The sequence below is a fragment of the Pelobates fuscus genome, chromosome 4 (assembly GCF_036172605.1).
Source record: "Pelobates fuscus isolate aPelFus1 chromosome 4, aPelFus1.pri, whole genome shotgun sequence".
In the NCBI taxonomy this organism is placed as follows: domain Eukaryota; kingdom Metazoa; phylum Chordata; class Amphibia; order Anura; family Pelobatidae; genus Pelobates; species Pelobates fuscus.
The window spans coordinates 63820420-63892508 of NC_086320.1; the positions used below are offsets into that span (position 1 = coordinate 63820420).

The 72089-nt window shown below is 44.6% G+C and overlaps 1 protein-coding gene across 1 annotated transcript; it reads right to left on the bottom strand.

The window, feature by feature from the left end:
• Positions 1-9804: 9804 nt before the first annotated feature.
• Positions 9805-29167, bottom strand: CIBAR1 (CBY1 interacting BAR domain containing 1). The gene is made up of 9 exons (XM_063450322.1): positions 28870-29167; positions 27257-27491; positions 26163-26231; positions 24974-25075; positions 24428-24433; positions 21809-21913; positions 17129-17242; positions 15065-15169; positions 9805-10674 (listed from the first exon to the last, which is right to left on the bottom strand). Exons 1-9 carry the CDS (start codon positions 28896-28898, stop codon positions 10564-10566), a joined length of 876 nt encoding a protein of 291 aa, XP_063306392.1. The 5' UTR covers positions 28899-29167; the 3' UTR covers positions 9805-10563.
• Positions 29168-72089: the final 42922 nt, after the last annotated feature.

Consider the following 72089-nt stretch of genomic DNA (forward strand, 5'->3'; position numbering starts at 1 on the left):
GATCTCCCGATCCTGGGATACCCAGGAGCAGCTACTTCCTGGCAGGAGCTCCGTTACCCCCTCCCTCGGACTGGTGGGGGTTATCCCGGTCCACCCCTGAGAGGCTGTCTGGAGCTAATGGACGCACAGAGCACAGCCGCCCAGGCTGACATACTCATCTGCGACTCTCCCTGTAGCGGAGAGCTGATATTCCACAGCTATTCTCCACTTAAGATCCCAGTGAGGCTCAGGAACAAGTATTATATATCCATAGAGTAGTACTTCCAGCAGGTAAAACAATACAACAATATCCCAACAGCACTCCCAATAACTGGATGACACACAGTATCAGGAGCAGAACTGCAAGCTTTAATCACACACTTTCTTTTAAAGGGTTCTCCCTTGCAAGGGAGGGATTTACAATAATTAGTACAGTGTCCAATAGTACAGTAGTTACCTCCCATACCTCTCCTCCCCTCAGTGTGACACATAATCCACTTATAACTATTACACTTTTACCCCGATTCTGAATGTACCCCAAAACAGCCTGGTACAGTTATTTAAATGGTACCCCCTGGTAGCCCTTATCTGCGTGACTAACATATCCAAAATTCACCCAGATCGGACCAGGGGTTCGGGAGTTAGGTGGAGGGTGTAATTTGACCGACCGCACACGAGGTGGTATCCGGAAAGGGTTCTATGCATTTTGGCCCTGCGGTCGGTCTTCGTTCGGGAGGTGAAATACATAGGAAAAACTGCCATCCACGGTTAACTTTCCCTTTATACGAATCCCCTCGTTCGGTACTTTAAAACTACCGAACGGGGTTCTGATTAGCCTTCCCGTTCAGGAGTTATGGAGCTCTGGAGGTCTCAGCGGTGTTCGGGTGATCGAGTGGCCGATTTGAGTTCCAGACACTCGACGACCAAACACCGCTGAGATTCGTATGCGTAAGATAGCCGCCGCCATGTGTACGCATACGAATGACGGCCACCCAGATACATACATAACGAGCCTGTTAACCTGCGGTTAGAGAAAGTGCTAACCTTAATAGCTGCCACACTTCTCTCTGGGGTGGTCCGACAGTTCGGTAGTTTCCATTCGTATAGTGTACGGATGGAAACTACCGAATAACATACGTTTAATGCATGAAAATACACTAGCAATGAGAAAAATACTACACACTTAACATACTGAACACAGTTACATAGGAATGGTACAGGACAGGCTTAATGCATTCCGCTACACTCCCAATATGGCAGCAGCCGCGTGTCCTCCTGGTACCAGCAAAGCATGGCAGGATATTGAGTCTAAGCTGGACAGACAAGCCCCAACAAGCTCCATCACAGCTAAGCGAAGCAGTCCCCATTAAAATGCACCAACGCAAAAGGCGTCGAAGACGGGACCGGAGGGACAAACAGAAATGCAGAGCCTGCCCCACGTCAAGCACTCGCCTCCACCTTAAGCCACCACAATCCCGCACCGGATGTGAAGTACCACCGGGACAGATCCGACCACCCGACAAAACAAGCTTCCACCACCTCAAGTCGCGTATATATATATATATATATATATATATATATATATATATATATATATATATACCGTATATACTCGAGTATAAGCCGAGTTTTTCAGCACATTTTTTGTGCTGAAAACCCCCAACTCGGCTTATACTCGAGTCAGTGTCTGTATTATGGCAATTTACATTGCCATAATACAGACAGGGGGCTGGCAGCGAGCGCTTACCTCTCCTGCAGCTCCTGTCAGCTCCCTTCTCCTCCGCGCCGGTCCGTTCAGCACCTCGGTCAGCTCCCACTGTAAGTCTCGCGAGAGCCGCGGGGTCATAGTGCGGCTCTTGCGAGACTTACAGTGTAAGCTGACAGAGGAGCTGCACGGACCGGCGCGGAGGAGAAGGGAGCTGACAGGAGCTGCAGGAGAGGTAAGTAAACTCTCAGCCAGCCCCCCTCCCCCCCACTGAACTGCCAATGCCACTGGACCACCACGGAAGGAGAGCCCCCCTCCCTGCCATGTATCAAGCAGGGAGGGGGGACGAAAAAATTTATAAAAATATAAATAATAATAATAATGAAAAAAAAAAAAAACATTTAACCAAAAATAAATTATTAAAATAATAATAATAATAATAAAAAAAAATAATAAAAATGCCCACCCCCTACCAAGGCTCTGCAACACACACACTGCACTCATATACACACACTGCACTCATACACGCACTCATATACACACACTGCACTCATACACACACTGCATTCATACACACACACTGCATTCATTATATACACACACTGTAAATAAATATTCAATTCATATATTTTTTTTAGGATCTAATTTTATTTAGAAATTTACCAGTAGCTGCTGCATTTCCCACCCTAGTCTTATACTCGGGTCAATAAGTTTTCCCAGTTTTTTGGGGTAAAATTAGGGGCCTCGGCTTATATTCGGGTCGGCTTATACTCGAGTATATACGGTATGTATATTTGTAGTCGGGGACATAAGCCGTAAGGTATGATAAGTACATAAGAATATAACAGTCGGTTGTGGTGTGCCGGAACCGACGTATGGGGTAGGCCTGTAATAAAAGAGGGCCTACCCTTGAATAGTAATAATAGAAGGGTTGAGGTGGGAGGGATGAACCCAGCGATACCAGTACTGATTAGGAGGGGGTCTGAGCTTTTATAGCTATAGCTATTACAGGCTACGCCTTTCTATATATCTTGTATATATGTAACGTCATTCTAAGTGTATTTTAATACTAATATATATATATATTTATATATATATATACACACACACATTTATTTTATTTTAAAACATGTTTATTTATTTTTACTTTCCCACCAGCAGGGGAACTGTCTGACATTTCAGACTGTCCCCCTGCTGGCAGATCCACAGCCAGCTATAGGGGGCCATGTGATCGCTCTTTGAGAGCATTTACATGGCCCCCGGGGGCCTGATTTGCCATGGGAGGGCTGCCTGGGCTGTCAGGCAGTCCTCCAAAAGAGGATCGCGGCGGAGGTAAGTCAATTTTACCTCCTGGGGCTTAAGCCTTTACGGCGTTCTATGCCGCCGCAACGGCTTTAAAGCCCATTTAACCCCTTAAGGACACATGACATGTGTGACATGTCATGATTCCCTCTTATTCCAGAAGTTTGGTCCTTAAGGGGTTAAACAGGGACAGCATAGAACGCTGTAACGGCATTAAGGGGTTAAAGGAACACTATACAAACATGTATTCCTAACAGTATAGTGACCTACTCACGGCCTTTTTCTCCCTCGCGATGGTGTTCTCTCTATAGCCATTTCTTCCATCTTGGCTATGATTATGAATATTGATGATTTCAGCCAATCCAATGCCTTTTTATAGAACCAATTAAATGGTCTCTAAGAGACATTCTGAGTAAATAGTGGAGTTTAGTTCTATTGGGGAGGAAGGGTCTGTAGTGGCTGGCACTGGAGGCATGTTAACCCTGCAATGGAAAAATTGCTGTTCCTGTAAAATGACACGGACAGGGCACCCAGACCACTTCAATGAGATGAAGTGGTCTGGGTGCTTATAGTGTCTTTAAATCTGCCTTGTCAGTATATTAGTACTCTTTACTAACTATTAGTACACACCAGTGACCCTATTTTTACTACTTTAATTAAAGGGAACCTGTCAGGCACTTACTTCACCCTCCACTACCCTGCGGCAATGTCCTTACAGAGGTGAATGTTGCACTTCTGTAGCACACAACTCCAGTCCACCAAGCTTTTCACGGATTTGCCCTGCTTGGGGAAGCTTTCCCAAGCAGGGCAAACCTCCATGACGCTGGCTTCGTTGCCAGGATACCAGTGACTGAATGGCATGCAATGGGTGGAGAGCAGAAGGACCACCTCATGGAGGTATCTTCTACACCCCCTGTCAATCAATTCATTGGCATAGTCTATGAAACAAAACAAAAACAAAAAAAAAAGACAGGTGTGAGAAAAACCTATTTTTAAATAGTTTTCTCTTCCACTTTATATATTTGCGATCACAATACCATATATAGGTAAACCTTTAGTTTAAAAGAAAAAAAAAATAATATTCTTTATTTTAGTTGTGCATAGGTTAACAAGCAGGTTTGCACTGCCACAACATCTGGTGCAAACTTTTCAATAGACAAAGTAATACAATGTGGTATCAAGTACACATATTTGTTTTAATAATAGAGGAATAGACAATATAATTTAAAGCCTACGTGTCACTGCAGAGAATGTGAAGCGGTAAAAATGCGTTCTACATAGACACATGAATTGCTGATGTTGAGAACCACTGGGTCCCATCAGAAGTGTAGTGTGCCTCCCTAGCCAAGACAAGGTTGGTACTCTTAGAAAAGAATGACATCTGCAAAGCAAAAATAAATTAAAGGCAAAAATAAGTCATATGGTGTAGGCAATGGACAGCTAGTGATAATCTGCCAGCCATGAGAGAGTCACAGATAAGAAGCTAGACTGCTGCTTTACGTAGGGATGCTTACTTAGCCAATGCCCTCTTTTGGTGGACTCTAGATATGAGGGTGCGTTGGAAGGAGGGTAAAGGGCACCATATCTCCTGCCCCATGGTAAAAAGGCCAGCATCCATAGTCCACTGAATCTGGGCCTCAAAGAGTCCAAGTCCTCCCACGCTAGGGAGGGACAGAAGGCCCAGATGTTGCCCTGTCACCAAATGTGGTCGCTAGCAAGTATGGTGTACCAGTAGTGAGCAGGATAACCCCCGCCGGTCGAGATGGGGAAACAAAGTTGCACAAATTCCTGCAGGGACTCTGCGTCACCTGCATCACCCGCACCTCCTGGGATTACAGGAGACTCTATACACAGAAGCACACCGAAGAGCCCCATTCGGCTTCAGAATTAGGTAGGTCACGGTAGAAGAGCATATGACGGGTGTATATAGTAGATTAACCCCTTAAGGACCAAACTTCTGGAATAAAAGGGAATCATTACACGTCACACACGTCATGTGTCCTTAAGGGGTTAAAAGGCTCGAGGAAGAATATAGTGAAGAGCTCTAGTGAAAAGCGACTAGTCTATGCTGCTCTGGCCCTGCCCCCCAGTTTTTCTAGTAGCCCCTCTCCTGCTCCACTCCTTGTACGGCAGGGAGCATACTTCCTAAACCCCCATGCCCCACCTCACTCTATGGGGGTCAATATAACCCCCATACTAGCATAAGGGAGATTCAAATCTTGCATAGCGAGTAGGAGCAGGAGGGTGATTTTAATTTTCCTTATTTGCCAATACAAAGTAATTTTTTACTTATTAACCCCTTAGTGACCAGACCGTTTTTCAATTTTACCGTTTTTACATTGCTGCGGTGTTTGTGTTCAGCTGTAATTTTCCGCTTACTCATTTACTGTACCCACACATTATATACCCTTTTTCTCACCATTAAAAGGTATTTCTAAAGATAGATTTATAAGATATGATCAAAATTAAAAAAACAAAAACTTTTTACAACTTTGACCCCAAAATCTGTTGCGCATCTACAACCACGCTAAATTATTTCTACGTTTTGTCCTGAGTTTAGAAATACCCAACGTTAACATGTTCTTAGCTCTTTTTTTTTTGGGGGGGGGGGGGGGGAAGTTATAGAGTTATAAGTACAAGTAGGACATTGCTATTTAAAAAAATATATATTTTTAAAATGTATCAATAGACATTTTAACACTTATCTGTCATAAATCTCTGAATCACACCTTACATGTACAGATGTTTTTATTTTTTATTAGACAACCCAGGCTATTTAATACTTTTTTAGTAGCCACTTAGTCACAAACACCGGCCAAAGTTAGCATTTATATTTGTGTGTTAAAAATGCAAAGAAAAAACCCCTAGACATAATAAAACACAAGGTAGAAGACGTAAGGAAGACTGACAAACTTTCGTCCCTGATACACGACACCACCAGACATTGAGAAAATTTGGGGACCCTGGATTTTTGAGTTCCCGACCCTCTAGATAGGACCCCCGACGCAGAGGGAAACCCAAACCAACAGCCCCCCACCACCAACTCACACCCTCCACCACCGACCCCTCACTCCCCCCCCCTTTTTTTCCCCTCCCTCTCTCTTACTCTTCTTCTATCTCACCCCCTTCTCCCATCCTCTCCACTCACACCTGAACGAACAAACCACCACAATGTACAGGCAAACCTACACACTCCACCCCCAGACGACCACACCCACCCAAGCAGCTCGGCAATGGACTGCACACACCGGCGGTACACGAACAGATCACCACAGACATGACACGGACCTTCCTGACACGTTCCATGACTCGCCCACAGGGCGAGAAGGGGTCACCGACAGGTACTCGCAGTAGACCATTCCTTACCCACACCGCACGCACCCCACACACGTCACTTCGACCACACAACAGACAGAGACCACCCACTCTACACCACCTCCCATCTCCCCCTACATACACACCCACACACTTGGACAAGGCACTCACCCACTAAACATTACTTTGTTTTCACCTCGATGAAAGTGTCACAATTTATGTCTTCCCCGGTTATACGTCCTTACCCCAGTCCTCCCCCCCATCACACATGGTCACTCGGCCCTCAAGATACCGGATCAATCCCCAATACAACCTAACCCGAGACCGAGACACACATCAAAAAGCAAACAAGCATCCTATGTGTGATTAACCCTTGTAATGTTACACCTTTCATTTTGTTACTCACAATGTATTGACTATGAAAATGTACTTTTGCTAAACATGTTACCTAAAAAAGAAACAAAAATAAAGAAATTTCCCCCAAAAAATAAAAATGCAAAAAAAACTATTATGAATGCTAATTTTGGCCAGTGTTTGTGACCAAGTGGCTACTAAAACAGACTGAACATACCCCATTTGCAATACCTTGTCTTCTTTTGCAAATGGTATGCCATCATGGGGGTAATTGTAATTTCTGGCCTACCATATGCTCGGAAAGGCAACATAACCAATCTGGCAACTTCAATGTAAAAAAAAAAAAAAAAAAAAGCCTTATATTTGACCCTGTAACTTTCAAAAACACAATAACACTTGTATATGGAGATTACTGTTACACTCGGGAGAATTTGCTGAACACAAATATTAGGGTTTCAAAACAGTAAAACGTATCACAACAATATCAGTGAAAGTGCCGTTTGTGTGTGAAAAATGCAAAAAACTTCACTTTCACTGACAAAATCATCACTGTAATATGTTTTACTGTTTTGAAACACCAATATTTGTGTTCAGCAAAATCAAGCGTGTATAACAGTACCCCCAATGTACAGGATTTAGGGTATTTTGGAAAGTTACAGGCAGCCCAGCAGCGAGGGGGGGTATTGCAAGATGCCTCAACATTGAGGCATCGCTGCAATACCCTTAGAGCGGCTGGAAGCGATCATGATCACTTAAACCGCTCAAATGTGCCATGGACATATCAGGTACATCCAAGGTCGTTAACGACCAGTTTGTGTTGGATGTACCCAATACGTCCTTGGTCACTAAGGGGTTAATAGTAAAGTAGGCTAAAAGACCAATTTTGTTCTTTTTTTTTTTTTTTTAAAGCGAGAGCTCCCCAATCAGCACGTATCAGATCGAAATTGCATTCTCCAAATGAAATTCCAAACCGAGCAAAATGACTGATCAGTCGAACACGAACGCACAAACTACGCATTCGGTTCGCACACAATTCAATAAATTCACCGGAGTCCTGGCCTATATGAAATGATATTCGGGAATAGTGAAAAGAGGCATCGAAATAATGATGGAGGTATGGTCAGTATTGTGTGAAAATTTCTTTGACCACAGAAAATGCTGCCAACTTAAGCTCGTCCTTTGCTCAAACAAGGTAAAGCTTTGTCTTATATTTTAAAGAAAAATAGATCAGATATGAAGAGAAGAACATATTCTAAGAGAGGAAAAGAAGATAAAACAATAGGAGAAAGGTAAGATCAGCATGACAGTGCTGCTTTAAACTCCCTAGCCAGCACTTTCCTGCTTACTTGCAGACTCCTAATTTTAAAAGGTTTATTGAAGGTTAAAGGGACACTCCAGTGTCAAAATACAAAATAAAAATCACTGTTTAATAGATATACTCCAATTGGAAACCGAGAAGTTTTTGCAAGGCATGCGCTCTGAGCAATTGCAGTTTCTTGAAATTCGCTCTACTGAGCTGACCAAACCAGGCAGTAACATGACCAGTTTGCTTGAATGCCAAGGAGATATAACTACTTTAAATTTAGAAGTGTAAATTTCTAATGACACTTTGCACAAAGCATTTCAGAACACTCAAGTGCTTTAGGGGTCTGGAGTGTTAAATTAGTTCTAAAGCACAGATGGCCAACAATGCAGAAGTTTGTGAATTCCTATACACCAGCAGTTACAAGGTATCCCACCACTGTAATAAAACAATTTATGTATTCTAATGGCACCACATTCTATAAATATAGGAAATGCAATAATAAAATTAAAAATCAGAATGATTATGGTTTTTATTTTAGAATAACTGTACAGACGTAAAAGCCACAATATGTAGTTACATAAAGAATACATTCAAGATCACATCACTGAACATACTTATTATTTTAAAGGGATATGTTACGCACTATACCAATAATTATCTCATTGGTTATAGTACTTTGAGTTGACTGGCACCCCTCCCCTATTAAGTGTCAAAGGAACACTTTAGGAATACAAATGTTTTCCTAACACTATGTTTTCCCAGTGCCTATGTCACTTCGCACTGGGTCGAGCTCCTCAACTGCCAGTAACTGGGGGACCTAGTGTGCATGCACATTAGACCTTCCCGATAGAAAAGCATGGACTCACTCACTGCTTTTAAAGCCACTGGACGTACCCATGCCTATAATTTGCACCATTCCTTCCAATTAATAGATTATTTTTCACTCAACAACCCAAATTATTACATTAAATACCAATAAAAACATTATATACATTGGTGAAAAAACAGAATAGGAAAAAGCACTTCAACATGGTCCAAGTTCACTGTCCATACCATTAATGGAATGAACATTGGATATGTGATTGGCCTCTAGAATCCAACGTGGAATGCTTTACATATGGCAACAAGGCATCTCACTGAAAAACACATCAGAACACAAATTTAAAAGTAAAAATGTGAAATGTAAATTGTGAATAGATATACTATATTTGTAGATAATTTTAGAAATGTTTAGAAACCAGTCTTTCCTACACTGCAATGCAGTAAAATCCTGTCAGTTCTATGTATGTGCTCTTAACATTGGCAGCAGATAGCCACCATCCTAAACGGTGCAAGTATCCAACACAAGTATTACAGGACGTTTTTGGAACAGATGCAAAGTAAATTATTTGGTCTGGATGCTGAAAGAAAAAGATAAACCCATAGAAGATATAATGGGAAACACACAGATAAAGCAAACTGCAATCAAGTATAAGAGAATTGCAGAGAAGTAGATGAAAACCAAAAGATAATTTGATAACATTCTAAGATGCTGCAAAAACAATTACATTGGTGCATCCCCAAAGACACGTTATACAATGGAAATAAATGAAAAGGTAATAGTGTGGATGTTCCCAATTATGAGCTAACCTAGTGATGACTAATAATACAATAAACCCTTAAATTACATTATGCAAAAATGAAATCAATTTTATCTTGACAGCAGTCTATGTTAATTGTATTACCTTGCAATAAGAGTAAGTTGCATTGAGCAGACTATGATCAAAACCAAAGACAGTTTAAAAATAAATAAATAATAGAGGTTTGATTCATTCTGAAGCTCTCAGATTCTCCCCTCCAGATTCTTACTCTAATACTCTGCTGGCTACAGACTCTCAGAATTGTAAGAAATGTAATGAGTCAGTTTTAGTAAAATGAACTGTAAATATATATGAAACTTTGTGGTAAAATGTAGCAAAAAATCTGTCATGGATACCATACAATTTGATATTTAGTATATTGAGTATAAAAGTAAATCTTCTGTATATTTACTTATTTTATGGCACTTCTGCTTGAAGTACTGCATTGCTTAGGAAATATAGGAAATATATATTCTTTCCTACAACTTTGCAGTCAGACCACGGGGAGCACACAGACGCACAAATACAGATTTAAAAACGACACATTAATACATAGCACACTGTGTCCCTTTTTTGGTTCTGGCGTATTTCAGATGATGAATATTTATTCAGCTGCAGAACTATGGAAAAGGTACAAGATTATCAAAAATCTTTTCTGCAGTGTATAGACTATTTTGGTAGTGTATAATGTGATGCCATCTTATCTTAGAATTAACACTGTCAAATGGCATTTCGCATGTTACATTTTACAGTTCTGCAGGTTAACAAATACAGTGGATATTGTCTTGCAGTACAAATTAAAGTGCTGCTACAAATTCTGATAAGTAGATTTTCCATCTCACAGGTTGCCTTTACTTCATGCTTGATATCCAAAATCCATTGCTGGAGCCAAGACAGTGGCTTCCTCGTCAAATTAAAGCCTCCAAGTTCTGAGGCTAGCAGCATTTGTTAAATGAAATGTTCTTTATAAGTATGAGCATTTGCTAGTTTCCCTCATCTGTTGAACTCTCATCGTCCTCTTCACCGGCATCATCATAATCATCATCATCTTCCTCCACCACGACTTTCTTTTTCTGCCTGGTCATTGAAGCCTGCTAACAAAAAAATAAAATAAAATCAAGTGTTATAGGATAAAAGAACAGTTACATGATGTAATATAAAACGTATTTATGGGAGAGAAGGAAAAATAAACAAGCCCACAACAAAAACTTTGAGGGTTTAGTTTAAAATGGAAACCTCTGTTTCTATATCTTTATATAATTAAACAAATTAATATGTTTGCCACCAACTATTTAACGTAAAGAGACTCATCTCCTCCCACTTCCCCCTATGGTTTTTGGCCTATCCATCGCCACCTTCAGACAGCTGGCAGTGATGTGTTGTCACAACAGTCTTCTCCTGCCCTTATTTCCAGAGCAGACAGATCTGGCAGAGAAGGAGTGGGGTGCACTTGCACTTTACACTTCCAAAGAGCACGACATTGATGGGCCACACACACACTAGGGACAGGTTCTGGGTGCGGAGACAATGGGTCACTTGGGTGGGAACCCAGCACACCAAGGGAGGGAGGGATCGTCAAACCACCCAACTGCATCCATATCTCCCCACCATTGGAGGGCTGGGCAAGGGCACAGTAACAGTATCTCTTGGACATATGGGGTGGGCACTGCATGACGGTTTGACCATTAATGCTTGTTCACATCCCTTACTGAGCTGGGTAGTTTGCACAGAGTTACAGATTACTTAAGTTAATTATATGTTAAATTGTACCATGTTACACGTTGACACCACAAACACATTAAAAATCCTTTGGCGAGGATACCTGCCACATATCATAATCTGAACCGCCAAGAGGAGTTATGGGACTTTACCTGAGTCAGGCTTAATGTGACAGACAGTGACCGCAGTGCGACCTGTCTGGGACTGGATACAGGCCTTGTGGCCACGGCTCCCTTGGAGGCCCTTGGCCTCTTTCTACTCCCCTGAGATACTGAGCGTCAGGTAGACGGTACCCCTGACCCACGGATTGGTGCGGGGGAAACTGCCTCCTGACCTTCTTAACCTTATGTCACCCTGGTGACTGTTCCACCGCCCCTTTTCCATGTTTTCACCCACTTCTTCCTCCCCCCCCCCTCCCTCCCCCTGTTCCCTTCTGACACGTGACTGGTGACGACGTCATATTGCGTAAGCAGACCATGGCACTAGCACCGGCCAACCTCACGATAGTCTCCATCAACACTAGAGGGTTAAATAAACCTGAAAAATGATCTAATGCCCTTCGAGACTTCCACTCCTCTATGGCCTCTATAGTGTTTATCCAAGAAACCCACTTCAAAGAGGGGGCAAGACCTAAGATGCACGACCAACATTACCCCACAGGATACTACAGTGACTATCATGGGAGCAGAGGCAACGCAATTTTAGTCCACAAAAGAGTACCCTTCTCAGAGGGAGAGGTCCAGACAGACCAGGAGGGCAGGTACATATTCCTGAAGGGGAAGACATACACGTTTGCCAACATTTATGCCCCTAACCAAAGACAATACAGATTCCTATCACGAACCCTAGGTAATCTGAGAAAATTCACATAGGATATTCTGTTACTGGGGGGAAATTTTAATCTAACACTAGACCCAAACTGGGACTCCTCCTCAGGCAACATATCTTCATGATTAAATCAATACTGACCAAAAATCAGCTTGTTGACTGATGGAGAGCCAACCCACTGACGAGCGAGATTATACATTCTTTTCCCATCCACATAACCCATCCACACAAATAGATTATTTCTTCATGACGCATTATCATCTCCCCCTCGTCCTACAAGCTGAACAAGGCACTGCGACATGGTCTGACCATGCCCCGGTGACACTCACAACCTCCCTGTACAGACCTACAGTAGCTAAATGGCGACTCAATGAACACCTGCTCTCCCTACCTGATGTGAAATCAGAAATAGGTACAGTCCTACAAGAATATGTCAAGATTAATACACCAACACAAACAACACAGATGATACTCTGGGAAGCACACAAACGTTTAGTGAGGGGCCACTTTCTGCATAAGAGCGCCATACTGAAAAAACAACGAGAGGCAGCCGTGACCACCTTACTTGCAGAAATCCAAAAGATACCCTAAACAAAGGCAAACCACAACCCACACATCAAGACAGCTTCCTCTCATTACAGAGGGAACTGACTCAACTGCTCCAGGCTAGATACCATAGAGACGCACCGAGACACAAGGTGTTCTTCTCCTTACATGGAAACAAGAGCAGTAGATTACTGGCACGGATGCTGGTTAAGCGTAGACAACTGACATCCATTGACCGCATGCCCATTGCTTTGCTGCCATGGCCACCACCCGGGACAACAGGGGTGACGGGAAACTGCTCCTCCACAGTCACCCTACAGGTGTGGCACCGCACCATGGGAAAACATGCAATTTCGACATTCCCATCCCTCCTACCCCCCTTGACATACAACACGGACTTTACGCCGGGGCCAGATCCAAACGCCTTTAAAAACACTCGTAGACAACACCCTACCCCGACTTGGGCATATATACTCTAAAGAGGGACTGAAGACCCTAAAAGACATGAGATGCGAACATAACCTCTCCTGCGACTGAAGCATAAACAATTACAGAGCTTTATTGCCACACTTCAACAAGGGACAGCAATATCCTGGGCCTCCACCTCATTTGAAAGCACTTGCCTAGACCCGGAACCATTGGCTCATGGGGTCTCCTTCATATACTCCATGCTATTGACACATACCCCTACTGCACAACCAAGCTTCCAGGGGAAATGGGAGGCAGCTCTAGACCACACCTTTACCAAGGCAGAATGGGAAACACACCATTGCTCCAGCTTTAGCAGAACACAAGAGACAGCTTACAAACTGTTAACCTTCTGGTACCATACTCCCTCAACACGATCACCCCGTAGGACTCCCCTTTATGCTGGAGATGTGGGGAAAAGAGAGGCACACTGCTCCACAGATGGTGGGGATGCAAGAAGATCATCCCATTTTGGAAGGGGATATACACAATATTAGAGCTATTCACAGAAAGTCCATCCCCTTTAACCCCTTAAGTACCAAACTTCTGGAATAAAAGGGAATCATGACATGTCACGTGTCCTTAAGGGGCTAAACCTGCAGAAATGCTTCTACATCACACCAAGACCAATTGAATCCGCTGTAAGAAATCTCTCACGATCCGCATTCTGAACATAGCCAAATTAGTAATCCCACAAAACTGGTAACAACAGGTAACCCCTCCGCTGAGGTCATTGTTCTTCCAAATGGGAGAGCTAAGATCAATGGAAGACTTTCACGCAACCGCAGCGGGCACACACCAATCATACCTAAAAACATGGACACATGTGCTTACAACAACAAAACCAGAGTTTGCTGACATATTACGGTACTAAATGACAGGGACAGATCGCGACCTTAACCAAGGCAAAGACACATACCTTATGCTCACGCGTAGACAGAGACTCTGAATGGCCCACTGGGACTCGACAGAGAGGTCCGTTGGGTGGACTCTCTCGATAAGTTAACACATGGAAAATCATAACGAAGATACCCTGTGATCTGAGGCATACTATGCCACTGTAACAAATTACTACAAGGCGAGATAGAGGTACTGCGAGCCTGCAGGTACACTCCCCATACGTGACTACCACTAAACCTTCATGACACACTTGAGACCAGCAAATCCCACACTGACACACTCCGGAAGCTACATAACATACCTACGTATAATATAGCAATCAACATTAAACCTACAAAACAGGAATGTAAGGGGTGGAAATATCAGGACCCGAGACCCCAACAATATACTATCAATGTTACCACGGTAAAGGGACACAATAAGGGACCTGCGAGTCCTCAGATGCTTGGGGCCTGTGCGCCAACATATGGCTAAAGATTTTTTATTATTATTTCACTACTTCTTCTTGAATGTGGAAGGGAGCTGAGAGTCCAGAATTACAATTTTTTGTGATATTCTACATGTATGACTGCTGATAAAAAACAAAATAAAAAATTCTCACAGTGGAAATGCTTCTAGTTGCGGTCAGGGAAACAGCCACTCAAGGAGTGTTTAGTCCTGAAATGGAAATATTGCCATAACTGCTAAAAATGACAATATTTTACATTGCAGGGCTAAAATAACAATGGCACTGCACCCAAAAGACTTAAGAGATGACCTGTGTACGTGTACTGCATAAGGGGAGAGAGAAGGAGGGAAAGAGTGTGTGTAATTTTTTTATTTTATTTTTTTTAAACAACAATATAGTTAAAGAAAAAAAAAGGGAATAGTGTGAAACAAAACAACCCACAAAACAAAAACTGCACAAGCTTTGTTTTGAAAATAAATAAATATGTAATCTACAATTTGTTAGTTGGCCAAATTTGGTCCATAGGAATGACATGTTTGCTTTAAAGATAAACCCATTATGAGTTAAGAGATTACCGATAATGAGGAAAGTGTTGGTTTTGCTGACCCACTCTTTGAATTGGCACGTACAATGTCCAAACGAGACTGAAAATCCGGTGGATGGAGAGAACTTCTAAAAACCTAAAAATATGTAAAGTAGAAATATTTTAAATGCAACAATTTCCATAAATTAAGCAGCAATATTTGCAAATAGACAGTAGTACAACTAACAGTTAAGCTCAATAAACAAAGTGTGATCCCCCTTCCACAGCTCCACTTAATCCCAACTGCATAACAGTAACTAACATAATTTTGGGGAGGACATATACCGGTGTTTGTATGAAACATCTTAAAAAGACACACAACTGAAAGGCTTAAACTTTAAAAGGGTGCTCCCCAATCCCCCCTTTTTTCCTGAGATATCAATATGGAGCTCACATCAACTCAACCCTTCTTTTTGTTTCTGGACGTCAACATATCAACTGAATTCTCTCCTCTGAATTCACTTATACAGTCAGGGTTGCATTTTTCTCTCATTTTTACCACCTCTCTTACGGTTTGGATTTGTCTATGGTAATCGAAAGTGTAATCCCCCCCCAAAAAAAACACCAACAACTTTCAATAAATGTTAAATTGGTTTTAACAAGTCTGGCAGAGAATTATAGCCGCTGCAATTTGACACCCAGATTCTAGACTTCCAGAATAAGCTTCAACAACAACAAGGAACTTTACTCTTTGTAGCGAAGCCCTAGTCCTACCCAGGACTTCCTCCACTGGATCATCAAGAGTATAAATGATGAACAAACAAGAAATTGCCATGTAAAAAGCACACCTCCTCCCCAGGAACTAGAAAACACAGTTCTGGGAATACAACTTAAGATTATTCTGCCACACACAGCTTTTATGCACTGGCCCCTAGCATGGGGTCCTCCCAAGAGCCTTTGTGTTTGAAAGATAATTGAGCTCAAATAAGGGTAACTCTCTCTCAAATACAGAAACTTACTTACATTTTTAACATACCCCAAAAATACATGAAAGAAGTTCAGGAACCCTACAAAAATCATATTCCCAAATAGCCCTGATCTGAGTGCACAGCATATCCAAAAAGTGCTCAGAACGGGTTGGTAGAACAAAAGTTCTGTTAGAATAAAGTTATGACGACCGGCCACGAGGTGATATCCCAAAACAGGGATGGCCGGTCGGCTTTCGGGGGTTCCTGTGCGAACACCGACGAATGCTCCGCATGGCTGCTATTAAGCGAATACTCCCCCTGTTCGGTAGATCCCATCTCCCGAATGCCGTTCGTCTAATTGGTCGGGAAGTGGGACGGGCAGCGGTACCATCTTTGACCGGGTTCACAGAGACGTGAGGCCGGATATAGTTCCAGGCGTTCGACGACCAGGTACCGCTGCCTGCGTTCGGGAAACCAAATGGCCAGTTATACGAATGGCAGCCACCCAGTTTAAGCACTCAAGTGAAGGTGTCAAGTTGTTAATTTGTGGTTAACAGCCAGGGGAGGTCGGAGTTCGCTGGGGCATAACAAGGGGACCACACACACCACTCATTAGAGACTAACAAGGAGGTACGGACAAGCGAACATAAGGGAATAGAGTCTGCTACAAGCTACACTCTTCAGCTATTCAATGCTAACAACTTAATCATGCAGTGAGAATTTTCAGGTACCTTTAAATAAGTGAATGTATAAAATGCAAGATGTTTGATATCTAGCATCTTGTATATCTATATATAATCACATATCTCTTTCTAGTCTCATATACCTGCTTTGAGCATTAACTTTTTCCCAGAAGATGAAAATAGTCAACTCAAACATCAAGGCACAAGATTGCACATTTAAACATAGGAGGAAATATGGTAAACTCACATAACATAATTTGCAGTTTTACCAATACCTCCTGAACAACCTGTTGTAGAAAGCACTACTAATGTAGGAATGATGAGCTACTTTTACTCTGCAACATTTATAAAAAAAACAGGACAGCACTTCTAATAAAGCAATATGTACAAGTTGCAGTCTGCATGCTGGACATGCCAACTCTAGATAGTCTTCCTATTCTCCGCATTTTTATTTTTAAACCTCACCTCTAGATCTTCCTCTTCATCAATGTCTTCAATATGTTGATAGGCAGCAGTTAACACTTCTAAGGCTTTTCCGTGGAACAACATTTCTATTTTCACAAACTCACAGAATATTTTCTAATATAAACAAAGACATCATGTCACATTGCTGTATAAGAGGAATACGGATAAAGCTTTTTTTTTTTTTTTAACGCTTATGGATTATGTAAAATATGTATAGTTTGCTTTTTGTGACAGCCTGGATATTTTACTCATGCAACTTGTCAAATTTTAAAGGAACACTATAGTCACCTAAATTACTTTAGCTAAATAAAGCAGTTTTAGTGTATAGATCATTCCCCTGCAATTTCACTGCTCAATTCACTGTCATTTAGGAGTTAAATCACTTTGTTTCTGTTTATGCAGCCCTAGCCACACCTCCCCTGGCTATGATTGACAGAGCCTGCATGAAAAAAAAAAACCAAAAACTGGTTTCACTTTCAAACCGATGTAATTTACCTTAAATAATTGTATCTCAATCTCTAAATTTTACTTTAATCACAGCCTCCTGTGGCTTTTGCAGGGTCTAGCAAGCTATTAAAATAGCAGGGGATAAGAAAATCTTAATTAAAACAGAACTTGCAATAAAGAAAGCCTAAATAGGGCTCTCTTTACAGGAAGTGTTTATGGAAGGCTGTGCAAGTCACATGCAGGGAGGTGTGACTAGGGTTCATAAACAAAGGCATTTAACTCCTAAATGGCAGAGGATTAAGCAGTGAGGCTGCAGGGGCATGTTCTATACACCGAAACTGCTTCATTAAGCTAAAGTTGTTTAAGTGACTATAGTGTCCCTTTAAAGATGTAAAAATAAACAAACCACAACCTGGGGTTGCAATTGAAATCATAAAGGTGAAGGAAAAAGAAAAAAAGAAAAAGAAGGTTGAACACAGTTTGTATGCATTTATTATCATGCTTTCATATTTAATATATATCAGACTTAAGACTGATTATTTAAATTTGTCATTTTAATACTGCTGATTAGTCAGAAGTGAATTACATTCCATGAGCATTGAAAATTCATAAAATTTATAAGCTATATCTAAAGCTCCTTCCACTCTATTTAAGTAATTTTCTCTTATTTTGCTGCCATATTGTTTTGTGTTATATTGTAAATCTGTATGATACATGTATTATTGAATTTCCCAATGTCAAATACCACTTTAAAAGAGGTCTGTATTAGGGGTGCACGGAAATGAAAATTCAGGGCCGAAACCGAAACCGAAAATTCAGGATGCCCTTGACCGAAAACCGAAACTGCCTTTTTGCCCAAATACTTTTAAAATACTTTTTTTTTCCTTTGATTTTATTAATATAATTCTTTTACATGAATTTAATAAATCAAATATGAAAAACTACACGCCAATAAAATAAATAACCACACTTTTTGAGAGCAACACACCAAAATTGGACAGAATAGCTTTAAAAAAAACAATATAAATAAAAATCTGTTAACCCTGTTTGCTATATATATATATATATATATATATATATTTGAATACCATACCAATAATATTTATTAATAATAAAGATTTAGAAATGTGGACTAGGGACTTGAAGAAAGCACTTTGGGCAGATTGGCACGTGCAGAATATAATTAATAAATGGATGTGGCTATGTTTGCAGTAGGATAGGTTTTCTTAAAGTGTATTTCTTTATAAACTTGTGGGTATACACGATGTGGGTAGTTTTACAGCAGGTTGCCCCACTGCTCTCGCGGCACGTCTGGCATTTCCGGTTAGAAGGTTGCGCGGCGGCAGTGTGCGGTTTTCTCACAGCGGTACCAGGGTGGATGGTGAGCAGTGGCGTACACATGACCAATGGGGCCCTGGTGCGAAAATTGATCCGTGCCCCCCCCCCCCCGCACGCTTACTCTGCGCAGGCCGAGGTCGCAAAACATGGCAGCGGGCACCTGGTCGCAGGGGTTGCAGGGCTGCGACTGCGGTATGTACACCAGTGCATGCAGATGCACACACAAAGGACCACTACAAACACCCAGATCACATCAGCTCAATGAAGTGGTCTGGGTGTCAGGTCCCTCTAGTTTTAACCCTGCAGCTGAAAGCATAGCAGTTTCAGAGAAACTGCTATGTTTCACTGAGGGTTAATCCAGCCTCTAGTGGCTGTCTCACTGACAGCCGCTAGAGGAGCTTCCGCGAACTGAACGTCCATAGGAAAGCATTGAGTAATGCTTTCCTATGGGCGGTTTGAATGCGCGCACGGCTCTTGCCGTGCATGCGCATTCGGAGCTGAGCGGCGGAGTCCGGCGCTGGAGAAAGGTAAGTGCTGAAGACACACACACACTCCCACGAACAGATGCATACACACTAGCTAACAGACACACACATTTACTGACACAGACACTCAGCGACAGACATACATACACACTCACTTACAAAACATACACTCTCACTGACAAACACACACTCACTCAACAGACATCAAACACACTCAGTAACAGACACACATTGTAACACTCACTGACACTCACTAGCAGACACACACTCAACAGACACCCACACCCACTCACACTCACACCCACACCCACACCCATTCACCCACACCCACTCACCCACAGTAACACTAACACACACAGTAACACTAACACACACAGTAACACTAACACACACACACAGTAACACTAACACACACACACAGTAACACTAACACACACAGTAACACTAACACACACAGTAACACTAACACACACAGTAACACTAACACACACAGTAACACTAACACACACAGTAACACTAACACACACACACACACACACACTCACAGTAACACTAACACACACAGTAACACTAACACACACACACACACACACTCACAGTAACACTAACACACACACACTCACAGTAACACTAACACACACACTCACAGTAACACTAACACACACACTCACAGTAACACTAACACACACAGTAACACTAACACACACACACTCACAGTAACACTAACACACACACTCACAGTAACACTAACACACACACTCACAGTAACACTAACACACACAGTAACACACACACACACACACACTAATGCATTTTTTTTTTTATTTAATCCCCCCAGCCTCCTTACCTTTTGGAGTGCTGAGGGGATTCCTTGGGGTCCAGTGGTGCTGCTGGGCTCCTGGGGGGCCGGTCACCCGGCGGGCGGTCAGGCTGACGCGCGAGGGAGCACTCTCCCCTGAGTGCTTCCTCTTCAGCTCCCTCGCGCGCACTGATACCAGCGCCGGAAGATGACGTCATCTTCCGGCTCCGGTATCATTGCGGCGCGCGAGGGAGCTGAAGAGGAAGCACTCAGGGGAGAGTGCTCCCTCGCGCGCCCGCCAGCCTGACCGCCCTATTTTCTGCCGATATTTGCCAATATCGGCCGAAATGGATTAGGTCAATTTTCGGCCGCCGGAATTTCGGTGCACCCCATGTCTGTATTTTCCTCTTCTTTTGTAAGAAAATTTTTTTATGGATTGAATATTGACTAAAGAATATACAGATATTACAATTTGTTAATTGTTTAAAATGATTGAAAAGAATTAAAAGAAATAAAGAATCAAAAAAAAATAATTGTCATTTCTACATTTTAAGCAGTTCTGTTACTCCTGAGGTTTTTCATAAACATAGCATCAAAGACAAACAAGAGACACTCAAGACAAACAAAGACAAACAAGAGAAGTCTGTTGTGCGTCTTCATGCCTGGTGGTGAAGAGTAGTTTTCTCTGGTGGTCTAGTAAGCCTGGGAAATGAGCATTGGGCACTTTAAGTGAAGCAGTGCAAGCAGTAGAGACAAGAGCTGACCCAGAGGTGTTCAGTGTCCATTCACGCTCACATATATCAGGGGTAAAATGTTTATGGGTCTCTCCAGTAGCTTTATAGTGGCCTCACAGCAGTGCCTTTCACACTGCAAAGCCACATTCCCAGAGATCTAGCAAGGCACTGATGTTGCATCCTCGCTCAGTATGCACATCCTAAAAGGTTGGCCCAGTCTATAGTCTGTATGTATTGACGTTCTACCTACTGAGTGTACAGAGCTATGTTCTTAAATTAAGCCTTGACAAAACTATCACAGATTTACTGTGATTATATTACCTCTCAGTTTTCAAACTGCTGTGGGAGTATGACATTTGCTATTATGCAAATATAAGACTTTTCATTTTTGAAAATAAGTTAGATACTTTAACCTTAAATATTATACCTAACAATATTTATCTTCCCTTGTTTTTTCCGTTCTTGGCTTGAGATTCTAGGATTTAGTCCCACTTGTGGGAGTGGTAACCCACTTTTCTTTTAGACTTTCAGATGAAGTACCAACAATCATTAAAGATAGCCAACACACAAACAACTATTAGTATGGCCATCATCATTTATTTAACCACTTTAGGACACATGACATGTGTGACATGTCATAATTCCCTTTTATTCCAGAAGTTTGGTCCTTAAGGGGTTAAATGCCAACATATTTCACAGCGCAATAAAACAGTAAGTCATTTCAAATTGACAGAACTAAAAGATGTGAAATGTGCCCTATTTAAATGAGTTTACAATCTAGGAAAAACTGGTAAAGGAAATAAAGTTCAAATTATTACATTTTATAATTAAAGACTTTTCAAACTTAAAATGGATAGTAAAGATGTTTGACAATTACCTTTAAATCTATGATTTTCTGTTTCTCAAAATTGTCAATGGTTTCTTCAAGTTGTCGACTTATTCGAGATGCATCCATTGTTGCTCTCTGAAGTTCTGCTTCTGCCTTAAAAACAAAAAAGATCCCCCACAAAAAAAAAAAAAAGTGAAAATGTGCAATTACCTCCTACCACCTGAAATTACTAATAGAAATGTCCATAAAGGGGTTGTGGCGAAACCGACCTCGCCACGTGTCCTTGGAGGGGGCTACTTGCCTGCCTCTTGCCTTTAGACTATGGCCTCTGTTCTTTTTCCCTGCAGAAAGGCTGGTTTGTGCCTTTCTGCAGACTGTTAAAGCCATGCTACCCCAGCCGTATACTGAAAGACTGTATGAAAGACTTTGGCTCCATGGCGATTGAACTGTATGTATATGATCTGAGCGCCATCCGGTAATAATGTGCGCTCAGATCTAAGCTATCTGGGGATAGGTAAAATGTCTGTATTTTATGTAATAAATGTAACCTTGTGTATTTGTATGTCTTTTAGTGTCCTTTGTCTGCCATGTGGCTAATGGAGTTTTGCCTCTGTCCTTGGAGATAATTGGATTACTTCTCAATTATCTCCAGGATAGAACACTCTGTGGAACTGGTTTTGGGCAGAAAAGCCATGCTTCATTTGGTCACAAAGGACTTCGATCTATCTTTTGAACCAATGGATCAATTTAGATGATTTTGACATGTTTGTATTTGGAGTGTGCTGCTTATGAAAATTTATGTTTTATGTTTGTGACATGCATATTTTAGAAGTTATAAATATTGTGTAAAAACGGTATTCCTCTGCCTGTAATAATGAGATTACCCATTGTGTTCAGTAATCATATCCCAGGCAGAGGGGATGATTTTGTGTGGGAGTGTCTGTGTGTATTGTACGGATTGATTGGTTGTTCTGTAATACCCCGTGGGCTGTACTGTGGTTGTGGATTGGGAATAAAAGAGACTGTATGTGCCAGGACAGTTAGATTCTGCTTAACCCTCAAAACGAAGTGTCGTCTCGTTATTGGGGGAATTGGATTGTATGCTGACTGCCAGGAGTGTAACCCTTTCGTATGGTTTTCCTGTTCAGATATTTCCAGGGTTCATGTGTTTTCAGTTCGGGAGATTGGTGCTTACAGTAGCTGTCGGTGTATCTGGAAAGGGGAATATCGCCTAAACGGTTTTTAACCTTGGGTGAGCGAAACGGTCTGTTACAGGGGTGATCCAAAATAAAAAAGGGTTGACAACTGTATATTTAAAACAACTTAGTGCCCCTACACAAACAAGTCCGTAGGAGGAGGAGGAGAGAAAAAAAAAAAAAAAAAGGCATGGAGAGGTTCTGTCTAAGGGAATAAGTGTACAGGTTATAACACTATGGGGGGAAAAAAATTGTTCTAAAATGTGAAAAGGGAAATGAATAGATGAGATTTACTCGACTCATCTGAACCAGTACATTGCAGGCGCTGCCATCTTGACCTGCCGCATCCTCTGCAGCTTCAGCTTCCAACATTATCTCTGAACACATGCACGCGAGTACAGCACTGAAGTCTATGGAGGATTCCACAGGATCCTTCATAGAGACAGCCTTCCCCTCCCCCTACAGCAGTCACTGGTGATGGTTGGGGGAAAATGACAAGCATGACACATGGTAACTTCTGTGTTTGTCAAGCTTGTCAGGTGGAGGAACTATGCTGAGACAAAAGCAGTCCCTCCCATGTCTAGGCATATCTTTTACCTGGGTTTAAGATTTTCAGTGAAATTCCAAAACAGGAAATGTGAGCATTTCTCGAGTTTCTATGCCTAAAAAGGTCCCCTCAAAGTCCAACTTTAGATATGCAGGTTATACATAACAGTAATATAAATTCACCTCTAAACAAGCTCCGCTTCCTTAGCTTTCTGGGAGTTACTCTCCTGTAACACTCACCTCTGCTTGGACCATTGTTTGATTTGCCCTGCTTGGGGACACATCCCAAAACAGGGCCAACATCCCGTGTGATGCGGACAGGCTGGCTTTATCACACGCCTAATGTCACTCCTTTCCTATACTCCCAAGCAGTGTGATCAAGGGAGTAACTATAGAGTCCACAGAACATGCGCTATATTTGCTATACTTGGAGAGCAGACTGAATACCCGTGGGAGGTCTATTTTGCTTTCCCTGGTCAATCAATTCTTCAGGACAGAGTCTACTCCAATTAATTGACTGATAACTTTCTAGCACAATGTATGGATGAAATTGTTTGCTCTTTTAAAAAGAGCATAACTTTCAGGTGCCACAACAGATACGCTTTAACAAATACTATGCAAATATGGACTTACATAGTCTCTAAAAAAAAACAAAAAAAAAACACCTGCATGCAGAGACTAGGAAAAATGTGTATTTTCATTCCTTGATATGTTCAAAATATTGAAAGCCATTCTGGATACACCCATATGCACGCTTATCTACTCACAGATGTATCTTTGTAAAATTAATACTTGCAATATAATTTACTTCATGTATCTAGTAAGGCTAAATTTGTACAGCATGTACATTTGGAGTGGTCCAAATAAAGAAATTCAGACGATCACTGAAGAATCTGTGTGTGATTTATTGAATTCGTTTTTTTACCTGTGACTGTAAATAGGGATTAAGGAAGATACAAAATATTTATAGTCAAGAATATAGAAAAGACAATAATTCAAGTCTTCTAGATCTGATACAGAGTTGTTACTAAAGTGAGCATTGTTGGAAATTCAATGTGATTTTTTATTTTTTATTTTTTTTATTTAAGGCCAGAGTATCTGAATTGGAAGCATTGTTGACTTGAGGAAAAAAAAAAATGTTCCAGTTTGGATATTTTGCATGCAGGGAGTTTTGTGATGCTGCTGCAGGTTCAGTACAACAAGTAGAACGCTGCTAGTTTCTAATACAATAATATATACTTATATGTATTCGGCGCCTTCTATTTCCCTGTTCTTAGTTTCATTACCAAACAGGATTATATAGTCTTGAGGTTCTAAAATTGTATTTGCACTTATAGTTATAAGGACTGTACATAAATTATTTGCATCTGTTTAAACACAAACCTATAAACTGAACTGAATTTGCTTGGTTGTCAGTGGAAAAATTAAACACGTCTAACAATTTTATTTCATTCTGCTCAACAAAGGATACAATTATCTGACGATCAGACGGGTTCCTCTGGCGTGTTTTTTCCAACTGAGCCATTTGCTTGGATTCCCTGTTTCTAGCAGTTAAGGTCACTTTGAGATCCTCCTGTGTCAAATAAAAAGACATTGGGATATTGTTACCAGGAGATTTAACAGCATAATAAAAAGACAAAACACCACATGTCAGCTGTAAAACGGACATGTGAACCATACAAAATTTCCACTTGCGAGTGAAAATATTTGTGCACTCTCCAGGCTTGAAATGGCGAGTAACTTTTAAATCCTGGTTAGTAGCATTGGACTTGAATTTTTAAGCCCTCCTGTAATTATATCTCACTAACAAAATAGGCAAATTTAAAATCAAACTAAAGAATATACAAGGCACAGATAATATCTTAGCTCTTGCTCTGTTAATAACCTGCAGAAGCATTCTGTATGGTATCATAGTTAAATTTACAGAGCAGGATATAAACCTCTAAAACAAGTTATTGTCATTATTGAAAATTAAACTTTTTTTTTTTGGTAGGCTAGGTTAGTTACAGCCAGGGGAGGTGTAACTAGAGTAGCATAAAGAGAAACAAAGTGCATTAACTCCTAAATGGCAGAGAATTGACCAGTGAGACTGCAGAGGCATGATTTATACACTAAAACAGCTTCATTAAGCTAGTGTTTTGCTGCCTACAGTATCCCTTTAATCCCACACCATGTTGTATTAGGCAAGTGCTTTGGAGGAAAAAAAAAAAAAAAAAAAGAAAGACAGGTTTGCATATTTTGCTCATGTCTTTTTCCAGCCTGTAACACATATCTAAGTTTTCTTGAGGAATCTATATTGGACTGAGAGTATGTTTTCGTGTTGGTGTTTAGGATCCTACCACCAATGGTTTATCTTCTTGGAACATACAAAAAAAAATCAGTAATGGTAACCAAGGCATATAGGTTTTTTTTAAACTGCCAATCTGGGCCCTAAGTTAACACATACAGAGCTTCATGTATTATTGTTATTGCATGTTACAGTTTATGAAGAATTACATGATTTTATAGAAAATGAGCTGGATATTTGAAATTTTTTTCTGATGAAAGAAAGCTGTATACCTTTCTTTTCCACATCTCATTTTTTTAATTTTATGATTAATTAAAACCGTAAACCTCTAATTTTCAATTGTTTTCTAAATACACAATAAGTAAATACCTACCCGTTTCAGTTTGATTATCGCACCATAACTTTTTAGAGGTTCTACTACTTTGGCTTCAAGTCTCTCAACCTAAAGGATAACAAAAGGCATGTAAATGCAATAGCCAAAAGGATTATATTTACCGAATAAAACAATGATTTGTACACAGAACAATACTGAGATTAAGGATAGAAGTTTTCATACTACAAAACATGTTGGAAACATACTGATTGGTTAATCCCACTTTACAATTAATCCTTCCTAACAGCTTCTACCAAATGCAAAACACAATTAACAAAATTCAATTTCACTAAATTAAACAATTAAAAGAGCAGATAAAAGATTCCCCTGACATAGGGTTGGTTTCTATGCTACAAACCAAGGCTGTTTCCATGCTACAAACTCTCCCTCTTAGCAACCGATAATTAGAGTCCAAGATTTTTTTATGGTTTTATCAAACTGGAGACAGACACTAAAATAATGCTTAAATACTGGAATGAAAATTAGTAGCACCAGGTCTGATTCATTCAACATCAAGTATGGAAATTAACCCAGAATTGCTTTGTGAATCTTACTCTTTGAACACAAGGTTAATCAGACAGTTATTCTAAGAGATGTAGCTGTTCTGAGGACAAGAACAAAACACTGATAATATACCAACAAACCTGACTGCAAATCTCACACAATCTTTTAAACAAAAAATAAATCTTTTAAATGAACACTTACAAGCATAACTAACAAAAAATTCAAGATTGAAAATTTCTATTTAGATTAAAAAGCTGTTTTTTTTTCCTAGATGCATGACAGTTCTGAATCTTGAAATACAATCAATACTGGTCAAGTGCATATAGTTTAACAAAGCATTGTGGGAGCAGATGTTTTATCGCCAATGGCAAAAGAGACATACAGACGGTGCCAAAGTGTATGACCACATAAAGGATTGGAGAGATAATTACACAAATGGCATACAAGTGAATCACTACATAATAGATGAGAGAGAAGAAGTATGAAAACACAGAACATTATATGGTGAAGAAGGGGGCAGGATACCGCTTTCAGTCAATCGCTTCTTAAATCTTTGAACAGTTGTGATGCCTGCTCTGACCACTAAATACCTCTGCCTGACGGTAATCCTGAAGTTTGGCAAATTCATCAGCAAAGTTTTTCAACCCAGCTTTCAGATTTGGCGTCTCAGTGTCTGCATACACATTGACTGTTCTCACAAGAAGATCAGCTTTGTCCCGTAGTCTGGCAGTCTTACGAACATACCCAGCATAGAGTTGACACAGCTCTCCAAAGTGCTTCTCCACATTGTTAACTGAATCTTGTATTTGTCGTGTTTGATTGTCTCTGGAAAGAAAATAAAGAGTAAGAAGAAAAGGAGTCTGATGAGTCATTTTAAATACAATGTTCGTTAATGTGCTTAATTAACTCTGGCAATCAAAACGCATGGCATATAGCAAAGTTCTGGCACAAAAAGACCTGTGCCATTACATAGAGTATTTTCATATATTACAACAAATTTGCAACTTCTGATATGCCAGCGTTGTGCTGTGGTTTGTATTGCCAGAATTATCATGGTTGTTGCATATTAACAAAGCGTGTCAGAAACAACCTAGGCAGCTTAGACTATTCTCAATGGGAACATTGGGCATTCCTCACACATCCCTATTCAGAAAGGGTTTATGGCATATCATGTTCAGCATTTGCTAGCTGATGTATTCATCAAAACAAATGCATGAACCAAAAGGGTATCTGCAGTACCATTAAAAACAAACAAAAAAAACAGATTAGATCAAAATATATAGCTGTAGACTGTGCTGCAAAGACCCCACACTGTAGCTCCAACAGTGTACAATAACCAATGTAAACAATAGAACAAATGAGATCTGCACTACCAGCTACTTTGTGCACATCCGTGCCAATAGTGTTTATTTGAAGAAAACATTTAACTTTTCTAGCCATTTCCCTTTATCAATACAAATGTCCTGGACACTGTGAGGACATTTGCCTTGGTAAAAACCTGAAAATGTTTGTGGTTTAATGTTGTTCTTCAAATAAACACTAGTAGCACCATGGTGTGCACAAATGATCTGGTAGCACAGACCTCATTCTTTCTATTGCGGACTTTCGCTTAACTCACCTAATAACTTAATTTATCTCTTTTATCTACTTTTAAATATATGTATTTTTACCAACACACCCACTTTATGAGATTAGATACAATAATAGGGACAGGTGGTTTTACAAACCTATTCAGGAACAGTTATTTGAATGACAATGTGTACAGTTGTTAGCTTTGTGTATAACGAAATGAGGATCCTTCCCAAATCTGCAAAATTTGAATTCTCTTTAAAAACTCTCCAATTCTCACTTCAGTGAGTAACCCAGCAAGCGTACTGCCATATGATAATATGATGTGTTTTTGTATTAATTCTAACTTTAGAGGGGACACTGGGGTGTGAGTGAGGATAGCACATGGTAAATAAAGGTAGGGGATTATAGTTTGTTTCTTTCAGAAATTGGGTCTCATGATGCCAACAAACAATACAGGAGACTTTGTCTACCCCCAGGGAGGTCGCCCGAGGTGTGACTCTATATTAAATTCCCTCACAAACCGAGTGTGCTGGGAGTGGCTGGCACTGTGTGGCCCCCAGCGAGCCGCCGCCCTCCCCATGGCGCCATGCTGTCTGTCTGCCCCCCTCCTCCCCCGGGGTATAACGGTTACCTGGCCCTGGCCTCCGGTGTCAGGCTCATTCTGGTGGAAACGATGGCGGGCCTTTTCAGGTTCGCAACTACAGCTCCTCCCAGGCCATTTCCATCACCATGGAAACCGCGTCGGTCGTGCGTTGTGCGTCCTGCGTCACCGCTCGCGTCTCTCACGCGGGCTGGGATCTGAGATAAGAGAATGGCCGTTGCAAGGCTCGTTTTTTTTTTTGCTTGCTCTAGCTAGCCGGACTACGTCTCCCATGATGCTCAGCCCTCAGAGTGACTGGCAGAGGATCATGGGAGCTGTAGTGCATAACATGTGTGCTTAAAGCGGCGCTGTCACCCACATATTAAAAATGACTATTTCATAGAGAGAGAGATAATCTGAAAATACTCATACTGACAGCGTGAGGATTTCACTGAAATTCCATCCCAGCCAAGAGCTATACTGAGAGACTGGGGACTACTTTGTCTCTGCGTATTTCCTTCCACGCACTGGGTGGAGCTAACTCTGCCTAGAAATGTCAATCCGCAGGGAATTGGTTTTATCCTCCATAGACCCAAATGCTGCGCTTTCGTCAGTGCGCGAGAGTACAGCAGTGACATGCGCTCCTGGCGCTTCAAAAGGACCCGAAGACGGCGGCGCACACTAAGGACGGGTTCAGGCTCACCTTTATCCGCCCGGCCACCTGAGCCCCCAGTTGCGATGTCGCCATCGGGGGTCTTTGCAAATTCTCAAAATTGCACAGACAGTGGCAGCACCGCTTTTGAGGCTGAAGTCGGAGCCTTGTATAGGACATGCTTGAAAACGAGAGAAATCTCAATGTATCTTTCCTGGTAAAATATTTTATAAATAAATACGAGGTTAACGGAACAACGAGTGAATGACAGGTGGAATGCCCTTACACAAGAGAAGGGGATACAAGTTGCCAATCACATTCATCTGCAGTGGTCACTATAGGTGTCCTAAGGCAGTAATGTAAACACTGCCTTTTCTCTGAATAGTCAGTGTTTACATTAAAAAGCCTGCGGGAACAGGCTATAGACACCAGAACCACTACACCAAGCTGTAGTTGTTGTGGTGAACGTAGTGTCCCTTTAATGAGGTACTAATCAGGTGGCCACCTTAACCAAATCTTATTTAATGAGGTTCGGACAACTTTGGATGCATAACGTGGAAGTGAAACACAAGAGTGGCCACTCTAAAAAAAAAAAGTCTGTGGAGGCAGGTTGTGTCATCTAAAAACACTTTGCACCATCACCACTACAATCATATGTAGTAGTTATGGTGTTTAGAATGTACCTTTTAAACAAAATACTCATCTGTTCTCAACTTTCTTATCCAACATATTTTAAAATATATTAATATTCTAATGAAAAATAATAAAATACAAATCAACCATGCTAACTCCAATTGTAGTCTGTTACAATCATAATTGTGCAAAGTCCATGTGGACTTTTAAATGTCCTTAAAGGGATTCTATATAGTGCCAGGAAAACAAACCCGGTTTCCTGGCACTATAGGCTCCTGCAGTGCCCCCGATGGGGGAGACCCAATGCACATGCGCGGCAGTGGCCACGCTCTCATTAGGATTTCCCATAGGAAAGCATTATTCAATGCTTTCCTATGGGTAAAAATCTGACGCTGGAGGTCCTCATGCTGAGCACGAGGACCTCCAGCGTCAGATAACGGAAGGTCCATTTCATTTCTGGAAGTCCCTCTAGTGGCTATCTGGTAGACAGCCACTAGTGGAGGAGTTATCCCTCAGAGGTAATTATTGTAGTTTCTCAGAAACTACAATAATTACCACTGTAGGGTAAGGGACAGGGGACATTGCACCCAGACCACTTCAATGAGCTGAAGTGGTCTGGGTGTCTACGGTGTCCCTTTAGACATTCTCGCCAGCATGCTTCAAGTAGAAGGAGTTGCCGTTTTCAATTTCTGCTGATGCATTTAATTTCTTAAAGCAATGCTTGAGCATTATCTCAGTCGTGCTTTATTTGATTTTCCTTTCATTTTCAGATATAACATTTGCATTAATAAATAAAATGCATTTATTTACCATGGAATAGTTATTTTATTTACAAAACAGAAAATAATCCAAATAAATAAATAAATCTACCTCTTTAAGCACGTTTAAAAAAAAAAACAAAAAAATCTAACTGTTAAAATTCAAAATGCCTACAGCTGGATTTTGACTAACCTATCATTCAATTCTAAAATGTATTAACCTACGCTATCCAGTAAAATAACGATATAATCAGAATGCATATATTTTTTAAGGTAAAGGTAAACTTTAGTAGTTAATAAAACCAAATTCCCAACACAATTGTTTAAAGGTGATAAAATCTGCTTCATTTATTTCTTTGTGGTTTATTTTGAGTGTGACAAGTTCAATATTTCAATTTTTTTTTTTTACATTTAACCCGGTTTTGCTATTTGTAACCTAAAAAAACAGCACTAAGCATATGTCACACTAGCCATCAGTAACAATTAGTGGTGGGTCCTTTGCATCTGGAAAGGTCCCCTATGGATTAATTTTTCTATTACTTTCTTTAAAGAACAAACCACATGCCAGCGTAAAGCCAGGGAACTATGCATCCAATCCATTTGCCGTGTAAAATATTTTCAATGTAGTTCTTTTATATAGAGAGCTGAGAACACTACTTAATCATATGATTTCTTTTTTTGAAAATCACTTTAATAACGGAGGTCTATTCAGCTGAAGTCCAAACCACTTAGGTGCATTATGGAATAAAATAGTGAAAGCATATTATTTAGCTATTTTGCAGGTAAAATGTTCCGCACATGCAAATACCTCTTTATTTATTTGGGCTCATTGGGGCACAATGAAATAAATGCCCATTAACAGCCAATAATGACAAATTCACATGAGTAAATATACTCCTTTGGAGAACACAGATACATTTTTGATAGTAGTTTACTTACTATTTATATTGAGTGGGCACGCCATTATTACACACTGCGATTTCCTGCTAATATCTTACATGTTCTCTTGCTATGGTTTTACTATTTATTAGAATGACATTTTGACAATATCTGCATGCTGCGATAGCTGTATACTAATGTCACATCTGGCAAAAGAGAAAAAAATTAAGAAAAGCAAATTAATAAAAATATTATTTTTGATCGTCTATATCCACGCTGGAGAAGAGCTGGCAGGCAGGAGTGAGCACAGAAGCTCTGCATTCTCATGTGAACAGCTAAGTGGACATGACTGAGAAATAGTCTGAATATGAGAAAGACGTTTGTTACGGTCAAAACATTGCTGTGCACGTGATGATCCATTAAAACTACCTAACATTTGAACCCAGTGAGTCCCTGGAGCCTCTTTTTGGATGTACAGTCCAAATATGAACATATTACATGATCTGCCTGTACTTTTAATGGGTATATTATGTAATTTTGTACTATTTGTGTAGCCATTAACTAATTAAAATACTCTCCTGGCATATTATTGAAGGGAGAATGACTGAATTAAGGGCCCACTCCAAGTACCACAACAACTTCATCAGAATGAAGTTGTTATGTGGTGGAATCTCGGTAAAAATAAATTTAGTAGGCCGAGATTACCACGTGGCATGTGTACGTGCATATGCTGACGTATCGATCAGTTGGTTGCACGAGGCAAGATACGATCAGTAGTGTACGGAGCATGTGCAAGAATACAGGATGTAGTATTCCCCTCCTCCATTGTGCTGGACAGGCCATGCGGTCAAGCAGGAAGTTAATTCTTATTTGTATTGATTGGTCAAGAGAATGTGCGGGTGGAGCTTAATATGGGAGGAGTTATGTGCCTATATAAGGAGCCTGCACTATTGTCCGGGGCTCAGAACTTGCTGTATTTTGGTGACGTTAGTCCCTCTGAGTCCCGATCGGTGATCCAATAAAGAATCTCTTCCTTCCTGAAGAAACCTGTGTCCATCTCTCTGTGCTTCGCTTCCGTCAGTTTCTCCGGTATCATTTGGTGCATTGGCCGGGAAGCTCATCGTTCAACGGTAGCTGAGAGGCAGAGGCGTGAGACGGTCTATCTTTGCCCACGTTCTCTACGGCTGCACCCCTGAACTTCTGCGTGGACCTCCCTTCGTCTCGGCGCCACTGGTCTGTTGTCCAGGAGATCATCGGCCTCTACGTAAGAAGTGCTGGGGTGTCCCCGTCGATGAGTGTGAACTCAGGTTCAGGAACGAGGAGGTAAGACAACTGCTGTTTTAGACGGCAGACCCACTAGGGGTATACCGATTGTGCGGTAGGCCCATAAGGGGTTATTTGTGTATGGAATCTGCCCCCTCTGTCGGAGGGAAGGAGCGAAGGCGCACCGCTCAATCGAACGCTCTTTAGTCAGACCGTTTGATTTGGTTAGTCAGGCGGGGTCCTGTGTAAATAGCCCTAGCCGGACACTGGTGTCTTGTCTAGACTAGCGTTCTAGGGTGTATATTACGTTCGCTAGGTCGGAGGGACCGGGAGACTAAGCGGCGCCTGTGTAAATTCGGTTCGCTAGCTCTCAACCTATCTTGGCTAAGTGGGAAGGCGTGTAAATTTGGAACCCACTAGATTTTTGATAGTAATCGACTAAGAGGCGCCTGTGTAAATTCGGTCCTCTAGCTCGCTATATGTGGTGCTTGGGCAGTGTGGCTAACCAAAACGGGTGTACATAGTTTTAGGTAGTCCATTCAAGGTACTGGCCAATAGTTTAGTTGGGAATTGTAAATGTGTTAAAGATTGTTTAGTAAAGTGTATATCTTGTTAGATAGCGCGAGCTCAGCCGTCTAGCGAGAGTGTTAATAGTGTGTTGCTGTATCATAGTGCACGGTACCATAACCCTGTATATTTACTGACACTGTATATAAGTACTAATCATTGCCGTCTATTGCATGTTTAACACCATAACCACTAATAATTGTATTGTGACCTTAAATTGTGCTTTGACCTATGCTAACTGTACTGTAACCGCTATTTGTAAAAGACGATGTTACTGGGGTGTGTTATAGACGGGTAATTCGTATATAGAGAATTATAGCGTGGGTGACTGTATAGTTTCGCCAAAGGGCATAATATTGATTATCTAGTGACTGGTGTAACAGCTGTGTGTGTACGGGAATTCCCTGAGTGTTTATTGTGTTATTGTGTACGTTTCACTTGGTAACTGTACCACGTGGTGCTGTTGCCAGAGGAAATGGGTGTGATTGTTGAATAGTACGCGTGCATAGTATTCGTTGTCAACAACGTTCCATTGATAAGTATGGGCGCGTCGCAGTCAACGATTCCGGATCCCTTAGGTTGTATGGTGAAGAATTTTAAAAAGGGATTCAAAACATGTGATTTTGGGGTTAAAATGTCTCCTGTACGTTTGGTCACTTTGTGTACTAGGGAGTGGCCTACTTTGGTTGCGGCATGGCCGCCACGTGGCAGTTTGGATCCAACTCTGGTACAGCGCTTACACGTGGCTGTATCGGGTAGGCCTGAACTTTACGGGCAGTTTCCTTATATTGATTGTTGGAGACAGGCCGTAAATGACTCGCCAAAATGGATTCAGACATGCCACGAGGAGCAATGTCGCCTCATGGTGGCTAGGACTTGTTTGTCCACTAGGACTGGTGTTAGGCCCATTTTGGACACGCCCCCTGAGTCCGAGATCCCTTTGCCGCCCCCTTACTTTCCTTTAAGAGGAAGTGACGCGAATGCAGGAAGTCCTGCACCCCTTCCCTCATTGCCCTCATCCACTTCCGCTTCCTCCTCCAGTACAGAATCCACCCCCTCTCGTACTAAATCTCCCCTTCCGGAACCAGAGCCAACCACCATTAGATCTGAATATCCTGATTTGGCGCCACTTCAGACTTCCGGTCAAGCTTCTTCTAGCTCGGCTCGAAGTGTTTTATTTACTACTTTTTCCCAAAACCAAGCTCCCACATCCTCATGCTTTATTACCCCCCGACCGGAACCTCTAACTGACGCCCCTCCACGTAGCCCCATACTAACCCGACAACTGACCGGTACCCAACAATTAAAACATTATCAGATGCCTCTTCGTCTGAATCCCGGGTCAGCCTATATCGATGCCGCAGGTCAAATGGCACATGCTGACCCAGTCTTCGTATATGTCCCGTTCACGACAACCGATCTCTTGAATTGGAAGACCCACAATTCCTCGTATACTGAGAAACCACAAGCTATGACCGATCTGTTCACCTCGATAGTTCAGACGAGGTGAAGAGCTGGAGAAGAGCTGGCAGGCAGGAGTGAGCACAGAAGCTCTGCATTCTCATGTGAACAGCTAAGTGGACATGACTGAGAAATAGTCTGAATATGAGAAAGACGTTTGTTACGGTCAAAACATTGCTGTGCACGTGATGATCCATTAAAACTACCTAACATTTGAACCCAGTGAGTCCCTGGAGCCTCTTTTTGGATGTACAGTCCAAATATGAACATATTACATGATCTGCCTGTTCTTTTAATGGGTATATTATGTAATTTTGTACTATTTGTGTAGCCATTAACTAATTAAAATACTCTCCTGGCATATTATTGAAGGGAGAATGACTGAATTAAGGGCCCACTCCAAGTACCACAACAACTTCATCAGAATGAAGTTGTTATGTGGTGGAATCTCGGTAAAAATAAATTTAGTAGGCCGAGATTACCACGTGGCATGTGTACGTGCATATGCTGACGTATCGATCAGTTGGTTGCACGAGGCAAGATACGATCAGTAGTGTAAGGAGCATGTGCAAGAATACAGGATGTAGTATTTCCCTCCTCCATTGTGCTGGACAGGCCATGCGGTCAAGCAGGAAGTTAATTCTTATTTGTATTGATTGGTCAAGTGAATGTGCGGGTGGAGCTTAATATGGGAGGAGTTATGTGCCTATATAAGGAGCCTGCACTATTGTCCGGGGCTCAGAACTTGCTGTATTTTGGTGACGTTAGTCCCTCTGAGTCCCGATCGGTGATCCAATAAAGAATCTCTTCCTTCCTGAAGAAACCTGTGTCCATCTCTCTGTGCTTCGCTTCCGTCAGTTTCTCCGGTATCATTTGGTGCATTGGCCGGGAAGCTCATCGTTCAACGGTAGCTGAGAGGCAGAGGCGTGAGACGGTCTATCTTTGCCCACGTTCTCTACGGTTGCACCCCTGAACTTCTGCGTGGACCTCCCTTCGTCTCGGCGCCACTGGTCTGTTGTCCAGGAGATCATCGGCCTCTACGTAAGAAGTGCTGGGGTGTCCCCGTCGATGAGTGTGAACTCAGGTTCAGGAACGAGGAGGTAAGACAACTGCTGTTTTAGACGGCAGACCCACTAGGGGTATACCGATTGTGCGGTAGGCCCATAAGGGGTTATTTGTGTATGGAATCTGCCCCCTCTGTCGGAGGGAAGGAGCGAAGGCGCACCGCTCAATCGAACGCTCTTTAGTCAGACCGTTTGATTTGGTTAGTCAGGCGGGGTCCTGTGTAAATAGCCCTAGCCGGACACCGGTGTCTTGTCTAGACTAGCGTTCTAGGGTGTATATTACGTTCGCTAGGTCGGAGGGACCGGGAGACTAAGCGGCGCCTGTGTAAATTCGGTTCGCTAGCTCTCAACCTATCTTGGCTAAGTGGGAAGGCGTGTAAATTTGGAACCCACTAGATTTTTGATAGTAATCGACTAAGAGGCGCCTGTGTAAATTCGGTCCTCTAGCTCGCTATATGTGGTGCTTGGGCAGTGTGGCTAACCAAAACGGGTGTACATAGTTTTAGGTAGTCCATTCAAGGTACTGGCCAATAGTTTAGTTGGGAATTGTAAATGTGTTAAAGATTGTTTAGTAAAGTGTATATCTTGTTAGATAGCGCGAGCTCAGCCGTCTAGCGAGAGTGTTAATAGTGTGTTGCTGTATCATAGTGCACGGTACCATAACCCTGTATATTTACTGACACTGTATATAAGTACTAATCATTGTCGTCTATTGCATGTTTAACACCATAACCACTAATAATTGTATTGTGACCTTAAATTGTGCTTTGACCTATGCTAACCGTACTGTAACCGCTATTTGTAAAAGACGATGTTACTGGGGTGTGTTATAGACGGGTAATTCGTATATAGAGAATTATAGCGTGGGTGACTGTATAGTTTCGCCAAAGGGCATAATATTGATTATCTAGTGATTGGTGTAACAGCTGTGTGTGTACGGGAATTCCCTGAGTGTTTATTGTGTTATTGTGTACGTTTCACTTGGTAACTGTACCACGTGGTGCTGTTGCCAGAGGAAATGGGTGTGATTGTTGAATAGTACGCGTGCATAGTATTCGTTGTCAACAACGTTCCATTGATAAGTATGGGCGCGTCGCAGTCAACGATTCCGGATCCCTTAGGTTGTATGGTGAAGAATTTTAAAAAGGGATTCAAAACATGTGATTTTGGGGTTAAAATGTCTCCTGTACGTTTGGTCACTTTGTGTACTAGGGAGTGGCCTACTTTGGTTGCGGCATGGCTGCCACGTGGCAGTTTGGATCCAACTCTGGTACAGCGCTTACACGTGGCTGTATCGGGTAGGCCTGAACTTTACGGGCAGTTTCCTTATATTGATTGTTGGAGACAGGCCGTAAATGACTCGCCAAAATGGATTCAGACATGCCACGAGGAGCAATGTCGCCTCATGGTGGCTAGGACTTGTTTGTCCACTAGGACTGGTGTTAGGCCCATTTTGGACACGCCCCCTGAGTCCGAGATCCCTTTGCCGCCCCCTTACTTTCCTTTAAGAGGAAGTGACGCGAATGCAGGAAGTCCTGCACCCCTTCCCTCATTGCCCTCATCCACTTCCGCTTCCTCCTCCAGTACAGAATCCACCCCCTCTCGTACTAAATCTCCCCTTCCGGAACCAGAGCCAACCACCATTAGATCTGAATATCCTGATTTGGCGCCACTTCAGACTTCCGGTCAAGCTTCTTCTAGCTCGGCTCGAAGTGTTTTATTTACTACTTTTTCCCAAAACCAAGCTCCCACATCCTCATGCTTTATTACCCCCCGACCGGAACCTCTAACTGACGCCCCTCCATGTAGCCCCATACTAACCCGACAACTGACCGGTACCCAACAATTAAAACATTATCAGATGCCTCTTCGTCTGAATCCCGGGTCAGCCTATATCGATGCCGCAGGTCAAATGGCACATGCTGACCCAGTCTTCGTATATGTCCCATTCACGACAACCGATCTCTTGAATTGGAAGACCCACAATTCCTCGTATACTGAGAAACCACAAGCTATGACCGATCTGTTCACCTCGATAGTTCAGACACATAACCCGACATGGGCTGATTGCCAGCAGTTATTAATGACTTTGTTTAACAATGAGGAAAGGACAAGGATTAACCAAGCGGCCATTAAAGCGCTAGAGGATAAAGCCCGTGCTTTGAATCAAGCCAATCCATCAGCATGGGCCGCAACACATTACCCTAATACCGATCCCGACTGGAATGTTAAAGGCGCAGATATGGTCCAACTTAAAGCCTATAGAGACGCTATAATTGCTGGCATGAAAGCTGGAGGAAAGAAAGCCATTAATATGTCGAAGACAGTTGAGGTGATTCAGAAAAGTGATGAAGCACCCAGTGTCTTTTATGACCGATTATTGGAGGCATACCGCTTGTATACCCCCTTTAATCCGGAAGACGCAGATAATTCCCGAATGGTGAACTCCGCCTTTGTCAGCCAAGCTTACGGAGATATTAAGCGCAAGCTACAGAAGTTAGAAGGGTTTGCAGGTATGTCCATCACCCAACTAATGGAGGTAGCTAATAAAGTATACATGAACAGGGAAACAGAAAGTAAGAAAGAGGAAGAGCGCAAGATGCGTAGAAAGGCAGATATGCTAGCGGTAGCAATCGCAGGCGTAGATAGACGGGGCCCAGATAGAGGCGATAGTAGATGGAATAGGGAGCCTTTGAGTAGGAATCAGTGCGCGTATTGCAAGGAAGAAGGGCATTGGAGGAACGAGTGTCCACAAAGAGAGCAGTACGAGAGAGACCAACCCAGGGCAGGTTATGGAAACTTTAGAGGCAGAGCGAGAGGTAGAGGAGGCCCCGGAGGGAGTAATGGTAATAGAGGGAGCAATGGGAACAGAGGAAGTGTTAGGGAAGATAGGTATTTCCCAGCAGCGCAAAGGTCCCGCGATAGAGAAGGTAGGGACTTTGTAGGATTGGCTGACACGGTCATGGAGGACTATTGATACCGACCGGGCTCCATCCCCCTTGGTCGAGCGGAGCCTATGGTCGATGTATCAATAGGGGGAAAAAGGAGTGCGTTCATGATCGACACTGGTGCTGAACATTCAGTGGTGACTAATCTAGTTGCTCCCCCATCTGGAAGGACTATTACTGTGATAGGAGCAACTGGAAGAAGTGCTGAAAAACCGGTTCTTAAAAGTCGACTCTGTACATTGGGAGGCCACGTAGTAAAACATCAATTCCTTTATATGCCTGAATGTCCAGTCCAATTGCTGGGACGTGATATGCTATCTAAGTTACAAGCGCAGATTACGTTCCTACCAAATGGAACAACATCCTTAAAGTTTAATGGACCTTCAGGTATTATGACATTATCCGTACCAAAGGAAGAAGAGTGGCGACTTTATACAGCGTTGACTAGCCAAAACCCTAGGAGTGATGAGTCCTTATTCAACATACCAGGAGTTTGGGCAGAGAACAACCCACCAGGACTGGCCCGCAATATTCCACCTATTAAAATTGAACTAAAACTTGGGGTTTATCCAGTGAGCCTAAGACAATATCACATCCCGCAGAAGGCTGAGAAGAACATCCAATCTTATCTGGATAAGTTCATACGGTATGGTATCCTAAAATTCTGTACTTCCCCCTGGAACACCCCATTGCTGCCTGTTCAAAAGCCCGGTACAGATGAGTATCGACCTGTGCAGGACTTGAGAGCAGTCAATGATGCGGTTGTTAGTATACATCCAGTTGTACCCAATCCATACAACCTGCTTGCTTTAATTCCGGGCGGGGCTACTTACTTTACAGTCTTAGACCTCAAAGATGCCTTCTTTTGCCTCCGAATTGCCGCAGAAAGTCAATGTATTTTCGCTTTCCAATGGGAGAACGCTGTAACGGGCTCAAAACGCCAAATGACCTGGACAAGACTGCCCCAAGGGTTTAAAAATTCACCTACACTATTTGGTTCAGCTCTAAGTCAAGATCTACTGGATTTCGAGTCCATCCCAGGAGAGTGTGTATTGTTACAGTATGTAGATGACTTGTTGATAGCAGCAGTTACAAAAGAAATATGTCAGCAAGCAACGCACGATCTATTACACATTCTCTGGAAGGCAGGATACAAGGTGTCTAGAAAGAAGGCTCAGTTGTGTTTGCCAACTGTCAAATATCTGGGATTCCATATCTCTGAAGGTCAAAGAATTATGGGGCCAGAGAGAAAAGAAGCTGTGTGCCAAATACCAATACCCAAGAATAGAAGACAAGTGCGAGAATTCTTGGGGGCAGCAGGCTTCTGTAGGATATGGATTCCCAGCTACGCGATACTGGCAAAACCTCTGTATGCAGCTATCAAAGGTACAGAGCACGACCCCTTCTTATGGACTCAAGAACAGCAAACAGCATTTGAAGATGTGAAGAAGGCTTTGATGAGTGCCCCAGCATTAGGTCTACCTGATCACACACGACCATTCTACCTGTATGTACATGAGCAAAGAAGAATGGCTGTGGGAGTATTGACACAGTACTTGGGATCATGGCAAAGACCTGTTGCCTACATGTCTAAGCAATTGGATGCAGTGGCCAGCGGACTTCCACCTTGTCTAAGAGCCGTAGCTGCAGCCGCCCTGCTAGTAGCTGAAGCCGATAAACTCACTCTGGGTCAAGAACTTTATGTACGAGTCCCACATGCAGTACAGACGTTGTTGGATTACAAAGGAAATCATTGGTTTAGTAACAGCCGTATGACCAAGTATCAAGCAATGTTGTGTGAAAACCCAAGAGTGCATTTAGAGACTGTAAACACCTTAAATCCAGCTACCCTTTTGCCACAACCTACTGAAAGTCAACATGATTGTTTGGAAGTAATGGATGAAGTATTTTCAAGTAGACCAGATCTTCGGGATTTTCCCATCCAGAACCCCGATGTTCAATATTATACCGACGGCAGTAGTTATGTGAAAGAAGGGATCCGCTATGCAGGATATGCAGTAACAACAATAGACAAGGTGATAGAAGCTCGGCCACTGGCGAAAGGAACATCAGCACAAAAGGCAGAATTGATAGCACTGACACGAGCGTTACAATTGGCTGAAGGTTTAAGAGTGAACATCTACACGGACTCCAAATATGCGTTTTTAACCACTCATGCCCACGGAGCTTTGTATAAAGAAAGAGGACTATTGAATTCAGAAGGCAAAGAAATCAAGTATGCAGCTGAAATCCTACAACTATTGGAAGCAGTGTGGGAGCCGAAAGAAGTCGGTATCATACATTGTCGAGCGCATCAGAGAGGAGATGGTGATGTAGCCAAAGGAAATCGGATGGCAGATAGTGCAGCTAAGCGTGCCGCTGAATCAGGAAGACAGGAATATGTGGGGCATATAGCTGCTCTTATACCAACTCCACTGTCTCAATGGACTCCAGTTTATACAGCTCAAGAAGAGGAGTGGTTAAAGACTGAACCTGGAAAGTATTTGGAGAACAAATGGTATCAGTTAGAAGATGGAAGAATAGTCATTCCAGCATCACTAGCGGTAGAAATTGTCCAAAACTATCACAACGGGACACATTCTGGGAGAGACAGCACAGAAGAATCTCTCAGAAAACATTTCTACATACCAAGATTGTCCAACTTGACTCAGGCCATTGTACGAAGATGTGTAACGTGTGCTAAAAATAATGCAAGACAAGGACCAGTAAAGCCACCAGGAGTCCAGTTTATGGGGGGACTCCCCATGTCCGATTTACAAATTGACTATACAGTGATGCCTAAATCGGGTGGACATCGTTACCTGTTGGTAATTGTGTGCACCTATTCAGGCTGGGTAGAAGCATGTCCTACTCGTACAGAGAAAGCAGGAGAAGTTGTGAGATTCCTGTTACGAGAAATAATACCCCGATATGGACTACCCTGCTCTATAGGATCGGACAATGGTCCAGCTTTTGTTCATCAGTGCCTACAACAACTGACTCATATGCTTGGTATAAAGTGGAGGCTTCATACGGCATATAGACCCCAGAGTTCTGGTAAGGTAGAGAGAATGAATAGAACTATTAAGAATCAGTTGGCTAAAATGTGTCAGGAAACCCAACTTAAATGGAACGTTCTCTTACCCATAGCTCTATTGCGAATCCGCAGTACCCCTACCAGAAGGATGGGCCTCTCTCCTTTTGAAATCATGTATGGGCGACCACCTCCCGTACTTGGTAACTTAAGGGGGGACTTGAGTCAGTTGGGAGAAGGAATTACCCGGCAGCAGGTTGTAGAGTTGGGTAAGACTATGGAGGAGGTACAGAAATGGGTACAAGATAGATTACCTGTGAATATTTATCCCCCAGTTCATAGTTACCACCCAGGAGACCAAGTGTGGATTAAAGAGTGGAATAATGTACCGTTAGGGCCCAAGTGGAGAGGTCCTTATGTTGTTCTTTTGTCTACCCCTACAGCGATAAAAGTAGCCGAAGTGACTCCGTGGATACATCACTCCAGGGTTAAACCAGCAGCAGTCGATTCTTGGCAAGTTACAGCAGATCCAGAGAATCCCTGCAAGATCCGGTTAAAACGCAAGACTCAGTCGGAGTAACGAGGAACTTTGTGGATTACAAAATTTTATTGTTTCAGGGATTTGGTGCGTGAGTGAGAGGGCCATAATAAAGCCTGTCCGCCCACCGACGTATAGTATATAAGCCAGGGAAAGTCTCGAAGGGACTCCTGTGAAGACGAGCAGAACTCCATTCCCTGCAGCCCTTACATCCTGGAAGCTGAGGTGCCTTCGCACGGACGAAGACTGAGGATGACGGCGAAAGATGTGTTCTTGATAATGTTTATTTATGTGTATTTTTATATTCAGGAAGGTAGAGGTACCGACACTCCTAGCTGTGAGGTATGCATTAAGACTACAAGAACAGGTAACCATATTTCCCAAACCCTAATTTGGCATTCACAATACGAGTGTAAAGGAGATGTATCAAGATGTAGATACCTTAATATAGAATATAGTGTGTGCCATTTAGGAGTAGGAGAACCTAAGTGCTTCAGTCCAGAGTATCAACCCCGTACAATTTGGTTGACTCTCAGGAATGGAGATCCTCAGGGGACCCTAATTAACAAGACAGTATTAGAATCCGTACATTCTTCGGGTGTTCTGCTATTTGATGCGTGTAAGGCGATATCAAGTGGTAGAAAGCCGTGGAATGTATGTGGGGATCTTAGATGGGAGAGGACGTATGGGTCTAACGATAAATATATTTGTCCCAGTAGTAAAAATAAATATGTGAGTCCTAGATGCCCAAATAGAGATTATAACTTTTGCCCATATTGGTCTTGTGTGGGGTGGGCAACTTGGGGACAGACAGTAGACAAGGACATGATAGTGACTAAGTTGCCTACCAGCCCATATTGTAAGTCTATGGAATGCAATCCAGTCCATATACTTATAAATAACCCCGACAAGTTCTTAGACAAGTATGGTAATTTATTTGGGTTTCAAATATATGGGACGGGTTTAGATCCTGGGACAGTATTGTTTATAGGGATAGAGACTGATACGGTATCCTCCCAAACTCATCAAGTATACCATTCCTTTTATGAAGAGATGAGCATAGATAATAAGATCCCCCATAATGCTAAAAACCTGTTCATTGATTTAGCCGAAAGTATTGCCGGTAGTCTTAATGTTACCAACTGCTATGTGTGTGGAGGTACTAACATGGGAGACCAATGGCCTTGGGAAGCAAAAGAGGTAATGTCCGGTTCTGAGGCAGTTGACCAATTAATATCTACACAAGCCGATTATCATATGAGTGTTAGAGGTAAATCTGAGTGGAGATTAAAGACCTCCATCATAGGTTATGTTTGCATAGCAAGGAAAGGAATAATGTATAATACTTCTGTAGGAGAATTAACTTGTCTAGGGCAAAAAGCTTATGATGATGATACAAAGAATACAACTTGGTGGTCGGCTTCAAATGTCTCAAAACCACCTAACCCGTTTGCTAGATACGCCAATTTAAAGGATGTGTGGTTTGATCTATCCATCACATCTACCTGGAGAGCCCCAGCAAATTTGTACTGGATCTGTGGTAAGAAAGCCTTTTCGGAGTTGCCACAGGACTGGGAAGGGGCATGTGTGTTGGGTATGCTCAAACCATCCTTCTTCTTGTTACCTATTGAAACAGGTGAGACTTTAGGTGTTAAAGTGTATGATGTGAATCATAGGAAGAAAAGGGGACCCATAGAGATAGGCGCCTGGGAAGATAATGAATGGCCTCCCCAGCGTATTATAGATTATTATGGGCCAGCCACGTGGGCAGAGGATGGTACCTTTGGTTATAGAACCCCTATTTATATGCTCAACCGTATTATAAGATTATAGGCGGTGGTTGAGATTATTACTAACGAGACATCACAAGCGCTCAATCTTCTAGCGAAGCATAATACCAGGATGAGGACAGCAGTATACCAAAATAGATTAGCCTTGGATTACCTTTTGGCAGTAGAGGGAGGTGTATGTGGGAAGTTTAACCTGAGCAATTGCTGAGCTTACTAGCCATATGGTTAAACTAGCGCATGTGCCTACTCAGGTATGGAAAGGGTATAATCCAAGTAGTTGGTTTGGTAGCTGGTATGAGTGGTTTGGAGGGCTTAAGGCAGTGGTAGGTGGAGTCCTACTGATTTTAATGTTGTGTCTACTCCTGCCGTGTCTTATACCCTTAGTAGTTAGGTCTGTGCAAAGCCTGATAGAAAATATAGCAGAGAGGAAGGCTGCTGCACAGATAATGGCAATTTATAAATATGAGGCTCTAGATCAGGGAGAACCAATGCAGGAAGATGAGTGTTGAAGATTCACATCATAAGATAAGTCTGGTCTGGTTCAAGGTAACTTGTGGTGTATGCAAACTAAGGTTAAGTGATGCCTCAAGTAATTGTGAAATATCAAGAGGCATCAAAGGGGGGAATGTGGTGGAATCTCGGTAAAAATAAATTTAGTAGGCCGAGATTACCACATGGCATGTGTACGTGCATATGCTGACGTATCGATCAGTTGGTTGCACGAGGCAAGATACGATCAGTAGTGTACGGAGCATGTGCAAGAATACAGGATGTAGTATTCCCCTCCTCCATTGTGCTGGACAGGCCATGCGGTCAAGCAGGAAGTTAATTCTTATTTGTATTGATTGGTCAAGAGAATGTGCGGGTGGAGCTTAATATGGGAGGAGTTATGTGCCTATATAAGGAGCCTGCACTATTGTCCGGGGCTCAGAACTTGCTGTATTTTGGTGACGTTAGTCCCTCTGAGTCCCGATCGGTGATCCAATAAAGAATCTCTTCCTTCCTGAAGAAACCTGTGTCCATCTCTCTGTGCTTCGCTTCCGTCAGTTTCTCCGGTATCAGTTATAGTGTGAGGGGCACCAGCCAGCACACAATCACTCCGCTCCAGACTAAACTTTCTCTCCGTATCCGAGGATTAAATCAGAAAGCCTCAGCCGGGCGTCGCTAACACTCTCAAAGCCTTCTACCACATTGCACCATAAAATTCAGATGAAATTGCTATGGTGCCTGGAGTGTCATTGTAAGGACTGATGACCCTAGTGTGGCTCACATCGTATTAAGCATGCTAGACTTGTGCTGATCTAAGAATAATGGGACACTGTAGGTACTGTAACTGCGACTACAGTTCTGGAATCCCTTGGTGCCATCCTTCCATTCAGCGGTAAATGTTTTAAATGTTTAAATGCTATATTAGAGTTCCCAGCCTGCAGCAGAACTGAGGGGGCCCATTGGGCCCATTGGGTCAGTGCTGTGGCCCTTTAACAGTGCGGGCCCCTTTAATGATGTCAGCTCTGGGAGGAACTGACAGCAGGTCACTTCCTCTCAGGTAAAACATTTTACTTATCCTAACCTTAAATATAATATATGGTAACAGTGTGTAGTGTTGAAGGCTTTATAAATGCCTAGGCACAAATTAAGGAGAGTCTCTGGAAGCAGTTTAAGCAGTAAGTATTGCACTCAGCTTGTTAATCTCCCATGTTAAAATTAGAGTAGTACATGCCGATATTGAGTTACTGTGACGTAGTGGTGGCCTTAACAAAATATGGCCATATAATGTAACTGAATCCCCATATTTATTTGCCAAGATTGGCTTGGGTGTGTGTAGACTTTGTTCTTATCTACATCAGAGGTGTAGATAACTAACTAAAATCTTTTCTTATTCCACTTCGCCAGCCAGTTGATCTCCTCATGCCTGGACTTCTCTAATGCCACTCTAGCCCTTGTAATAGGGTACCTGATTGACCCTGCTTGGTTCTTAGTGTGTCTAATCAGGGTTTCTCGTTCTATTTTGTCAGCTGTGGACACATTTGATCAGGGCTTGTGTGTTTCTAATACATTGTCATGTAAACTGGCGTCAGGGGCTAATGCGGTGGAAGGAAGAGAGGTCCCGGGGTTGTTGTCAGTCTGTAGGAATGTCTTATCCCTCTCCATACTTCTTGCATTGTTTTCCTAAATGGTTTGCCTAGCTGTAAATGAGTCACCTGGCAATATCGCAAAACAAGTGTCAATCCCACACCCCAGCAATGTTTTGGTAGAATTAGCTTTTTTTAGATTCTTGCTGATTCTTGTAATCCACGTGTACTGTAGCATGGCCATCGTTAGAGATTTGAAATAAGCCCTAGGGATGTTAATGAAAATAGATTCAATAATCTTGGCATTTTATAGTACTCATTCTTCTGAACCAGGCTGTGCAGTTTTCAGTACATCTAGTCATATCTGATTTCAGTGTTTGTAACAAAGGTAGGAAATTGTCTCTATACATATGTCCTGGGTCTTTTGTCAGCCAGATTCCAAGATATCGGAGATGTAACGGACCGTTTCTGCAGACAAGGGGTTAAAATCCGTTTAGGCGATAATCCCCTTTTCACAGACAGGCACAGCTACTGTAAAATCACCAAACTCCCAAACTGGATACAAAATAGCACTCCAAACTGGAACCTCACGAATAGCTGCTAGCAGACGAACAGGAAAAGCATACATCAGCTTACACTCCTAGCAATCAGTCTCCAACAGCATACAGTGAATCCCCCCAAGAACGAGACAGGGCTCCGTGTTGAGGGTCAAGCAGTGGTCTGAGGTGCTGGCACACCCAGCCTGGTTTTTATTGCAGTTGTTACAAATACAGGTCCGCCCACAGGGAGGTATAAAACAACCACTCACACATCAGTTACATCCAGGGGTCAAGTCCTGGAGAAAAAAGTGAGGGAAATCACCCATGATTCCCATTCCCCCCCCCCCCCCCCCCTATAAAAAAAAATTACACTCCTATGCATATAGTGCAGTTCAGGCTGTGTATAATGAATGTACTGTGTTTGTAGTGAGTGCAGTCTGTATAATAAATGTAGTGTTTTTGTAGTGAGTGCAGAATGTGTATAATGAATTTAGTGTCTGTAGTGAGTGCAGAATGTGTATAATGAATTTAGTGTTTGTAGTGACTGCAGAGTGTGTATAGTGAATGTAGTGTGTTTGTAGTGAGTGCAGAGTGTGTATAATGAATGTAGTGTGTTTGTAGTGAGTGCAGAGTGTGTATAATGAATGTAGTGTGTTTGTAGTGAGTGCAGAGTGTTTATAATGAATGCAGTGTGTCTGTAGTGAGTGCAGAGTGTGTATAATGAATGCAGTGTGTTTGTAGTGAGTGCAAAGTGTGTATAATAAATGTAGTGTGTTTGTAGCGAGTGCAGAATGTGTATAATTAATGTAGTGTGTCTAGTGAGTGCAGAGTGTGTATAATGAATGCAGTGTGTTTGTAGTGAGTGCAGAGTGTGTATAATGAATGTAGTGAGTGCAGTGTTTATAATAAATGTAGTGTGTTTGTAGTGAGTGCAGAGTGTGTATAATCAATGTAGTGTGTTTGTAGTGAGTGCAGAGTGTGTATAATCAATGTAGTGTGTTTGTAGTGAGTGCAGTGTGTGTATAATGAATGTAGTGAGTGCAGTGTGTATAATAAATGTAGTGTGTTTGTAGTGAGTGCAAAGTGTGTATAATAAATGTAGTGTGTTTGTAGTGAGTGCAGAATGTGTATAATGAATGTAGTGTGTCTAGTGAGTGCAGTGTGTATAATGAATGAAGTGTGTTTGTAGTGAGTGCAGAGTGTGTATAATGAATGTAGTGAGTGCAGTGTGTATAATAAATGTAGTGTGTTTGTAGTGAGTGCAAAGTGTGTATAATAAATGTAGTGTGTTTGTAGTGAGTGCAGAATGTGTATAATGAATGTAGTGTGTCTAGTGAGTGCAGTGTGTATAATGAATGCAGTGTGTTTGTAGTGAGTGCAGAGTGTGTATAATGAATGTAGTGAGTGCAGTGTGTATAATAAATGTAGTGTGTTTGTAGTGAGTGCAGAGTGTGTATAATGAATGTAGTGTGTTTGTAATGAGTGCAGTGTGTATAATAAATGTAGTGTGTTTGTAGTGAGTGCAGGGTGTGTATAATGAATGTAGTGAATGTAGTGTGTAGTGAATGTAGTGTGTATAGTGAATGTAGTGTGTTTGTATTGAGTGCAGAGTATGTATAATGAATGAAGTGTGTGTGTGTGTGCTGGAAGATGTGTGTGCGTGCGTGTGTGCTGGATGATGTGGGTGTGTGCTGGATGATGTGTGTGTGTGTGCTGGATGATGTGGGTGTGTGTGCTGGATGATGTGGGTGTGTGTGTGTGTGTGCTGGATGATGTGTGTGTGTGTGCGCGCTGGATGATCTGTGTGTGTGTGTGTGTGTGCTGGATGATGTGTGAGTGCGGGATGATGTGTGTGCAGTGGCGTACACACGATCCATGGGGCCCCGGTGCGAAAATTGATCTGTGGACCCCCCACACACACACATGCTTACTCTGCACGGGCCTGGGCCGCAGACTTAAAGGACCACTATAGGCACTCTGATCACTTCAGCTCAATGAAGTGGTCTGGGTGCCAGTTCCCTCTAGTTTTAACCCTGCAGCTGAAAACACTAAGGGTTAATCCAGCTTCTAGTAGCTGTCTCACTGACAGCCGCTGTTTTGGATCAAAGAAAACTTTGATTATTTGTCTATCTACACCTTCCAAATTGATTGATGAATGCGTGCACGCTTTCCCTAGAAGTAATTCACACCGGAGACAAAGTTTCTGATCAGTGAAATACTAAGGAATGCTTTATTCCCCAGAGGGGGGTCTCCTTCTTAAAGCAAAAATACGTCACAGTTTAAACATACAATATCAATTCAACAATTGGTTAACAGTCAAAAAGGGTCCCACCCTACAGGATGTGATGTCATCATTACAGAGCTCTTCCCCCCATATTCCAGCTCTGGCTTGGATACATGAAGAAAGGGGAAGTGAGTAGTTTCTTTGTTACTTTAACAGTGATTCTCCATTTTGTTGCACGTGGAATTGGCACAAAGGAAGTGGGGGAGGAGTTAGCAAAGGAGGCTACCTATTAACACAAGAATGTGTAACAGAATGTGTAACAAGAAACTTGCAGAGGAAATAATGACTGAACCATAAAGGGGGAAGGGAATATTTACTCTAGCAGCCAGTTTTAACATAGTGAACACAGAATAAATAGACATTAGTAAATAGCTATTTTGGTTTAATTCTTCTGTCCACAACACCGCTAGAGGCGCTTCCGCGATTCTCACTGTGAAAAATCACAGTGAGAAGACGCTGGACGTCCATAGGAAAGCATTGAGTAATGCTTTCCTATGGGCAGTTTGAATGCGTTCCCGGCTCTGCTGCGCATGCGCATTCGGAGCTGAGAGGCGGATCAGGGCGGAGAGATCCCCAGCGCAAAGGGAGCCCAGCGCTGGAGAAAGGTAAGTGCTGAAGGGGTTTTTACCACACACACACACACTATTACGAACAGACACATACACACTAGCTAACAGACACACACATTTACTGACAGACACACTTAGTGACAGACATACATACACTCTCACTGACAAACACACACTCACTAACAGACACACACAAATTAACACACTCAGTAAGACACACAGTAACACACTCACTGACACACAAACACACACACACACACACACTCACTAACAGACACACACAACTAACACACACACTAACAAACACACAACAACTAACACTCACTGACACTCACTAGCAGACACATACAAACTAACACACTCAGTAACAGACACACACACTAACACACACACTCGAGGGCTGCACACAGAGGGTGCTGCACACAGAGGGCAAGGGGGCTGCACAGAGAAGGGGGAATGAACTGCACAGAGGGGGAAGGGGAATTCACACAGGGGGTGGGGGCTGCACACAGAGAGGGAAAGGGGGCTGCACACAGAGAGGGAAAGGGGGCTGCACAAAGGGGGGAATTGGAGATTCACACAAAGGGGAATTAACTGCACAGAGGGGGGAGAGGGGGAAATTAACTGCACAGAGGGAAAAAGGGGGATTCATACAAGGGGGAGAGGGCTGCACAGAGAGGGGGAAGGGGGCTGCACAAAGTGGGGAAAGGGGGCTGCACAAAGGGGGGAATGAACTGCACAGAAGGGGGAAAGGGGGAATCACAGAGGGGGTAAAGGGGTTCAAACAGGAGGAAAGGATGCACAAAGGGGGATGGGCAGCACACAGGATTGCCAAGGGACTCACTGTGGTAGGGATTAAGGACTTTAAAATACTACAACAATGCAATGCAAAAAACAAAACAAAAAACAACAACAATACACCTTCCTATTTGTTGTCCCCCTAACTTTGGCTTACCTTGGGTCAAAGAGGGGAGACACAATGATCTGGACCTGGCCTGACTGGGGGGACTCTGCTCTGCACGATGCACAGCAACACTCAGTGTCTGCTATTTCCTGCTGTCAGACAGTGGCAGTGCTGAAGGGCTGCTGCCTGCTGGAGAGGCAGTGAGGGAGATCTGATTTCCTGCGGAGCAGGAGGAGAAGGTTCCTTCCTGGCTGCCTTACCACCTCCACGTTCCCCCCCTGGGCTCCACCCCCACCCCCACTACCTGCACCACACGCCCCAGTCAGACAGCATACCGGCCCCAGCTTACCTGCTGCATCAGTCACTGAGTCTGAGACTCAGAGCAGCCAGCCATCTGCCGAGGCCGCCCACAGCACCAGGAAGAATGTTATTATCTGATAGAAACAGCAGGGGCCCACAGTGCGGCCGGGCCCCCTGGAGTGCCGGGCCCGGTCGCAATTGCGACCCCTGTAGGTACGCCACTGTGTGTGTGTGCGCTGTTTGTTGTGTGTGTGTGTGTGTGTGCTGGATGGTGTGTGTGTGTGATGATAGGGGCTGAAGCATTTTTTTTTAACTTTATGTGTTTGTATTTTTTTTATTTTAGAACCCCCCCACTCCCTGCTTCTTACCTTGTCAGGGAGGGGGGAGATCGCCTGGTGGTCCGGTGGAGGGAAGCAGCCGCTGCACACAGGGGCCATCACACGCTGTGTTCCCTCTCCAGCTCTAACTCTTGCGAGACTCGCCTGTGCGGAGCGTTGCCATGGTAACCCGTGGTCTCGCGAGAGTTAGAGCCGGAGAGGGAACACAGCGTGTGATGGCCCCTGTGTGCAGGTAGCAGGGCAGGTCCTGCAGGACTGGGAACGGGAATGGCGTTCCTGCTTTGGAAAAAGTGCAGGAACGCCGTTCCCATGCGTTCCTGCAGGACTCGAGCCCTGGTTACATCCCACATAATCCCTCCCCTTATCCTGAGAGGAAACTCAATTATACATACAGTTAAAACATACTTTTTACCCAACTTTCATAACTCTAAAACCATATGTAACGGAACCGCTGGCACCCTGACCGGGTACCCTCCGCTGACGGATGCTCCTAGTGCTTTCCGAGGTCTCCAAGTGATACCGGAGAAACTGACGGAAGCCAAGCACAGAGAGATGGACACAGGTTTCTTCAGGAAGGAAGAGATTCTTTATTGGATCACCGATCGGGACTCAGAGGGACTAGCGTCACCAAAATACAGCAAAGTCTGAGTACTGAATACATAGAGTACATTCCTTATATAGCACTGTAGCTCCTCCCACAATTAACTACACCCACACATACCCTTAACCTATTTAATGAATAGAGTCTAAACTCATCCATCCGGTCTAACCATGTGGCTCATCTGATACAAAGGAGAGGGACGCGTAATTCCAGTTCTTACATTCCTGCACCTGGTCAGTACAGTGATGACAGTATCTTAGCTACGTGTTATTAACTAACTGATACTACAAACACATATACATACATATGCCTTGTGGCAATCTTAGCCTGCTAAACTTGTATTTTACTGGAATTACATCACATTCCCCCCTTTGATGCCTCTGATATTTCACAATTACTTGAGGCATCACTTAACCTTGGTTTGCATATACCTCAGGTTACCATGAACCAGACCAGACTTTTCTTATGATGTGAATCTTTTAACACTCATCTTCCTGCATTGATTCTCCTTGATCTAAAGCCTTATACTTATAAATCGCCATTATCTGTGCAGCAGCCTTCCTCTCTGCTATACTTCCTATCAGGCTTTGCACAGACCTAACTACTAAGGGTATAAGACACGGTAGGAGTAGACACAACAGTAAAATCAGTAGGACTCCACCTACCACTGCCTTAAGCCCTCCAAACCACTCATACCAGCTACCAAACCAACTACTTGGATTGTACCCTTTCCATACCTGAGTAGGCACATGCACTAGTTTAACCATATGGCTAGTAAGCTCAGCTATTGCTTGCCCTTCGTCATCTATTTGAAGACAGCAATTGCTCAGGTTAAACTTCCCACATACACCTCCCTCTACTGCCAAAAGGTAATCCAAGGCTAATCTATTTTGGTAGACTGCTGTCCTCATCCTGGTGTTATGCTTCGCTAGAAGATTGAGCGCTTGTGATGTCTCATTTGTGATAATCTCAACCACCGCCTATAATCTTATAATACGGTTGAGCATATAAATAGGGGTTCTATAACCAAAGGTACCATCCTCAGCCCACGTGGCTGGCCCATAGTAATCTATAATACGCTGGGGAGGCCATTCATCATCTTCCCAGGCGCCTATCTCTATGGGTCCCCTTTTCTTCCTATGATTCACATCATACACTTTAACACCTAAAGTCTCACCTGTTTCAATCGGTAACAAGAAGAAGGATGGTTTGAGCATACCCAACACACATGCCCCTTCCCAGTCCTGTGGCAGCTCCGAATAGGCTTTCTTACCACAGATCCAGTACAAATTTGCTGGGGCTCTCCAAGTAGATGTGATGGATAGATCAAACCACACATCCTTTAAATTGGCATATCTAGCAAACGGGTTAGATGGTTCTGAGACATTTGAAGCCGACCACCAAGTTGTATTTTTAGTATCATCATCATAAGCTTTTTGCCCTAGACAAGTTAATTCTCCTACAGAAGTATTATACATTATTCCTTTCCTTGCTATGCAAACATAACCTATGATGGAGGTCTTTAATCTCCACTCAGATTTACCTCTAACACTCAAATGATAATCGGCTTGTGTAGATATTAGTTGGTCAACTGCCTCAGAACCGGACATTACCTCCTTTGCTTCCCAAGGCCATTGGTCTCCCATGTTAGTACCTCCACACACATAGCAGTTGGTAACATTAAGACTACCGGCAATACTTTCAGCTAAATCGATGAACAGGTTTTTAGCATTATGGGGGATCTTATTATCTATACTCATCTCTTCGTAAAAGGAATGGTATACTTGATGAGTCTGGGAGGATACCGTATCAGTCTCTATTCCTATAAACAATAATGTCCCAGGATCTAAACCCGTCCCGTATATCTGAAACCCAAATAAATTTCCATACTTATCTAGGAACTTGTCGGGGTTATTAATAAGTATATGGACTGGGTTGCATTCCATAGACTTACAATAAGGGCTAGTCGGCAACTTAGTCACTATCATGTCTTTATCTACTGTCTGTCCCCAAGTCGCCCACCCCACACAAGACCAATATGGACAAAAGTTATAGTCTTTATTTGGGCATCTAGGACTCACATATTTATTTTTACTACTGGGACAAATATATTTATCATTAGACCCATACGTCCTCTCCCATCTAAGATCCCCACATACATTCCACGGTTTTCTACCACTTGATATCGCCTTACATGCATCAAATAGCAGAACACCCGAAGAATGTACGGATTCTAACACCGTCTTATTAATTAGGGTCCCCTGAGGATCTCCATTCCTGAGAGTCAACCAAATTGTACGAGGTTGATACTCTGGACTGAAGCACTTAGGTTCTCCTACTCCTAAATGGCACACACTATAATCTATATTTAAGTATCTACATCTCGATACATCTCCTTTACACTCGTATTGTGAATGCCAAATTAGGGTTTGGGAAATATGGTTACCTGTTCTCGTAGTCTTAATGCATACCTCACAGCTAGGAGTGTCGGTACCTCTACCTTCCTGAATATAAAAACACATATAAATAAACACTATCAAAAGCACATCTTTCGCCGTCATCCTCAGTCTTCGTCCGTGCGATGGAACCTCAGCTTCCAGGATGTGAGGGCTGCAGGGAATGGAGTTCTGCTCGTCTTCACAGGTGTCCCTTCGAGACTTTCCTGGCTTATACACTATGTGTTGGTAAGCGGACAGGCTTTATTATGGCCTTCTCACTCACACCTGTAACAATAAAATTTGTAATCCACAATAATTCCTCGTTACTCCGACTGAGTAGTGCGTTTTAACCGGATCTTGCAGGGATTCTCTGGATCTACTGTAACTTGCCAAGAATCGACTGCTGCTGGTTTAACCCTGGAGTGATGTATCCACGGAGTCACTTCTGCTACTTTTATTGCTGTAGGGGTAGACAAAAGAACAACATAAGGACCTCTCCACTTGGGCCCTAACGGTACATTATTCCACTCTTTAATCCACACTTGATCTCCTGGATGATAACTATGAACAGGGGGATAAATATTCACAGGTAATCTATCTTGTACCCATTTCTGTACCTCCTCCATAGTCTTACCCAACTCTACAACCTGCTGCCGGGTAATTCCTTCTCCCAACTGACTCAAGTCCCCCCTTAAGTTACCAAGTACGGGAGGTGGTCGCCCATACATGATTTCAAAAGGAGAGAGGCCCATCCTTCTGGTAGGGGTACTGCGGATTCGCAATAAGGCTATAGGTAAGAGAACGTTCCACTTAAGTTGGGTTTCCTGACACATTTTAGCCAACTGGTTCTTTATAGTTCTATTCATTCTCTCTACCTTACCAGAACTCTGGGGTCTATATGCAGTATGAAGCCTCCACTTTATACCAAGCATATGAGTCAGTTGTTGTAGGCACTGATGAACAAAAGCTGGACCATTGTCCGATCCTATAGAACAGGGTAGTCCATATCGGGGTATTATTTCTCGTAGCAGGAATCTCACAACTTCTCCTGCTTTCTCTGTACGAGTAGGACATGCTTCTACCCAGCCTGAATAGGTGCACACAATTACCAGCAGGTAACGATGTCCACCCGACTTAGGCATCACTGTAAAGTCTATTTGTAGATCGGACATGGGGAGTCCCCCCATAAACTGAACTCCTGGTGGCTTTACTGGTCCTTGTCTTGCATTATTCTTAGCACACGTTACACATCTGCGTACAATGGCTTGAGTCAAGTTGGACAATCTTGGTATGTAGAAATGTTTTCTAAGAGATTCTTCAGTACTGTCTCTCCCAGAATGTGTCCCGTTGTGATAATTTTGGACAATTTCTACCGCTAGCGATGCTGGTATAACTATTCTTCCATCTTCTAGCTGATACCACTTGTTCTCCAGATACTTTCCCGGTTCAGTCTTTAACCACTCCTCTTCTTGAGCTGTATAAACTGGAGTCCATTGGGACAGTGGAGTTGGTATAAGAGCAGCTATATGCCCTACATACTCCTGTCTTCCTGATTCAGCAGCACGCTTAGCTGCACTATCTGCCATCCGATTTCCCTTGGTTACATCACCATCTCCTCTCAGATGCGCTCGACAATGTATGATACCGACTTCTTTCGGCTCCCACACTGCTTCCAATAGTTGTAGGATTTCAGCTGCGTACTTGATTTCTTTGCCTTCTGAATTCAGTAGTCCTCTTTCTTTATACAAAGCTCCGTGGGCATGAGTGGTTAAAAACGCATACTTAGAGTCCGTATAGATATTTACTCTTAAACCTTCAGCCAATTGTAACGCTCGTGTTAGTGCTATTAATTCTGCCTTTTGTGCTGATGTTCCTTTCGCCAGTGGCCGAGCTTCTATCACCTTGTCTATTGTTGTCACTGCATATCCTGCATAGCGGATCCCTTCTTTCACATAACTACTGCCGTCGGTGTAATATTGAACATCGGGGTTCTGGATGGGAAAATCACGAAGATCTGGTCTACTTGAGAATACTTCATCCATTACTTCCAAACAATCATGTTGACTTTCAGTAGGTTGTGGCAAAAGGGTAGCTGGATTTAAGGTGTTTACAGTCTCTAAATGCACTCTTGGGTTTTCACACAACATTGCTTGATACTTGGTCATACGGCTGTTACTAAACCAATGATTTCCTTTGTAATCCAACAACGTCTGTACTGCATGTGGGACTCGTACATAAAGTTCTTGACCCAGAGTGAGTTTATCGGCTTCAGCTACTAGCAGGGCGGCTGCAGCTACGGCTCTTAGACAAGGTGGAAGTCCGCTGGCCACTGCATCCAATTGTTTAGACATGTAGGCAACAGGTCTTTGCCATGATCCCAAGTACTGTGTCAATACTCCCACAGCCATTCTTCTTTGCTCGTGTACATACAGGTAGAATGGTCGTGTGTGATCAGGTAGACCTAATGCTGGGGCACTCATCAAAGCCTTCTTCACATCTTCAAATGCCGTTTGCTGTTCTTGGGTCCATAGGAAGGGGTCGTGCTCTGTACCTTTGATAGCTGCGTACAGAGGTTTTGCCAGTATCGCATAGCTGGGAATCCATATCCTACAGAAGCCTGCTGCCCCCAAGAATTCTCGCACTTGTCTTCTATTCTTGGGTATTGGTATTTGGCAGACAGCCTCTTTTCTCTCTGGCCCCATAATTCTTTGACCTTCAGAGATATGGAACCCCAGATACTTGACAGTTGGCAAACACAACTGAGCCTTCTTTCTAGACACCTTGTATCCTGCCTTCCAGAGAATGTGTAGTAGATCGTGCGTTGCTTGCTGACAGATTTCTTTTGTAACTGCTGCTATCAACAAGTCATCTACATATTGTAACAATACACACTCTCCTGGGATGGACTCGAAATCCAATAGATCTTGACTTAGGGCTGAACCAAATAGGGTAGGTGAATTTTTAAACCCTTGGGGCAGTCTTGTCCAAGTCATTTGGCGTTTTGAGCCCGTTACAGCGTTCTCCCACTGGAAAGCGAAAATACATTGACTTTCTGCGGCAATTCGGAGGCAAAAGAAGGCATCTTTGAGATCTAAGACTGTGAAGTAAGTAGCCCCGCCCGGAATTAAAGCAAGCAGGTTATATGGATTGGGTACAACTGGATGTATGCTAACAACCGCATCATTGACTGCTCTTAAGTCCTGTACAGGTCGATACTCATCTGTACCGGGCTTTTGAACAGGCAGCAATGGGGTGTTCCAGGGGGAAGTACAGAATTTTAGGATACCATACCGTATGAACTTATCCAGATAGGATTGGATGTTCTTCTTAGCCTTCTGCGGAATGTGATATTGTCTTAGGCTCACTGGATAAACCCCATGTTTCAGTTCAATTTTTATTGGTGGAATATTGCGGGCCAGTCCTGGTGGGTTGTTCTCTGCCCAAACTCCTGGTATGTTAAACAATGTCTCATCACTCCTAGGGTTTTGGCTAGTCAACACTGTATAAAGTCGCCACTCTTCTTCCTTTGGATAAAGTCATAATACCTGAAGGTCCATTAAACTTTAAAGATGTTGTTCCATCTGGTAGGAACGTAATCTGCGCTTGTAATTTGGATAGCATATCACGTCCCAGCAATTGGACTGGACATTCAGGCATATAAAGGAATTGGTGTTTTACTACGTGGCCTCCCAATGTACAGAGTCGACTTTTAAGAACCGGTCTTTCAGCACTTCTTCCAGTTGCTCCTATCACAGTAATAGTCCTTCCAGATGGAGGAGCAACTAGATTAGTCACCACTGAATGTTCAGCACCAGTGTCGATCATGAACGCACTCCTTTTCCCCCCTATTGATACATCGACCATAGGCTCCGCTCGACCAAGGGGGATGGAGCCCGGTCGGTATCAATAGTCCTCCATGACCGTGTCAGCCAATCCTACAAAGTCCCTACCTTCTCTATCGCGAGACCTTTGCGCTGCTGGAATATACCTATCTTCCCTAACACTTCCTCTGTTCCCATTACTCCCTCTATACCCATTACTCCCTCCGGGGCCTCCTCTACCTCTCGCTCTGCCTCTAAAGTTTCCGTAGCCTGCCCTGGGTTGGTCTCTCTCGTACTGCTCTCTTTGCGGACATTCGTTCCTCCAATGCCCTTCTTCCTTGCAATACGCGCATTGATCCCTACTCAAAGGCTCCCTACTCCATCTATTATTGCCTCTATCTGGGCCCCGTTTATCTACGCCTGCGATCGCTACCGCTAGCATATCAGCCTTTTTACGCATCTTGCGCTCCTCCTCTTTCTTGCTTTCTGTTTCCCTATTCATATACACCTTATTAGCTACCTCCATTAGTTGGGTGATTGACATACCTGCAAACCCTTCTAGCTTTTGTAGCTTGCGCTTAATATCTCCGTAAGCTTGGCTGACAAAGGCGGAGTTCACCATTCGGGAATTGTCTGCGTCTTCCGGATTAAAGGGGGTGTACAAGCGGTACGCCTCCAATAATCGGTCATAAAAGACACTGGGCGCTTCATCGCTTTTCTGGATCACCTCAACTGTCTTCGACATGTTAATGGCTTTCTTTCCTCCGGCTTTCATGCCAGCAATTATAGCGTCTCTATAGGCTCTGAGTTGAACCATATCAGCACCATTTACGTTCCAATCGGGATCAGTGTTGGGATAATGTGTTGCGGCCCATGCTGCTGGATTAGCTTGGTTCAAAGCACGGGCTCTATCTTCTAATGCTTTAATGGCTGCTTGATTTATTCTTGTCCTTTCCTCATTGTTAAATAAAGTCATTAGTAACTGCTGGCAATCAGCCCATGTCGGATTATGCGTCTGTACTATTGAGGTGAACAGATCAGTCATGGCTTGTGGTTTCTCAGTATACGAGGAATTATGGGTCTTCCAGTTTAAAAGGTCGGTAGTGGTGAAAGGGACATATACGAAGACAGGGTCAGCGTGTGCCATTTGACCTGCGGCATCGATATAAGCTGACCCGGGATTTAAGCGAAGAGGCATCTGATAGTGCTTTAATTGTTGGGCACCAGTCAACTGTCGGGTTTGGATGGGGCTACGTAGGGAAGCGTCAGTCATGGGTTCCGGTCGGGGAGAGATAGGGTATGGGGATGTGGGAGGTTGGTTTTGGGAAAAGGTAGTGAATAGAACACTTCGGGCCGAGCTAGATGAAGCTTGACCGGAAGTCTGAAGTGGCGCCAAATCAGGATATTCGTTTCTAATGGGGGTGGGTTCTGGTTCCGGAAGGGGAGATTTAGTACGAGGGGGGGTGGATCCTGTACTGGAGGAGGAAGCGGAAGTGGATGGGGGTAGTGAGGGAAGGGTTACAGGACTTCCTGTATTTGCGTCACTTCCTCTTACCGGAAAGTAAGGGGGCGGCAAAGGGATCTCGGACTCAGGGGGCGTGTCCAAAATGGGCCTAACACCAGCCCTAGTGGACGAACAAGTCCTAGCTACCATGAGGCGACACTGTTCCTCGTGGCATGTCTGGAGCCATTTTGGCGAGTCATTTACGGCCTGTCTCCAACAGTCAATATAAGGAAACTGGCCGTAAAGTTCAGGCCTACCCGATACAGCCACGTGTAAGCGCTGTACCAGAGTTGGATCCAAACTGCCACGTGGCGGCCATGCCGCAACCAAAGTAGGCCACTCCCTAGTACACAAAGTGACCAAACGTACAGGAGACATCTTTACCCCAAAATCACAAACTTTGAATCCCTTTTTAAAATTCTTAACCATACATCCTAAGGGATCCGGAATCGTTGACTGCGACGCACCCATACTTAACAGTGGAACGTTGTCGACAACGATTACTATACACGCGTACTATTCAACAGTCACACCCGTTTCCTCTGGCAACAGCACCACGTGGTACGGTTATCAAGTGAAACGTACACAATAACAATAAACACTCAGGGAATTCCCGTACACACACAGCTGCTACACCAGTCACTATATAATCAATATTATGCCCTTTGGCGTAACTACACAGTCACCCACGCTATAATTCTCTATATACGAATTACCCGTCTATAACACACCCCAGTAACATCGTCTTTTACAAATAGCGGTTACAGTACGGTTAGCATAGGTCAAAGCACAAGTTAAGGTCACAATACAATTATTAGTGGTTATGGTGTTAAACATGCAATGGACGACAATGATTAGTACTTATTATATAATGTCAGTAAATATACAGGGTTATGGTACCGTGCACTATAATACAGCAACACACTATTAACACTCTCGCTAGACGGCTGAGCTCGCGCTATCTAACAAGATATACACTTTACTAAAACAATCGTTAACACATTTACAATTCCCAACTAAACTATTGGCCAGTACCTTGAATGGACTACCTAAAACTATATACACCCGTTTTGGTTAGCCACACTGCCCAATCACCACATATATAGCGAGCTAGAGATCCGAATTTACACAGGCGCCTCTTAGTCGCACTATACAACGAGCTAGAGATCCGAATTTACACAGGCGCCTCTTAGTCGTACTATCAAAAGTCTAGTGGGTTCCAAATTTACACGCCTTCCCACTTAGCCCAGATAGGATGAGAACTAGCGAACCGAATTTACACAGGCGCCGCTTAGTCTCCCGGTCCCTCCGACCTAGCGAACGTAATATACACCCTAGAACGCTAGTCTAGACAAGACACCGGTGTCCGGCTAGGGCTATCTTACACCAGGACCCCGCCTGACTAACCAAATCAAACGGTCTGACTAAAGAGCGTTCGATCGAGCGGTGCGCCTTCGCTCCTTCCCTCCGACAGAGGGGGCAGATACACAGATTCAAAACCCCTTTGGGCCTACCGCACAATCGGTATACCCCTAGTGGGTCCTGCCGTCTAAAACAGCAGTTGTCTTACCTCCTCGTTCCTGAACCTGAGTTCACACTCATCGACGGGGACACCCCAGCACTTCTCACGTAGAGGCCGATGATCTCCTGGACAACAGACCAGTGGCGCCGAGACGAAGGGAGGTCCACGCAGAAGTTCAGGGGTGCAGCCGTAGAGAACGTGGGCAAAGATAGACCGTCTCACGCCTCTGCCTCTCAGCTACCGTTGAACGATGAGCTTCCCGGCCAACGCACCAAATGATACCGGAGAAACTGACGGAAGCCAAGCACAGAGAGATGGACACAGGTTTCTTCAGGAAGGAAGAGATTCTTTATTGGATCACCGATCGGGACTCAGAGGGACTAGCGTCACCAAAATACAGCAAAGTCTGAGTACTGAATACATAGAGTACATTCCTTATATAGCACTGTAGCTCCTCCCACAATTAACTACACCCACACATACCCTTAACCTATTTAATGAATAGAGTCTAAACTCATCCATCCGGTCTAACCATGTGGCTCATCTGATACAAAGGAGAGGGACGCGTAATTCCAGTTCTTACATTCCTGCACCTGGTCAGTACAGTGATGACAGTATCTTAGCTACGTGTTATTAACTAACTGATACTACAAACACATATACATACATATGCCTTGTGGCAATCTTAGCCTGCTAAACTTGTATTTTACTGGAATTACATCACACAAGCACTCTGCCTGACACCCATAGGCATGCGCACGGGGTGTGCCGGGTGTGCCTGGGCACACCCTAATCACACCTCCGTGCTGCACTGCCTCTGGGCAGACTGACATGTCGGGTCCTCGGTCTATGACCGAGGACCCGACACAGGAGGGGGCCCGGCGGCTTGCCCACAATGCCGCCGGGTGAGAAGCCCCTCCTGGCCCTCTGCCCTGATGGAGATCCAGCCTCAGTCTGCAGCTCCGCCGGGAGTGAGCTGCAGACTGAAGAGTCTCGCGATCTCCAGCCTGTCAGAGCGTTGCCGCGGCAACGCTCTGCCTGGAGATCGCGAGACTCACCATGTGGTCTGCAGCTCACTCCCGGCGGAGCTGCAGACTGAAGAGAGATGGCGCCCACTGGACCACCAGGGCAGGTATTTAAACCCCCCTCTGCCCTCTGTCACTCACTGCCCCCCCCACCCTGCCTCTGCCCCCATACCCCCACTAACCCTGTCCCTAGCCCTCTAACCGCTGTCACTACCCCTCTAACCCCTGTCACTACCCCCTAACCCCTGTCACTACCCCCCTAACCCCTGTCACTACCCCCCTAACCCCTGTCACTACCCCTCTACCCCCTTAACCCCTGTCACTACCCCCTTAACCCCTGTCACTACCCCTCTAACCCCCGTCACTACCCCCTTAACCCCCGTCACTACCCCCTTAACCCCTGTCACTACCCCTCTAACCCCTGTCACTACCCCCTAACCCCTGTCACTACCCCCTAACCCCTGTCACTACCCCCTAACCCCTGTCACTACCCCTCTACCCCCCTAACCCCTGTCACTACCCCTCTACCCCCCTAACCCCTGTCACTACCCCTCTAACCCCCTAACCCCTGTCACTACCCCCTTAACCCCTGTCACTACCCCCCTAACCCCTGTCACTACCCCTCTACCCCCCTAACCCCTGTCACTACCCCTCTACCCCCCTAACCCCTGTCACTACCCCTCTAACCCCCTAACCCCTGTCACTACCCCCCTAACCCCTGTCACTACCCCCCTAACCCCTGTCACTACCCCTCTACCCCCTTAACCCCTGTCACTACCCCCTTAACCCCTGTCACTACCCCCTTAACCCCTGTCACTACCCCTCTAACCCCCGTCACTACCCCCTTAACCCCCGTCACTACCCCCTTAACCCCCGTCACTACCCCTCTAACCCCTGTCACTACCCCCTAACCCCTGTCACTACCCCCTAACCCCTGTCACTACCCCCTAACCCCTGTCACTACCCCTCTACCCCCCTAACCCCTGTCACTACCCCTCTACCCCCCTAACCCCTGTCACTACCCCTCTAACCCCCTAACCCCTGTCACTACCCCCTTAACCCCTGTCACTACCCCTCTAACCCCCTAACCCCTGTCACTACCCCTCTAACCCCTGTCACTACCCCCCTAACCCCTGTCACTACCCCCCTAACCCCTGTCACTACCCCCCTAACCCGTCACTACGCCTCTGCCCCCTGTCACTCACTGCCCCCCCACCCTGCCACACAGTGCACCCCTCACAATCATACACACTGTACCCCACACACACTGAATCCCTCACAATTACACAAACTGTACCCCTTACAATTACATACACTGTACCCCTCACAATCACACACACTGCACCCTTCACAATTACACCACACTGTACCCCTCGCAATCACACATACACTGCACATACGTATATTTGTATTTGTGTATATATATATATATATATATATATATATATATATATATATATATATATATATATATATGTGTGTGTGTGTGTGTGTGTGTGTGTGTGTGTGTGTGTGTGTGTATGTATATGTATGTATGTGTATATAAAAATACATATACATGCGGCGTGTGTGTTTGTGCTTTAGGGTGCACACCCTAATGCAACAGGCTGCGCACGCCTATGCTGACACCATAACCACTGCAGACCCCACGAACCGCCGCAGCTTGGTTGGGGTCTCGCCGACTCCACCCACTCTGGACCCAAGACCAGGGTCCAGCTTCCAGTAGGTGGACCTCTCCGAATTCCAGAGAGCAGGAACAGGCTCTTAGCGATTATACCCTGGGGAGTATAGTGATATAGTTCTCCAATCCCCCAAACATGAGCCGAAACTTCATGAAGGTACAAGATGATCTGAGGTGCTAGCACACCCAGTCTGGCTTTTATTACAGTTGTTGCAAATACAGGACCGCCCACAGGGAGGGATAAAACAACCAATCATATCACAGTTACATCATACTTTTTACCCAACTTTCATAACTCTTAAACCATACATCCAATCTCCATAAATTGCATATTCACAATGAATCCATTCAGGGGAACAACATATTAAAAAATGACACGAATCAGACCAGTGGTTTAAAAGTTAAGGGAAAGTCCTTTGTTACAAAATGAAGCATGGCTTTTCTTCCCAAAACAAGTTCCACAGAGTCTCTATCCTGGAGATAATTGGGAAGTAATCCAATTATCTCCAAGGACAGAGGCAAAACTCCATTAGCCACATGGCAGACAAAGGACAATAAAAGACGTAAAAATACATACTGTTACATTTATCACATAGAACCTACACATTTACAATTTACCTAACACATAATAGCATACATAATATTGAAGACAGCCTGAATGCAATCTGCTACACAGTCTTAACCCCTTAAGGACCAAACTTCTGGAATAAAAGGGAATCATGACATGTCACACATGTCATGTGTCCTTAAGGGGTTAAAGGGACATTGTTCCTAAAAGTCATAATATGTCCACGGATGTTTTTTTAAAGGGCCAGCAGCAGCACCATACAAATCCAATATGCCCAAATGTTGCACCTGAAAGGCCAAATCTCCCAGGGACCATAGTCAACAGGTAAGAGGCTGGAAATCAGGCTCCTCCAACAGCCAGGGGTAAAGGGCTGCTTGTCACCAATAAACCCAGTGACAAAAGGCATTTCGTCACACCATACATCACATTCACATAAAAATACATATCCACAATCAATCCATTCAGGGGAACAACATATTAAAAAATGGCATGAATCAGACCAGGGGGTCAAAAGTTAGTAAAGTATCTTTTAAACCCCCTTGGCAGCATGGCTTTCCGGCTCAGACCGGTTTTACAGAGCCCTCTCTCCCCTCTGCCCTGGAGAAGTAATCCAATTACCTCCCAGGACAGAGACAGACTCCATTGAACACATGGGAACACAAAGACAGTAAAACACTTTAAAATACATAAAAACACCTTTTATACATAAAACACAGACATGTCACATATCCCCAGATAGCTCAGGTCTGAGTGCACATTATTAGGTGAATGGCACTCAGACCACACGAATACAGTTTAATTGCCATGGAGCCAGAGTCTTTAATTACACGAATTGGCTCCATGGCATAGCTATCTGGGTTAACATTTTCACATAAAGTCTGGTCCATAGTCCAAAGGCAGCAGGCGGGCAACCAGGCTCCTCCAATGCAATGTGGCGAGATTGGTCTCGTCACATCTCTCCCCCTTTCCAAATAGACTAACAGGGTACCTGACCTCCTGCCGGTCAGTGCTCTTGTTAGTCCAGCAGCCCACCCATAAAACAGAAAAAAACAGTACAGCCCACCCACAATAAATGGTTACTACACCTGGGTAGAGGAGAAACTTGTCCATGTCCAGGTGCCTCACCACGGCTGTGTGGAGGACTGGTAGGCTGCCTTGGTGGGTTGCTGAGTAGGCTGAGACCAGCGGTACTCTGTCCTGGTGCCAATACTACCACCAGAGTAGTCTGGTTGGAGCCTGGTTGCTGGAGACTGACTGTCTCCCCCTTAGGTGTACGGCTCTGCTGCCGGAGGGGGCGACCGACTCTCTCCCCTTTGGCTAAACTGCCCTGTCGTGGGGAGGGTAGGACTGACCGTCCCTACCCCCTGTGTGGTAAGTGCAGAGACCACGGTCCCATCTGCACAGCTGTGGGGCTTACAGTTTCTCCTCCCACTGGGTGGGAGGAGTTTCGCTACTGCTGCTGGGGAGTGGAGCTGTGCTTGCCTGCTCTGGGTGTTCCCAGGAACTCTGAGTGTGTTTGTATCCGTTTTTTGAGCTCAATTACTGGGCTAAGGACTACTGCAGCAGGGGGCTCTGCCTGGGCCTAGGCAGCATGGCCCTCGGGCCTTCCTCCCCAGCCTGGGGATGGAAGGTCAGGCTGGACGAGCTGCAGGCTGAGCTGGCCTTTGGGGAAGGTAAGGCAGATACCAGGGGCCTGTCCTGGACTGAACACCAGGCCCTCTCCCGGCAAGTCCGGAACCAGGTCTCCCTGTTGGAGGAACTGGCGGGGGGGATGTCCAGGAAGCTTGGTGCATGGAAAAGGGGAGTGGGGGTCCCCCAGGGAGCCACGGCCCACACCAGGGCCGATATCCAGCTGCTCTCTGGGCTGCTGGCTGAGTGCCGTGAACTTGCCAGCAGTGGCCTCCACTTCCTAGAGCAGCCCCCCCCGTCCCTGGAGGTGGGAGAGGGTACCGAGGAGAATGTAGTCCCTGAGACCCCCCCTGAGGTGGCTAGTACCAGCAAGGCCCCTCAGGCCTCCCTCACCTATGCTGAGGCTGCAAAAGGTGAGGGGGTTGAGGCTAGGGTCTTTTCGGGGCTACCTTCTGACAGGCTCCGGGGTCTGCTTGTGTCCCTGAAGGCCCAGCATGCCGAGGCAGACTCGGGCCTAGCTGGGGTCCAGGCGGAGCTAAGGGAGCAGAGGGAAATATCAAACAGGACCTCTAATTACAAAAGAGGTCCTTTGAGGGCCACTATAGCTGAGAAAAAAATTAGTGGAGCAGCATCTATCCTACACCCTGCTCCAGACTGAAAAGAAAATAGCAGACATCCAGGCCATCCTGCAACAGAGAGCCAAGGACGCTGCGAGGTCCAGGAGGCAGAGGGCTATGGAGGGCAGGAGGGACATGTCCCCAGGTGAGGAGTCCAGCAAGGACTTGGATTCCAACTCCCATCACTCACCTGGGGAGCCATGTACCTCTGTCCTTGCTACTCCAGGGGGCGCTGCTGAGACGGAGAGGAGGGCCAGAGAGAAGGACAGTGAAGAGGAGTGGGACGGAGAGAAAGGTGAAGAGTGGCAGATGAAAGTGCAGGACAGAGGTCGAGGGCTGATTAAGGAGTCTCTCCTCAAGTTTGGAAACGAACTTGGGGAGGGCTCCGTAAAGGACAAAAAGAAGAAAAAGAAGAATAAGAAAAACATCGCCCGGCGTCAGCCTGAGACCTCTGTCAGGGGGTCTGGAGATTCCACAGAGGAGGGTGAGTGCTCAAATACTGAGTATATGTACAATGATGATGTTCAGGCCTTGCAGAAGCCTGGGGCCAGGGATACTAACCCTACAGGTGGCAACACCTGTATGCCCCAGAAACCTGCACAACCTGCCTCTGTGGAAGTATCTGGGCCCCCCGCCGCCCTCCATGGTGACAGGGAGACCATCCCCGCCGGTACTATGGCGTGTACCGGTGATCCCATGGAGGGGCCCTTCCCTTACTCCCTTACCTGCCTTCCCTCTGACCTTCCTCTCCGTGTGGTTGCGTCCCCTGGGGTGGCTGGTACCTCTGCCTCCTGTCCTCAGGCGGCTGCTGGGCAGGATGGCACTGGATGGAACAGTCTGGAGCAGGGTGTAGATGGCTGCTCCATGAAAGGTGCTGCCACAGTTCCCGGCGCTATGCGGCCTGTTGGGGGGAAAGACGGTGTCGCTGGACCCTCCATGGTGGTTGCTCCTGAAGCGGGGCGTCCCTGTGGGGGGAATAGCGGCACTGTTGGACCTTCCATGAAGGTTGCTGCAGCTGCTGGGGCTGTGCAGCACCAAACATTTCTGAGTAGTGGCCCTCCTTTTCCCTCTGCTCCCTTGGAGCAAGCTCCACTGCTCTCCCCTGCCAGCAAGTCTCCTCCCCTGTTTGTCTCCCAGTCTGTTTCCCTGGATGTGTCCAAGTTTGTCTTCCAGTCTGTTCCCCCTGCTTCCCTATGTGTTCCCCTTATGTCTGCATGTGTAACTGGTCCCCCTGTTGTTCCTGGTGCCCCTGTTGCCGCGGGTACCGGTGCCGCGGGTGCCACTGGCGCTATGGAAGACAGGACTGCAGGAAACTCCCATCATCCTCAGCCAGCAGTCCATACTGAGGAAACCGCCAGTGGAGGTAAGAAAAGTATGACTAACATTGTGTTTGACTCCACTGGTGGTTTGGGGATGGCTGAGGATGATGGGAGTATGGATGTAACTGTAAATGTAATGATGGGACCCATTGACCTTAGTAAAAAGGTCCACAGCCAGCCTGTTTGTATTAATGATGTTGCCCCTGGTGATGTTGCCCCTGCCCCTGGTGGTGTTGCCCCTGCCCCCGGTACTATTGCCCATGGTGTTGATGCCCCTGCCCCTGGTGTTGTTGCCCCTGCCCCTGGTGTTGTTGCCCCTGCCCCCGGTACTATTGCCCATGGTGTTGTTGCCCCTGCCCCTGGTGTTGTTGCCCCTGCCCCCGGTACTATTGCCCATGGTGTTGATGCCCCTGCCCCTGGTGTTGTTGCCCCTGCCTCTGGTTATGTTGCCCCCGCCCCCAGTACTATTGCCCCTGGTATTGTTTCCCCTGCCCCTGGTTATGTTGCCCCCGCCTCAGGTTATGTTGCCCCTGCCCCTGGTTCACTGGAGTTAGTTGATACACAGGTGGCGGGCACGAGCACGGGTACAGGCACCCTAACAAAGGGTGCCGCGGTTATAAATAGTTTAGACGCACAAGCAGGTACACGGGTTCCCCTTAGGCACTCCCAGGTTGTCACCCAGGGTTCTGGTGTGACCGAGGCCTCTGGTTCAACGAGGGGAGTCCGCCCGAATCATTCCCAGACGGCGGGTCCCGGTGCGCCCAATGCTTGGGCATCTGGGCCACCTCGCCTATCTGCGGACGGGCCTGCTACGCGTCCTCAGGTTTCCTTTGGGAACAGGAGGAACGTGGTACGGCTCGTCTGTGGGGGTGAGACCCAGGTGCCTGACAGACGGTGGCTGGTGACCCGGCTAAAGGATATGGGATTTGCGCCCGTGGACCTGTACGCGCTCATCCATGCCTCGGGCACCCGGGAGTTCGACGTCTCCTTTATGACGTCGCAGCTCCTGGATCGCTTCTGGGCTGGGTGGGAAGCGGCCAGGTCTGCACAAGGTACAAAGTGGGCAGGATTCACCGCTGTGGCCATTTCTCGCCAGGGTCTTAAGAGGGTCACCTTCCTGGTGAGAAATGAATCCATCCCCATAGCAGACATCCTTGTTTGGACTAAGAGGTTTGGGGATGTTAAATCCTCACCAGTTAAGATTTTAGATGAGGATGGGATTTGGACAGGCGGATGGACTGTTTCAGTGTTGCTGCGAGAGATTCGAGGTGTCACACAGCATATGCCTAATAGTTTTTTTATCGGGGCTGACCGGGTATCCTGTTTTTACCCTGGTCAGCCCAGGGTATGCCACAAGTGCGGATCGTACAGGCATTACAGCAATGCCTGTACGGTCCTCAAATGCACTATGTGCGGCGCTGTGGGGCACCTCCGGGACAGCTGCAGGGAGATCCGGTGTCATCTATGTTCAGAGATGGGTCACACGTACCGCACCTGCCCCGAAGCCCAGCACAATATCGAGTCCATCTGGAGTCAGGAGCCGGTGGAGATGGACTCTGCTGGGTTAGGGGTTCAGGTAGCGAGTTCGAATACGGTGCCCATCTTTGGCACAGGGGTTTCCCTGCCCCAGCAACAGCCCATCCTCCCCTCGGTCTCTGCACCATCTCAGGACCCTGGGAAGGCAGCAAGTTCACGTCCCCTCACAAAAAGTATACGTAGAGAAAGCACTACCTCCACAGCCATTATGGCTCCCCCTAGGCCCCCCCCTCCTAAACTCTCCACGGTGAAGGTTACCCCCACTGAGAAGTCCCCAGATGCACGTTCCTTAGATGCACAGTCCCTTGAGTGGAGCACGGTGAAAGGTAAGAACCCCCCCCCCTCCAAGACCTCGACGCTGCCCTCACCCCGGAAGACCACCATACCCCCTGCGGCGAAACCCCCGAAAGGGGGAGACGCCACTTATAAGGGTGGTGTGGCAAGGGCGTCATCCTCCTCTTCGGGCTTGCAGGAGGCCCCGGTGCCCGTATCTAACAGGTACGAGGCGCTGTCCTCCAGCTGGGCCGACTGTGAGTTCGAGGAGGAGATGGCGAACCTCCCCGAGGTGGTGGCAGAGGTTGAGGTGGGACAGGAGGTGCTTCTGAGAGACGACGGGCCACTATATCCCGGAGTCTCAGTGAAGAGGTTCCTCGGTTCTGACACGGAGGAGGAGGGGTATCGCAGAAGGAAGGGAAAGTCTCCTTATACTTAATGCCCTTATGGCGACTTTTCCTGTACTCTCTGTGGCTACGGTGAATGTAAACAGCATTAAGTCCAGCAGGGCCCGCTTTTTGGTTTACGACCACCTCAGCCGGGCTCCGTACAATGTCATCTTGGTACAGGAGACCCGGCTGGAAACCCTCGCGGCCCTGCACGCTGCAAAGCGGGACTGGAGATGGGGGCCCTCCTACTTCTCTCTAGCCACAGAGAGATATGGGGGAATCGCCATCCTATTTAAGGACGTTGATGTTAGCATCAACAGGGTTATTGAGTTGCAAAAAGGAAGGTGTGTGGTTTTAGATGTCTCACTGGGCAGGCAACCTTTCAGGATAATTAACATCTATGGCCCCCAATCTAAGTGGGAGAGGAAGCGCCTGTTTATTGAGATAGAGCCTTACCTTTATACATCCCAGCAAATCCTGTTTGGCGGTGACTTTAACACCATAACTAGGCCTCAAGACAGGAGAGACGCCACTCAGAGGCTGGGGTATGACTCCTATTTTTTAAATAAGATGGTTAGTCAGGCTGGATTGGTCGATGTGTACCTTCATCACACTCCCAATCCCACGGGTGGGTACACTTATCACAGAGGTAGCTGTCAGAGTAGGATAGATAGGTTTTTCTTTAAGGAGAATTTCCTGGTGGCGGCACCCGTGCTTACACCGGTGGAGTTCTCCGATCATCACATTTTGTCTTGCGAGTTGAACGTCCATAGTACCCCACCTAAGGGTAGGGGGATCTGGCGGCTAAATTCAGACCTCCTGGTGGAACAGAGAGTTCAGCAAGCCTTCATGGAATTCTTTCACGATCAGATGACATTGGCCGACTTAGGCCAAACGAAGTCTGAGTGGTGGGAGATGGTGAAGGCCAGAACTCAACGGCTGTTTCGCAATCTCGCCCGAAACATGCAGTCCTCCAGGTACAAGATGTATCTGGGCCTGCTTGGGAGGTTAGACATCCTGATCTCGCAGGGAGGTGACCCCGAGGACATTGCGGCGGTTAAAGACCTGATGAGGAGTTATCAGTATGACAGGTACGCCTCCCTTGTAAAAGAGAGGGATCATGGGCCGTACCGCTCGCCCGATCCTTATCTTAGCTGCAAGCGGAAGGAAGGTACCAAGTCCATCCCTAGTCTGCGGGGCACCGACGGGACCCTCGAGGAGTCTCCTCGCGGGATTCTGAAGGTGGTCCGCGACTACTATATTGAGCTCCTTGGAAAGGGCAGCCCCCAATGTAGCGAGGCGGGAACCTCCCACGGGAGAAGGGTGGATGACTTCTTAAGCGAGCTCACGCTCCCTGAGCATAGCGACCTCTCTTTTGACGAGTTGGTCAGCGAGATCACCATAGAAGAGGTCACAGAGAGTATCCAACAGCAGAACAAGTGTAAGTCGCCAGGTCCTGATGGTCTGACGGCTGAGTTTTACCAACAGTTCTGCGACCTCTTGGCCCCTCATCTGACCGAGGTGTTTAATGAGAGCTTGGCTCAAGGATTATTGCCACCCTCGATGAGGACTTCTGCCCTGATCTTGCTGTCCAAGCCGAACGTGCTCGACACAGCGGATGTGGGGAACTGGCGCCCCATATCCCTGTTAAATGTCGACAGGAAGGTCCTGGCAAAGATTTTGATGAAACGAGTGCAGGGCCTAGCGAGGCGTGTCCTATCCACCTCCCAGTACTGTTCAATCGGGGGCAGAACT

Excerpts from the sequence above, each read along its gene's own strand:
- CIBAR1 (XM_063450322.1), bottom strand. The coding sequence starts at position 28,898 with ATGAGCCTGACACCGGAGGCCAGGGCCAG. Across the intron at positions 26,232-27,256 it reads AGGATTACCGTCAGGCAGAG|GTTGAGAGACTTGAAGCCAA; the intron begins GTATTTAGTGGT and ends GTTATCCTTTAG. Across the intron at positions 17,243-21,808 it reads AGAAAATCATAGATTTAAAG|AAAATATTCTGTGAGTTTGT; the intron begins GTAATTGTCAAA and ends TGTTTATATTAG.